Below are 72,089 nucleotides of genomic sequence, written 5' to 3' on the forward strand. Positions count from 1 at the left end.
CCCGCGCACCCCAGTAATACACGTACCCTGCTGAAATCACGTGTTAAACTTCCCCGCACCCCAGTAATACACATACCCTGCTGGAATTGCGTGTTAAACTTCCCCGCACCCCAGAAATACACATACGCTGCTGAAATCGCGTGTGGAACTTCCCGTGCATCCGAGTAATACACGTACCCTGCTGAAATCGCGTGTTAAACTTCCCCACACCCCAAAAATACACGTACCCTGCTTAAATCGCTTGTGGAACTTCCCGCGCACCCCAGTAATACACGTACCCTGCTTAAATCACGTGTGCAACTTCCCAAGCACCCCAGTATTACACGTACCCTGCTGAAATCGCGGGTTAAACTTCCCCGCACCCCAGAAATACACGTACCCTGTTGAAATCGCGTGTGGAACTTCCCGCGCACCCCAGTAATACACATACCTTGCTGAAAACGCGTGTTAAACTTCCCCGCACACCTGAAATTCACGTACCCTGCTGAAATCGCGTGTGGAACTTGCCGCGCACCCCAGTAATACACGTACCCTGCTGAAATCACGTGTTAAACTTCCCCGCACCCCAGAAATACACATACCCTGCTGAAATCGCGTGTGGAACTTCCCGCGCACCCCAGTAATACACATACCCTGCTGAAATTGCGTATTAAACTTCCCCGAACCCCAGAAATACACGTTCCCTGCTGAAATCGCGTGTGGAACTTCCCGCGCACCCCAGTAATACACGTACCCTGCTGAAATTGCGTGTTAAACTTCCCCGCACCCCATAAATACACGTACCCTGCTGAAATCGCATGTGGAACTTCCCGCGCACGCTAGTAATACATGTACCCTGCTGAAATCGCGTGTTAAACTTCCCCGCACCCCAGAAATACACATACGCTGCTGAAATCGCGTGTGGAACTTCCCGCGCACCCCAGTAATACACGTACCCTGCTGAAATCGCGTGGTAAACTTCCCCGCACCCCAGAAATACACGTACCCTGCTGAAATCGCGTGTGGAACTTCCCGCGCACCGCAGTAATACATGTACCCTGCTGAAATCGCGTGTTAAACTTCCCCGTAACCCAGAAATACACGTACCCTGGTAAAATCGCTTGTGGAACTTCCCGCGCACCCCAGTAATATACGTACCCTGCTGAAATCGCGTGATAAACTTCCCCGCACCCCAGAAATACACGTACCCTGCTGAAATCGCGTGGTAAACTTCCCCGCACCCCAGAAATACACGTACCCTGCTGAAATCGCGTGTGGAACTTCCCGCGCACCGCAGTAATACATGTACCCTGCTGAAATCGCGTGTGGAACTTCACCGCACCCCAGAAATACACATACGCTGCTGAAATCGGGTGTGGACTTCCCGCGCACCCCAGTAATACACGTACACTGCTGAAATCGCGTGTTAAACTTCCCCGCACCCCAGAAATACACGTACCCTGCGGAAATCGCGTGTGGAACTTCCCACGCACCCCAGTAATACACGTACCCTGCTGAAATCGCGTTGTACCCTGCTGAAATCGCGTATTAAACTTCCCCGCACCCCAGAAATACACGTACCCTGCTGAAATCGCGTGTGGAACTTCCCACGCACCCCAGAAATACACGTACCCTGCTGAAAATCGCGTGTGGAACTTCCCGCGCACCCCAGTAATACACATACCCTGCTGAAATCGCGTGTTAAACTTCCCCGCACCCCAGAAATACACATACGCTGCTGAAATCGTGTGTGGAACTTCCGGCGCACCCCAGTAATACACGTACCCTGCTGAAATTGCATGTTAAACTTCCCCACACCCCAGAAATACACGTACCCAGCTGAAATCGCGTGTGGAACTTCCCGCGCACCGCAGTAATACATGTACCCTGCTGAAATTGCGTGTTAAACTTCCCCGCACCCCAGAAATACACGTACCCTGCTAAAATCGCTTGTGTAACTTCCCGTGCACCCCAGTAATACACGTATCCTGCTGAAATCGCGTGTTAAACTTCCCCGAACCCCAGAAATACACATACCCTGCTGAAATCGCATGTGGAACTTCCCGCGCACCACAGTAATACACGTACCCTGCTGAAATCGCGTGTTAAACTTCCCCGCACCCCCGAAATTCACGTACCCTGCTGAAATCGCGTGTGAAACTTCCCACGCACCCCAGTAATACACGAACCCTGCTGAAATCACGTGTTAAACTTCCCCGCACCCCAGCAATACACGTACCCTGCTGAAATTGCGTGTGGACTTCCAGCGCACCCCAGTAATACACATACCCTGCTGAAATTGCGTGTTAAACTTCCCCGCGCCCCAGTAATACACGTACCCTGCTGAAATCGCATGTTAAACTTCCCCGCATCCCAGAAATACATGTACCCTGCTGAAATTGCGTGTGGAACTTCCCGCGCACCCCAGTAATACACGTACCCTGCTGAAATCACGTGTTAAACTTCCCCGCACCCCAGAAATACACGTACCCTGCTGAAATCGCGTGTGGAACTTCCCGTGCACCCCAGTAAAACACGTACCCTGCTGAAATCGCGTGTTAAACTTCCCCGCACCCCCGAAATTCACGTACCCTGCTGAAATCGCGTGTGAAACTTCCTGCGCACCCCAGTGATACACGTACCCTGCTTAAATCACGTGTTAAACTTCCCCGCACCCCAGTAATACACATACCCTGCTGAAATTGCGTGTTAAACTTCCCCGCACCCCAGAAATACATGTACCCTGCTGAAATCGCGTGTTAAACTTCCCCGTAACCCAGAAATACACGTACCCTGGTAAAATCGCTTGTGGAACTTCCCGCGCACCCCAGTAATACACGTACCCTGCTGAAATCGCGTGATAAACTTCCCCGCACCCCAGAAATACACGTACCCTGCTGAAATCGCGTGGTAAACTTCCCCGCACCCCAGAAATACACGTACCCTGCTGAAATCGCGTGTGGAACTTCCCGCGCACCGCAGTAATACATGTACCCTGCTGAAATCGCGTGTGGAACTTCCCCGCACCCCAGAAATACACATACGCTGCTGAAATCGCGTGTGGACTTCCCGCGCACCCCAGTAATACACGTACACTGCTGAAATCGCGTGTTAAACTTCCCCGCACCCCAGAAATACACGTACCCTGCGGAAATCGCGTGTGGAACTTCCCACGCACCCCAGTAATACACGTACCCTGCTGAAATCGCGTTGTACCCTGCTGAAATCGCGTATTAAACTTCCCCGCACCCCAGAAATACACGTACCCTGCTGAAATCACGTGTGGAACTTCCCACGCACCCCAGAAATACACGTACCCTGCTGAAAATCGCGTGTGGAACTTCCCGCGCACCCCAGTAATACACATACCCTGCTGAAATCGCGTGTTAAACTTCCCCGCACCCCAGAAATACACATACGCTGCTGAAATCGTGTGTGGAACTTCCAGCGCACCCCAGTAATACACGTACCCTGCTGAAATTGCATGTTAAACTTCCCCACACCCCAGAAATACACGTACCCTGCTGAAATCGCGTGTGGAACTTCCCGCGCACCGCAGTAATACATGTACCCTGCTGAAATTGCGTGTTAAACTTCCCCGCACCCCAGAAATACACGTACCCTGCTAAAATCGCTTGTGGAACTTCCCGTGCACCCCAGTAATACACGTATCCTGCTGAAATCGCGTGTTAAACTTCCCCGAACCCCAGAAATACACATACCCTGCTGAAATCGCATGTGGAACTTCCCGCGCACCACAGTAATACACGTACCCTGCTGAAATCGCGTGTTAAACTTCCCCGCACCCCCGAAATTCACGTACCCTGCTGAAATCGCGTGGTAAACTTCCCCGCACCCCAGAAATACACGTACCCTGCTGAAATCGCGTGTGGAACTTCCCGCGCACCGCAGTAATACATGTACCCTGCTGAAATCGCGTGTGGAACTTCACCGCACCCCAGAAATACACATACGCTGCTGAAATCGGGTGTGGACTTCCCGCGCACCCCAGTAATACACGTACACTGCTGAAATCGCGTGTTAAACTTCCCCGCACCTCAGAAATACACGTACCCTGCGGAAATCGCGTGTGGAACTTCCCACGCACCCCAGTAATACACGTACCCTGCTGAAATCGCGTTGTACCCTGCTGAAATCGCGTATTAAACTTCCCCGCACCCCAGAAATACACGTACCCTGCTGAAATCGCGTGTGGAACTTCCCACGCACCCCAGAAATACACGTACCCTGCTGAAAATCGCGTGTGGAACTTCCCGCGCACCCCAGTAATACACATACCCTGCTGAAATCGCGTGTTAAACTTCCCCGCACCCCAGAAATACACATACGCTGCTGAAATCGTGTGTGGAACTTCCGGCGCACCCCAGTAATACACGTACCCTGCTGAAATTGCATGTTAAACTTCCCCACACCCCAGAAATACACGTACCCAGCTGAAATCGCGTGTGGAACTTCCCGCGCACCGCAGTAATACATGTACCCTGCTGAAATTGCGTGTTAAACTTCCCCGCACCCCAGAAATACACGTACCCTGCTAAAATCGCTTGTGTAACTTCCCGTGCACCCCAGTAATACACGTATCCTGCTGAAATCGCGTGTTAAACTTCCCCGAACCCCAGAAATACACATACCCTGCTGAAATCGCATGTGGAACTTCCCGCGCACCACAGTAATACACGTACCCTGCTGAAATCGCGTGTTAAACTTCCCCGCACCCCCGAAATTCACGTACCCTGCTGAAATCGCGTGTGAAACTTCCCACGCACCCCAGTAATACACGAACCCTGCTGAAATCACGTGTTAAACTTCCCCGCACCCCAGCAATACACGTACCCTGCTGAAATCGCGTGTGGACTTCCAGCGCACCCCAGTAATACACATACCCTGCTGAAATTGCGTGTTAAACTTCCCCGCGCCCCAGTAATACACGTACCCTGCTGAAATCGCATGTTAAACTTCCCCGCATCCCAGAAATACATGTACCCTGCTGAAATTGCGTGTGGAACTTCCCGCGCACCCCAGTAATACACGTACCCTGCTGAAATCACGTGTTAAACTTCCCCGCACCCCAGAAATACACGTACCCTGCTGAAATCGCGTGTGGAACTTCCCGTGCACCCCAGTAAAACACGTACCCTGCTGAAATCGCGTGTTAAACTTCCCCGCACCCCCGAAATTCACGTACCCTGCTGAAATCGCGTGTGAAACTTCCTGCGCACCCCAGTGATACACGTACCCTGCTTAAATCACGTGTTAAACTTCCCCGCACCCCAGTAATACACATACCCTGCTGAAATTGCGTGTTAAACTTCCCCGCACCCCAGAAATACATGTACCCTGCTGAAATCGCGTGTTAAACTTCCCCGTAACCCAGAAATACACGTACCCTGGTAAAATCGCTTGTGGAACTTCCCGCGCACCCCAGTAATACACGTACCCTGCTGAAATCGCGTGATAAACTTCCCCGCACCCCAGAAATACACGTACCCTGCTGAAATCGCGTGGTAAACTTCCCCGCACCCCAGAAATACACGTACCCTGCTGAAATCGCGTGTGGAACTTCCCGCGCACCGCAGTAATACATGTACCCTGCTGAAATCGCGTGTGGAACTTCCCCGCACCCCAGAAATACACATACGCTGCTGAAATCGCGTGTGGACTTCCCGCGCACCCCAGTAATACACGTACACTGCTGAAATCGCGTGTTAAACTTCCCCGCACCCCAGAAATACACGTACCCTGCGGAAATCGCGTGTGGAACTTCCCACGCACCCCAGTAATACACGTACCCTGCTGAAATCGCGTTGTACCCTGCTGAAATCGCGTATTAAACTTCCCCACACCCCAGAAATACACGTACCCTGCTGAAATCACGTGTGGAACTTCCCACGCACCCCAGAAATACACGTACCCTGCTGAAAATCGCGTGTGGAACTTCCCGCGCACCCCAGTAATACACATACCCTGCTGAAATCGCGTGTTAAACTTCCCCGCACCCCAGAAATACACATACGCTGCTGAAATCGTGTGTGGAACTTCCGGCGCACCCCAGTAATAAACGTACCCTGCTGAAATTGCATGTTAAACTTCCCCACACCCCAGAAATACACGTACCCTGCTGAAATCGCGTGTGGAACTTCCCGCGCACCGCAGTAATACATGTACCCTGCTGAAATTGCGTGTTAAACTTCCCCGCACCCCAGAAATACACATACCCTGCTAAAATCGCTTGTGGAACTTCCCGTGCACCCCAGTAATACACGTATCCTGCTGAAATCGCGTGTTAAACTTCCCCGAACCCCAGAAATACACATACCCTGCTGAAATCGCATGTGGAACTTCCCGCGCACCACAGTAATACACGTACCCTGCTGAAATCGCGTGTTAAACTTCCCCGCACCCCCGAAATTCACGTACCCTGCTGAAATCGCGTGTGAAACTTCCCACGCACCCCAGTAATACACGAACCCTGCTGAAATCACGTGTTAAACTTCCCCGCACCCCAGCAATACACGTACCCTGCTGAAATCGCGTGTGGACTTCCAGCGCACCCCAGTAATACACATACCCTGCTGAAATTGCGTGTTAAACTTCCCCGCGCCCCAGTAATACACGTACCCTGCTGAAATCGCATGTTAAACTTCCCCGCATCCCAGAAATACATGTACCCTGCTGAAATTGCGTGTGGAACTTCCCGCGCACCCCAGTAATACACGTACCCTGCTGAAATCACGTGTTAAACTTCCCCGCACCCCAGAAATACACGTACCCTGCTGAAATCGCGTGTGGAACTTCCCGTGCACCCCAGTAAAACACGTACCCTGCTGAAATCGCGTGTTAAACTTCCCCGCACCCCCGAAATTCACGTACCCTGCTGAAATCGCGCGTGAAACTTCCTGCGCACCCCAGTGATACACGTACCCTGCTTAAATCACGTGTTAAACTTCCCCGCACCCCAGTAATACACATACCCTGCTGAAATTGCGTGTTAAACTTCCCCGCACCCCAGAAATACATGTACCCTGCTGAAATCGCGTGTGGAACTTCCCGCGCACCCCAGTAATACACGGACCCTGCTGAAATCGCGTGTTAAACTTCTCTGCACCCCAGAAATACACGTACCCTGCTTAAATCGCTTGTGGAACTTCCCGTGCACCCCAGTAATACACGTACCCTGCTGAAATCACGTGTTAAACTTCCCGCGCACCCCAGAAATACATGTACCCTGCTGAAATCGCGTGTGGAACTTCCTGCGCACCCCAGTAATACACATACCCTGCTGAAATTGTGTGTTAAACTTCCCCGCACCCCAGAAATACATGTACCCTGCTGAAATCGCGTGTGGAACTTCCCGCGCACCCCAGTAATACACCTACCCTGCTGAAATCGCGTGTTAAACTTCCCTGCACCCCAGAAATACACATACGCTGCTGAAATCGCGTGTGGAACTTCCCGCGCACCCCAGTAATACACGTACCCTGCTGAAATCGCGTGTTAAACTTCCCCGCACCCCAGAAATACACGTACCCTACTGAAATCGCGTGTGGAACTTCCCGTGCACCGCAGTAATACATGTACCCTGCTGAAATCGCGTGTTAAACTTCCCCGCACCCCAGAAATACACGTACCCTTCTGAAATCGCTTGTGGAACTTCTTGCGCATCCCAGTAATACACGTACCCTGCTGAAATCGCTTGTGGAACTTCTTGCGCACCCCAGTAATGCACGTACCCTGCTGAAATTGCGTGTTAAACTTCCCCGCACCCCAGAAATACACGTACCCTGCTGAAATCGCGTGTGGAACTTCCCGCGCCCCCCAGTAATACACATACCCTGATGAAATTGCGTGTTAAACTTCCCCACACCCCTGAAATTCATGTACCCTGCTGAAATCGCGTGTGAAACTACCCGCGCACCCCAGTAATACACGTACCCTGCTGAAATCACGTGTTAAACTTCCCCGCACCCCAGTAATACACATACCCTGCTGGAATTGCGTGTTAAACTTCCCCGCACCCCAGAAATACACATACGCTGCTGAAATCGCGTGTGGAACTTCCCGTGCATCCCAGTAATACACGTACCCTGCTGAAATCGCGTGTTAAACTTCCCCACACCCCAAAAATACACGTACCCTGCTTAAATCGCTTGTGGAACTTCCCGCGCACCCCAGTAATACACGTACCCTGCTTAAATCACGTGTGCAACTTCCCAAGCACCCCAGTATTACACGTACCCTGCTGAAATCGCGGGTTAAACTTCCCCGCACCCCAGAAATACACGTACCCTGTTGAAATCGCGTGTGGAACTTCCCGCGCACCCCAGTAATACACATACCCTGCTGAAAACGCGTGTTAAACTTCCCCGCACACCTGAAATTCACGTACCCTGCTGAAGTCGCGTGTGGAACTTGCCGCGCACCCCAGTAATACACGTACCCTGCTGAAATCACGTGTTAAACTTCCCCGCACCCCAGAAATACACATACCCTGCTGAAATCGCGTGTGGAACTTCCCGCGCACCCCAGTAATACACATACCCTGCTGAAATTGCGTATTAAACTTCCCCGCACCCCAGAAATACACGTTCCCTGCTGAAATCGCGTGTGGAACTTCCCGCGCACCCCAGTAATACACGTACCCTGCTGAAATTGCGTGTTAAACTTCCCCGCACCCCAGAAATACACGTACCCTGCTGAAATCGCATGTGGAACTTCCCGCGCACGCTAGTAATACATGTACCCTGCTGAAATTGCGTGTTAAACTTCCCCGCACCCCAGAAATACACATACGCTGCTGAAATCGCGTGTGGAACTTCCCGCGCACCCCAGTAATACACGTACCCTGCTGAAATCGCGTGGTAAACTTCCCCGCACCCCAGAAATACACGTACCCTGCTGAAATCGCGTGTGGAACTTCCCGCGCACCGCAGTAATACATGTACCCTGCTGAAATCGCGTGTTAAACTTCCCGTAACCCAGAAATACACGTACCCTGGTAAAATCGCTTGTGGAACTTCCCGCGCACCCCAGTAATACACGTACCCTGCTGAAATCGCGTGATAAACTTCCCCGCACCCCAGAAATACACGTACCCTGCTGAAAGCGCGTGGTAAACTTCCCCGCACCCCAGAAATACACGTACCCTGCTGAAATCGCGTGTGGAACTTCCCGCGCACCGCAGTAATACATGTACCCTGCTGAAATCGCGTGTGGAACTTCCCCGCACCCCAGAAATACACATACGCTGCTGAAATCGCGTGTGGACTTCCCGCGCACCCCAGTAATACACGTACACTGCTGAAATCGCGTGTTAAACTTCCCCGCACCCCAGAAATACACGTACCCTGCGGAAATCGCGTGTGGAACTTCCCACGCACCCCAGTAATACACGTACCCTGCTTAAATCGCGTTGTACCCTGCTGAAATCGCGTATTAAACTTCCCCGCACCCCAGAAATACACGTACCCTGCTGAAAATCGCGTGTGGAACTTCCCGCGCACCCCAGTAATACACATACCCTGCTGAAATCGCGTGTTAAACTTCCCCGCACCCCAGAAATACACATACGCTGCTGAAATCGTGTGTGGAACTTCCGGCGCACCCCAGTAATACACGTACCCTGCTGAAATTGCATGTTAAACTTCCCCACACCCCAGAAATACACGTACCCTGCTGAAATCGCGTGTGGAACTTCCCGCGCACCGCAGTAATACATGTACCCTGCTGAAATTGCGTGTTAAACTTCCCCGCACCCCAGAAATACACGTACCCTGCTAAAATCGCTTGTGGAACTTCCCGTGCACCCCAGTAATACACGTATCCTGCTGAAATCGCGTGTTAAACTTCCCCGAACCCCAGAAATACACATACCCTGCTGAAATCGCGTATTAAACTACCCCGCACCCCAGAAATACACGTACCCTGCTGAAATCGCGTGTGGAACTTCCCACGCACCCCAGTAATACACATACCCTGCTGAAATCGCGTGTGAAACTTCCCACGCACCCCAGTAATACACGAACTCTGCTGAAATCACGTGTTAAACTTCCCCGCACCCCAGCAATACACGTACCCTGCTGAAATCGCGTGTGGACTTCCAGCGCACCCCAGTAATACACATACCCTGCTGAAATTGCGTGTTAAACTTCCCCGCGCCCCAGTAATACACGTACCCTGCTGAAATCGCGTGTGGAACTTCCCACGCACCCCAGAAATACACGTACCCTGCTGAAAATCGTGTGTGGAACTTCCCGCGCACCCCAGTAATACACATACCCTGCTGAAATCGCGTGTTAAACTTCCCCGCACCCCAGAAATACACATACGCTGCTGAAATCGTGTGTGGAACTTCCGGCGCACCCCAGTAATACACGTACCCTGCTGAAATTGCATGTTAAACTTCCCCACACCCCAGAAATACACGTACCCTGCTGAAATCGCGTGTGGAACTTCCCGCGCACCGCAGTAATACATGTACCCTGCTGAAATTGCGTGTTAAACTTCCCCGCACCCCAGAAATACACGTACCCTGCTAAAATCGCTTGTGGAACTTCCCGTGCACCCCAGTAATACACGTATCCTGCTGAAATCGCGTGTTAAACTTCCCCGAACCCCAGAAATACACATACCCTGCTGAAATCGCGTATTAAACTTCCCCGCACCCCAGAAATACACGTACCCTGCTGAAATCGCGTGTGGAACTTCCCACGCACCCCAGTAATACACGTACCCTGCTGAAATCGCGTGTGAAACTTCCCACGCACCCCAGTAATACACGAACCCTGCTGAAATCACGTGTTAAACTTCCCCGCACCCCAGCAATACACGTACCCTGCTGAAATCGCGTGTGGACTTCCAGCGCACCCCAGTAATACACATACCCTGCTGAAATTGCGTGTTAAACTTCCCCGCGCCCCAGTAATACACGTACCCTGCTGAAATCGCATGTTAAACTTCCCCGCACACCTGAAATTCACGTACCCTGCTGAAATCGCGTGTGGAACTTGCCGCGCACCCCAGTAATACACGTACCCTGCTGAAATCACGTGTTAAACTTCCCCGCACCCCAGAAATACACGTTCCCTGCTGAAATCGCGTGTGGAACTTCCCGCGCACCCCAGTAATACACGTACCCTGCTGAAATTGCGTGTTAAACTTCCCCGCACCCCAGAAATACACGTACCCTGCTGAAATCGCATGTGGAACTTCCCGCGCACGCTAGTAATACATGTACCCTGCTGAAATCGCGTGTTAAACTTCTCCGCACCCCAGAAATACACATACGCTGCTGAAATCGCGTGTGGAACTTCCCGCGCACCCCAGTAATACACGTACCCTGCTGAAATCGCGTGGTAAACTTCCCCGCACCCCAGAAATACACGTACCCTGCTGAAATCGCGTGTGGAACTTCCCGCGCACCGCAGTAATACATGTACCCTGCTGAAATCGCGTGTTAAACTTCCCCGTAACCCAGAAATACACGTACCCTGGTAAAATCGCTTGTGGAACTTCCCGCGCACCCCAGTAATACACGTACCCTGCTGAAATCGCGTGATAATCTTCCCCGCACCCCAGAAATACACGTACCCTGCTGAAATCGCGTGGTAAACTTCCCCGCACCGCAGAAATACCCGTACCCTGCTGAAATCGCGTGTGGAACTTCCCGCGCACCGCAGTAATACATGTACCCTGCTGAAATCGCGTGTGGAACTTCCCCGCACCCCAGAAATACACATACGCTGCTGAAATCGCGTGTGGACTTCCCGCGCACCCCAGTAATACACGTACACTGCTGAAATCGCGTGTTAAACTTCCCCGCACCCCAGAAATACACGTACCCTGCGGAAATCGCGTGTGGAACTTCCCACGCACCCCAGTAATACACGTACCCTGCTGAAATCGCGTTGTACCCTGCTGAAATCGCGTATTAAACTTCCCCGCACCCCAGAAATACACGTACCCTGCTGAAATCGCGTGTGGAACTTCCCACGCACCCCAGTAATACACGTACCCTGCTGAAATCGCGTTGTACCCTGCTGAAATCGCGTGTTAAACTTCCCCGCACCCCAGAAATACACGTACCCTGCTGAAATCGCGTGTGGAACTTCCCGCGCACCGCAGTAATACATGTACCCTGCTGAAATCGCGTGTTAAACTTCTCTGCACCCCAGAAATACATGTACCCTGCTGAAATTGCTTGTGGAACTTCTTGCGCACCCCAGTAATACACGTACCCTGCTGAAATCGCGTGTTAAACTTCCCCGCACCCCAGAAATACACATACCCTGCTGAAATCACGTGTGGAACTTCCCGTGCACCCGAGTAATACACGTACCCTGCTGAAATCGCGTGTTAAACTTCCCTGCACCCCTGAAATTCACGTACCCTGCTGAAATCGCGTGTGAAACTTCCCGCGCACCCCAGTAATACACGTACCCGGCTGAAATCACGTGTTAAACTTCCCCGCACCCCAGTAATACACATACCCTGCTGAAATTGCGTGTTAAACTTCCCCGCACACCAGCAATACATGTACCCTGCTGAAATCGCGTGTGGAACTTCCCGCGCACCCCAGTAATACACATACCCTGCTGAAATCGCATGTTAAACTTCCCTGCACCTCAGAAATACACATACCCTGCTGAAATCGCGTGTGGAACTGCCCGCGCACCCCAGTAATACACGTACCCTGCTGAAATTGCGTGTTAAACTTCCCTGCACCCCAGAAATACACGTACCCTGCTTAAATCGCGTGTGGAACTTCCCGCGCACCCCAGTAATACACGTACCCTGCTGAAATTGCATGTTAAACTTCCCCACACCCCAGAAATACACGTACCCTGCTGAAATCGCGTGTGGAACTTCCCGCGCACCGCAGTAATACATGTACCCTGCTGAAATTGCGTGTTAAACTTCCCCGCACCCCAGAAATACACGTACCCTGCTAAAATCGCTTGTGGAACTTCCCGTGCACCCCAGTAATACACGTATCCTGCTGAAATCGCGTGTTAAACTTCCCCGAACCCCAGAAATACACATACCCTGCTGAAATCGCGTATTAAACTACCCCGCACCCCAGAAATACACGTACCCTGCTGAAATCGCGTGTGGAACTTCCCACGCACCCCAGTAATACACATACCCTGCTGAAATCGCGTGTGAAACTTCCCACGCACCCCAGTAATACACGAACTCTGCTGAAATCACGTGTTAAACTTCCCCGCACCCCAGCAATACACGTACCCTGCTGAAATCGCGTGTGGACTTCCAGCGCACCCCAGTAATACACATACCCTGCTGAAATTGCGTGTTAAACTTCCCCGCGCCCCAGTAATACACGTACCCTGCTGAAATCGCGTGTGGAACTTCCCACGCACCCCAGAAATACACGTACCCTGCTGAAAATCGTGTGTGGAACTTCCCGCGCACCCCAGTAATACACATACCCTGCTGAAATCGCGTGTTAAACTTCCCCGCACCCCAGAAATACACATACGCTGCTGAAATCGTGTGTGGAACTTCCGGCGCACCCCAGTAATACACGTACCCTGCTGAAATTGCATGTTAAACTTCCCCACACCCCAGAAATACACGTACCCTGCTGAAATCGCGTGTGGAACTTCCCGCGCACCGCAGTAATACATGTACCCTGCTGAAATTGCGTGTTAAACTTCCCCGCACCCCAGAAATACACGTACCCTGCTAAAATCGCTTGTGGAACTTCCCGTGCACCCCAGTAATACACGTATCCTGCTGAAATCGCGTGTTAAACTTCCCCGAACCCCAGAAATACACATACCCTGCTGAAATCGCGTATTAAACTTCCCCGCACCCCAGAAATACACGTACCCTGCTGAAATCGCGTGTGGAACTTCCCACGCACCCCAGTAATACACGTACCCTGCTGAAATCGCGTGTGAAACTTCCCACGCACCCCAGTAATACACGAACCCTGCTGAAATCACGTGTTAAACTTCCCCGCACCCCAGCAATACACGTACCCTGCTGAAATCGCGTGTGGACTTCCAGCGCACCCCAGTAATACACATACCCTGCTGAAATTGCGTGTTAAACTTCCCCGCGCCCCAGTAATACACGTACCCTGCTGAAATCGCATGTTAAACTTCCCCGCACACCTGAAATTCACGTACCCTGCTGAAATCGCGTGTGGAACTTGCCGCGCACCCCAGTAATACACGTACCCTGCTGAAATCACGTGTTAAACTTCCCCGCACCCCAGAAATACACGTTCCCTGCTGAAATCGCGTGTGGAACTTCCCGCGCACCCCAGTAATACACGTACCCTGCTGAAATTGCGTGTTAAACTTCCCCGCACCCCAGAAATACACGTACCCTGCTGAAATCGCATGTGGAACTTCCCGCGCACGCTAGTAATACATGTACCCTGCTGAAATCGCGTGTTAAACTTCTCCGCACCCCAGAAATACACATACGCTGCTGAAATCGCGTGTGGAACTTCCCGCGCACCCCAGTAATACACGTACCCTGCTGAAATCGCGTGGTAAACTTCCCCGCACCCCAGAAATACACGTACCCTGCTGAAATCGCGTGTGGAACTTCCCGCGCACCGCAGTAATACATGTACCCTGCTGAAATCGCGTGTTAAACTTCCCCGTAACCCAGAAATACACGTACCCTGGTAAAATCGCTTGTGGAACTTCCCGCGCACCCCAGTAATACACGTACCCTGCTGAAATCGCGTGATAATCTTCCCCGCACCCCAGAAATACACGTACCCTGCTGAAATCGCGTGGTAAACTTCCCCGCACCGCAGAAATACCCGTACCCTGCTGAAATCGCGTGTGGAACTTCCCGCGCACCGCAGTAATACATGTACCCTGCTGAAATCGCGTGTGGAACTTCCCCGCACCCCAGAAATACACATACGCTGCTGAAATCGCGTGTGGACTTCCCGCGCACCCCAGTAATACACGTACACTGCTGAAATCGCGTGTTAAACTTCCCCGCACCCCAGAAATACACGTACCCTGCGGAAATCGCGTGTGGAACTTCCCACGCACCCCAGTAATACACGTACCCTGCTGAAATCGCGTTGTACCCTGCTGAAATCGCGTATTAAACTTCCCCGCACCCCAGAAATACACGTACCCTGCTGAAATCGCGTGTGGAACTTCCCACGCACCCCAGTAATACACGTACCCTGCTGAAATCGCGTTGTACCCTGCTGAAATCGCGTGTTAAACTTCCCCGCACCCCAGAAATACACGTACCCTGCTGAAATCGCGTGTGGAACTTCCCGCGCACCGCAGTAATACATGTACCCTGCTGAAATCGCGTGTTAAACTTCTCTGCACCCCAGAAATACATGTACCCTGCTGAAATTGCTTGTGGAACTTCTTGCGCACCCCAGTAATACACGTACCCTGCTGAAATCGCGTGTTAAACTTCCCCGCACCCCAGAAATACACATACCCTGCTGAAATCACGTGTGGAACTTCCCGTGCACCCGAGTAATACACGTACCCTGCTGAAATCGCGTGTTAAACTTCCCTGCACCCCTGAAATTCACGTACCCTGCTGAAATCGCGTGTGAAACTTCCCGCGCACCCCAGTAATACACGTACCCGGCTGAAATCACGTGTTAAACTTCCCCGCACCCCAGTAATACACATACCCTGCTGAAATTGCGTGTTAAACTTCCCCGCACACCAGCAATACATGTACCCTGCTGAAATCGCGTGTGGAACTTCCCGCGCACCCCAGTAATACACATACCCTGCTGAAATCGCATGTTAAACTTCCCTGCACCTCAGAAATACACATACCCTGCTGAAATCGCGTGTGGAACTGCCCGCGCACCCCAGTAATACACGTACCCTGCTGAAATTGCGTGTTAAACTTCCCTGCACCCCAGAAATACACGTACCCTGCTTAAATCGCGTGTGGAACTTCCCGCGCACCCCAGTAATACATGTACCCTGCTGAAATCGCGAGTTAAACTTCCTCACACCCCAGAAATACTCATACGCTGCTGAAATCGTGTGTGGAACTTCCCGTGCATCCCAGTAATACACGTACCCTGCTGAAAACGCGTGTTAAACTTCCCCGCACACCTGAAATTCACGTACCCTGCTGAAATCGCTTGTGGAACTTCCCGCGCACCCCAGTAATACACGTACCCTGCTGAAATCACGTGTGGAACTTCCCGCGCACCCCAGTAATACACATACCCTGCTGAAATTGCATGTTAAACTTCCCCGCACCCCAGAAATACACATACCCTGCTGAAATCGCTTGTGGAACTTCCCGCGCACCCCAGTAATACACGTACCCTGATGAAATTGCGTGTTAAACTTCCCCGCACCCCAGTAATACACATACCCTGCTGAAATTGCGTGTTAAACTTCCCCGCACCCCAGAAATACATGTACCCTGCTGAAATCGCGTGTCGAACTTCCTGCGCACCCCAGTAATACACGTACCCTGCTGAAATCGCGAGTTAAACTTCCCCGCACCCCAGAAATACACGTACCATGCTTAAATCGCGTGTGGAACTTCCCGCGCACCCCAGTAATACACGTACCCTGCTGAAATTGCGTGTTAAACTTCCCCGCACTCCAGAAATACACGTACCCTGCTGAAATCGCGTGTGAAACTTCCAGCGCACCCCAGTAATACATGTACCCTGCTGAAATCGCGTGTTAAACTTCCCCGCACCCTAGAAATACACGTACCCTGCTGAAATCGCTTGTGGAACTTCTTGCGCACCCCAGTAATACACGTACCCTGCTGAAATCGCTTGTGGAACTTCTTGCGCACCCCAGTAATACACGTACCCTGCTGAAATTGAGTGTTAAACTTCCACGCACCCCAGAAATACACGTACCCTGCTGAAATCGCGTGTGGAACTTCCCGCGCACCCCAGTAATACACGTACCCTGATGAAATTGCGTGTTAAACTTCCCCGCACCCCCGAAATTCATGTACCCTGCTGAAATCGCGTGTGAAACTACCCGCGCACCCCAGTAATACACGTACCCTGCTGAAATCACGTGTTAAACTTCCCCGCACCCCAGTAATACACATACCCTGCTGAAATTGCGTATTAAACTTCCCCGCACCCCAGAAATACACATACGCTGCTGAAATCGCGTGTGGAACTTCCCGCGCACCCCAGTAATACACGTACCCTGGTGAAATTGCGTGTTAAACTTCCCCGCACACCCGAAATTCACGTACCCTGCTGAAATCGCATGTGAAACTTCCCGCGCACCCCAGTAATACACGTACCCTGCTGAAATCACGTGATAAACTTCCCCGCACCCCAGAAATACACGTACCCTGCTGAAATCGCGTGGTAAACTTCCCCGCACCCCAGAAATACACGTACCCTGCTGAAATCGCGTTTGGAACTTCCCGCGCACCGCAGTAATACATGTACCCTGCTGAAATCGCGTGTGGAACTTCCCCGCACCCCAGAAATACACATACGCTGCTGAAATCGCGTGTGGACTTCCCGCGCACCCCAGTAATACACGTACACTGCTGAAATCGCGTGTTAAACTTCCCCGCACCCCAGAAATACACGTACCCTGCGGAAATCGCGTGTGGAACTTCCCACGCACCCCAGTAATACACGTACCCTGCTTAAATCGCGTTGTACCCTGCTGAAATCGCGTATTAAACTTCCCCGCACCCCAGAAATACACGTACCCTGCTGAAATCGCGTGTGGATCTTCCCACGCACCCCAGAAATACACGTACCCTGCTGAAAATCGCGTGTGGAACTTCCCGCGCACCCCAGTAATACACATACCCTGCTGAAATCGCGTGTTAAACTTCCCCGCACCCCAGAAATACACATACGCTGCTGAAATCGTGTGTGGAACTTCCGGCGCACCCCAGTAATACACGTACCCTGCTGAAATTGCATGTTAAACTTCCCCACACCCCAGAAATACACGTACCCTGCTGAAATCGCGTGTGGAACTTCCCGCGCACCGCAGTAATACATGTACCCTGCTGAAATTGCGTGTTAAACTTCCCCGCACCCCAGAAATACACGTACCCTGCTAAAATCGCTTGTGGAACTTCCCGTGCACCCCAGTAATACACGTATCCTGCTGAAATCGCGTGTTAAACTTCCCCGAACCCCAGAAATACACATACCCTGCTGAAATCGCGTATTAAACTTCCCCGCACCCCAGAAATACACGTACCCTGCTGAAATCGCGTGTGGAACTTCCCACGCACCCCAGTAATACACGTACCCTGCTGAAATCGCGTGTGAAACTTCCCACGCACCCCAGTAATACACGAACCCTGCTGAAATCACGTGTTAAACTTCCCCGCACCCCAGCAATACACGTACCCTGCTGAAATCGCGTGTGGACTTCCAGCGCACCCCAGTAATACACATACCCTGCTGAAATTGCGTGTTAAACTTCCCCGCGCCCCAGTAATACACGTACCCTGCTGAAATCGCATGTTAAACTTCCCCGCATCCCAGAAATACATGTACCCTGCTGAAATTGCGTGTGGAACTTCCCGCGCACCCCAGTAATACACGTACCCTGCTGAAATCACGTGTTAAACTTCCCCGCACCCCAGAAATACACGTACCCTGCTGAAATCGCGTGTGGAACTTCCCGTGCACCCCAGTAAAACACGTACCCTGCTGAAATCGCGTGTTAAACTTCCCCGCACCCCCGAAATTCACGTACCCTGCTGAAATCGCGTGTGAAACTTCCTGCGCACCCCAGTGATACACGTACCCTGCTTAAATCACGTGTTAAACTTCCCCGCACCCCAGTAATACACATACCCTGCTGAAATTGCGTGTTAAACTTCCCCGCACCCCAGAAATACATGTACCCTGCTGAAATCGCGTGTTAAACTTCCCCGTAACCCAGAAATACACGTACCCTGGTAAAATCGCTTGTGGAACTTCCCGCGCACCCCAGTAATACACGTACCCTGCTGAAATCGCGTGATAAACTTCCCCGCACCCCAGAAATACACGTACCCTGCTGAAATCGCGTGGTAAACTTCCCCGCACCCCAGAAATACACGTACCCTGCTGAAATCGCGTGTGGAACTTCCCGCGCACCGCAGTAATACATGTACCCTGCTGAAATCGCGTGTGGAACTTCCCCGCACCCCAGAAATACACATACGCTGCTGAAATCGCGTGTGGACTTCCCGCGCATCCCAGTAATACACGTACACTGCTGAAATCGCGTGTTAAACTTCCCCGCACCCCAGAAATACACGTACCCTGCGGAAATCGCGTGTGGAACTTCCCACGCACCCCAGTAATACACGTACCCTGCTGAAATCGCGTTGTACCCTGCTGAAATCGCGTATTAAACTTCCCCGCACCCCAGAAATACACGTACCCTGCTGAAATCGCGTGTGGAACTTCCCACGCACCCCAGAAATACACGTACCCTGCTGAAAATCGCGTGTGGAACTTCCCGCGCACCCCAGTAATACACATACCCTGCTGAAATCGCGTGTTAAACTTCCCCGCACCCCAGAAATACACATACGCTGCTGAAATCGTGTGTGGAACTTCCGGCGCACCCCAGTAATACACGTACCCTGCTGAAATTGCATGTTAAACTTCCCCACACCCCAGAAATACACGTACCCTGCTGAAATCGCGTGTGGAACTTCCCGCGCACCGCAGTAATACATGTACCCTGCTGAAATTGCGTGTTAAACTTCCCCGCACCCCAGAAATACACGTACCCTGCTAAAATCGCTTGTGGAACTTCCTGTGCACCCCAGTAATACACGTATCCTGCTGAAATCGCGTGTTAAACTTCCCCGAACCCCAGAAATACACATACCCTGCTGAAATCGCATGTGGAACTTCCCGCGCACCACAGTAATACACGTACCCTGCTGAAATCGCGTGTTAAACTTCCCCGCACCCCCGAAATTCACGTACCCTGCTGAAATCGCGTGTGAAACTTCCCACGCACCCCAGTAATACACGAACCCTGCTGAAATCACGTGTTAAACTTCCCCGGACCCCAGCAATACACGTACCCTGCTGAAATCGCGTGTGGACTTCCAGCGCACCCCAGTAATACACATACCCTGCTGAAATTGCGTGTTAAACTTCCCCGCGCCCCAGTAATACACGTACCCTGCTGAAATCGCATGTTAAACTTCCCCGCATCCCAGAAATACATGTACCCTGCTGAAATTGCGTGTGGAACTTCCCGCGCACCCCAGTAATACACGTACCCTGCTGAAATCACGTGTTAAACTTCCCCGCACCCCAGAAATACACGTACCCTGCTGAAATCGCGTGTGGAACTTCCCGTGCACCCCAGTAAAACACGTACCCTGCTGAAATCGCGTGTTAAACTTCCCCGCACCCCCGAAATTCACGTACCCTGCTGAAATCGCGTGTGAAACTTCCTGCGCACCCCAGTGATACACGTACCCTGCTTAAATCACGTGTTAAACTTCCCCGCACCCCAGTAATACACATACCCTGCTGAAATTGCGTGTTAAACTTCCCCGCACCCCAGAAATACATGTACCCTGCTGAAATCGCGTGTGGAACTTCCCGCGCACCCCAGTAATACACGGACCCTGCTGAAATCGCGTGTTAAACTTCTCTGCACCCCAGAAATACACGTACCCTGCTTAAATCGCTTGTGGAACTTCCCGCGCACCCCAGTAATACACGTACCCTGCTGAAATCACGTGTTAAACTTCCCGCGCACCCCAGAAATACATGTACCCTGCTGAAATCGCGTGTGGAACTTCCTGCGCACCCCAGTAATACACATACCCTGCTGAAATTGTGTGTTAAACTTCCCCGCACCCCAGAAATACATGTACCCTGCTGAAATCGCGTGTGGAACTTCCCGCGCACCCCAGTAATACACCTACCCTGCTGAAATCGCGTGTTAAACTTCCCTGCACCCCAGAAATACACATACGCTGCTGAAATCGCGTGTGGAACTTCCCGCGCACCCCAGTAATACACGTACCCTGCTGAAATCGTGTGTTAAACTTCCCCGCACCCCAGAAATACACGTACCCTACTGAAATCGCGTGTGGAACTTCCCGTGCACCGCAGTAATACATGTACCCTGCTGAAATCGCGTGTTAAACTTCCCCGCACCCCAGAAATACACGTACCCTTCTGAAATCGCTTGTGGAACTTCTTGCGCATCCCAGTAATACACGTACCCTGCTGAAATCGCTTGTGGAACTTCTTGCGCACCCCAGTAATGCACGTACCCTGCTGAAATTGCGTGTTAAACTTCCCCGCACCCCAGAAATACACGTACCCTGCTGAAATCGCGTGTGGAACTTCCCGCGCACCCCAGTAATACACATACCCTGATGAAATTGCGTGTTAAACTTCCCCACACCCCTGAAATTCATGTACCCTGCTGAAATCGCGTGTGAAACTACCCGCGCACCCCAGTAATACACGTACCCTGCTGAAATCACGTGTTAAACTTCCCCGCACCCCAGTAATACACATACCCTGCTGGAATTGCGTGTTAAACTTCCCCGCACCCCAGAAATACACATACGCTGCTGAAATCGCGTGTGGAACTTCCCGTGCATCCCAGTAATACACGTACCCTGCTGAAATCGCGTGTTAAACTTCCCCACACCCCAAAAATACACGTACCCTGCTTAAATCGCTTGTGGAACTTCCCGCGCACCCCAGTAATACACATACCCTGCTTAAATCACGTGTGCAACTTCCCAAGCACCCCAGTATTACACGTACCCTGCTGAAATCGCGGGTTAAACTTCCCCGCACCCCAGAAATACACGTACCCTGTTGAAATCGCATGTGGAACTTCCCGCGCACCCCAGTAATACACATACCCTGCTGAAAACGCGTGTTAAACTTCCCCGCACACCTGAAATTCACGTACCCTGCTGAAATCGCGTGTGGAACTTGCCGCGCACCCCAGTAATACACGTACCCTGCTGAAATCACGTGTTAAACTTCCCCGCACCCCAGAAATACACATACCCTGCTGAAATCGCGTGTGGAACTTCCCGCGCACCCCAGTAATACACATACCCTGCTGAAATTGCGTATTAAACTTCCCCGCACCCCAGAAATACACGTTCCCTGCTGAAATCGCGTGTGGAACTTCCCGCGCACCCCAGTAATACACGTACCCTGCTGAAATTGCGTGTTAAACTTCCCCGCACCCCAGAAATACACGTACCCTGCTGAAATCGCATGTGGAACTTCCCGCGCACGCTAGTAATACATGTACCCTGCTGAAATCGCGTGTTAAACTTCCCCGCACCCCAGAAATACACATACGCTGCTGAAATCGCGTGTGGAACTTCCCGCGCACCCCAGTAATACACATACCCTGCTGAAATTGCGTGGTAAACTTCCCCGCACCCCAGAAATACACGTACCCTGCTGAAATCGCGTGTGGAACTTCCCGCGCACCGCAGTAATACATGTACCCTGCTGAAATCGCGTGTTAAACTTCCCCGTAACCCAGAAATACACGTACCCTGGTAAAATCGCTTGTGGAACTTCCCGCGCACCCCAGTAATACACGTACCCTGCTGAAATCGCGTGATAAACTTCCCCGCACCCCAGAAATACACGTACCCTGCTGAAATCGCGTGGTAAACTTCCCCGCACCCCAGAAATACACGTACCCTGCTGAAATCGCGTGTGGAACTTCCCGCGCACCGCAGTAATACATGTACCCTGCTGAAATCGCGTGTGGAACTTCCCCGCACCCCAGAAATACACATACGCTGCTGAAATCGCGTGTGGACTTCCCGCGCACCCCAGTAATACACTTACACTGCTGAAATCGCGTGTTAAACTTCCCCGCACCCCAGAATTACACGTACCCTGCGGAAATCGCGTGTGGAACTTCCCACGCACCACAGTAATACACGTACCCTGCTGAAATCGCGTTGTACCCTGCTGAAATCGCGTATTAAACTTCCCCGCACCCCAGAAATACACGTACCCTGCTGAAATCGCGTGTGGAACTTCCCACGCACCCCAGAAATACACGTACCCTGCTGAAAATCGCTGTGGAACTTCCCGCGCACCCCAGTAATACACATACCCTGCTGAAATCGCGTGTTAAACTTCCCCGCACCCCAGAAATACACATACGCTGCTGAAATCGTGTGTGGAACTTCCGGCGCACCCCAGTAATACACGTACCCTGCTGAAATTGCATGTTAAACTTCCCCACACCCCAGAAATACACGTACCCTGCTGAAATCGCGTGTGGAACTTCCCGCTCACCGCAGTAATACATGTACCCTGCTGAAATTGCGTGTTAAACTTCCCCGCACCCCAGAAATACACGTACCCTGCTAAAATCGCTTGTGGAACTTCCCGTGCACCCCAGTAATACACGTATCCTGCTGAAATCGCGTGTTAAACTTCCCCGAACCCCAGAAATACACATACCCTGCTGAAATCGCGTATTAAACTTCCCCGCACCCCAGAAATACACGTACCCTGCTGAAATCGCGTGTGGAACTTCCCACGTACCCCAGTAATACACGTACCCTGCTGAAATCGCGTGTGAAACTTCCCAAGCACCCCAGTAATACACGAACCCTGCTGAAATCACGTGTTAAACTTCCCCGCACCCCAGCAATACACGTACCCTGCTGAAATCGCGTGTGGACTTCCAGCGCACCCCAGTAATACACATACCCTGCTGAAATTGCGTGTTAAACTTCCCCGCGCCCCAGTAATACACGTACCCTGCTGAAATCGCATGTTAAACTTCCCCGCATCCCAGAAATACATGTACCCTGCTGAAATTGCGTGTGGAACTTCCCGCGCACCCCAGTAATACACGTACCCTGCTGAAATCACGTGTTAAACTTCCCCGCACCCCAGAAATACACGTACCCTGCTGAAATCGCATGTGGAACTTCCCGTGCACCCCAGTAAAACACGTACCCTGCTGAAATCGCGTGTTAAACTTCCCCGCACCCCCGAAATTCACGTACCCTGCTGAAATCGCGTGTGAAACTTCCTGCGCACCCCAGTGATACACGTACCCTGCTTAAATCACGTGTTAAACTTCCCCGCACCCCAGTAATACACATACCCTGCTGAAATTGCGTGTTAAACTTCCCCGCACCCCAGAAATACATGTACCCTGCTGAAATCGCGTGTGGAACTTCCCGCGCACCCCAGTAATACACGGACCCTGCTGAAATCGCGTGTTAAACTTCTCTGCACCCCAGAAATACACGTACCCTGCTTAAATCGCTTGTGGAACTTCCCGCGCACCCCAGTAATACACGTACCCTGCTGAAATCACGTGTTAAACTTCCCGCGCACCCCAGAAATACATGTACCCTGCTGAAATCGCGTGTGGAACTTCCTGCGCACCCCAGTAATACACATACCCTGCTAAAATTGTGTGTTAAACTTCCCCGCACCCCAGAAATACATGTACCCTGCTGAAATCGCGTGTGGAACTTCCCGCGCACCCCAGTAATACACCTACCCTGCTGAAATCGCGTGTTAAACTTCCCTGCACCCCAGAAATACACATACGCTGCTGAAATCGCGTGTGGAACTTCCCGCGCACCCCAGTAATACACGTACCCTGCTGAAATCGCGTGTTAAACTTCCCCGCACCCCAGAAATACACGTACCCTACTGAAATCGCGTGTGGAACTTCCCGTGCACCGCAGTAATACATGTACCCTGCTGAAATCGCGTGTTAAACTTCCCCGCACCCCAGAAATACACGTACCCTTCTGAAATCGCTTGTGGAACTTCTTGCGCATCCCAGTAATACACGTACCCTGCTGAAATCGCTTGTGGAACTTCTTGCGCACCCCAGTAATGCACGTACCCTGCTGAAATTGCGTGTTAAACTTCCCCGCACCCCAGAAATACACGTACCCTGCTGAAATCGCGTGTGGAACTTCCCGCGCACCCCAGTAATACACATACCCTGATGAAATTGCGTGTTAAACTTCCCCACACCCCTGAAATTCATGTACCCTGCTGAAATCGCGTGTGAAACTACCCGCGCACCCCAGTAATACACGTACCCTGCTGAAATCACGTGTTAAACTTCCCCGCACCCCAGTAATACACATACCCTGCTGGAATTGCGTGTTAAACTTCCCCGCACCCCAGAAATACAAATACGCTGCTGAAATCGCGTGTGGAACTTCCCGTGCATCCCAGTAATACACGTACCCTGCTGAAATCGCGTGTTAAACTTCCCCACACCCCAAAAATACACGTACCCTGCTTAAATCGCTTGTGGAACTTCCCGCGCACCCCAGTAATACACGTACCCTGCTTAAATCACGTGTGCAACTTCCCAAGCACCCCAGTATTACACGTACCCTGCTGAAATCGCGGGTTAAACTTCCCCGCACCCCAGAAATACACGTACCCTGTTGAAATCGCGTGTGGAACTTCCCGCGCACCCCAGTAATACACATACCCTGCTGAAAACGCGTGTTAAACTTCCCCGCACACCTGAAATTCACGTACCCTGCTGAAATCGCGTGTGGAACTTGCCGCGCACCCCAGTAATACACGTACCCTGCTGAAATCACGTGTTAAACTTCCCCGCACCCCAGAAATACACATACCCTGCTGAAATCGCGTGTGGAACTTCCCGCGCACCCCAGTAATACACATACCCTGCTGAAATTGCGTATTAAACTTCCCCGCACCCCAGAAATACACGTTCCCTGCTGAAATCGCGTGTGGAACTTCCCGCGCACCCCAGTAATACACGTACCCTGCTGAAATTGCGTGTTAAACTTCCCCGCACCCCAGAAATACACGTACCCTGCTGAAATCGCATGTGGAACTTCCCGCGCACGCTAGTAATACATGTACCCTGCTGAAATCGCGTGTTAAACTTCTCCGCACCCCAGAAATACACATACGCTGCTGAAATCGCGTGTGGAACTTCCCGCGCACCCCAGTAATACACGTACCCTGCTGAAATCGCGTGGTAAACTTCCCCGCACCCCAGAAATACACGTACCCTGCTGAAATCGCGTGTGGAACTTCCCGCGCACCGCAGTAATACATGTACCCTGCTGAAATCGCGTGTTAAACTTCCCCGTAACCCAGAAATACACGTACCCTGGTAAAATCGCTTGTGGAACTTCCCGCGCACCCCAGTAATACACGTACCCTGCTGAAATCGCGTGATAAACTTCCCTGCACCCCAGAAATACACGTACCCTGCTGAAATCGCGTGGTAAACTTCCCCGCACCCCAGAAATACACGTACCCTGCTGAAATCGCGTGTGGGACTTCCCGCACACCGCAGCAATACATGTACCCTGCTGAAATCGCGTGTGGAACTTCCCCGCACCCCAGAAATACACATACGCTGCTGAAATCGCGTGTGGACTTCCCGCGCACCCCAGTAATACACGTACACTGCTGAAATCGCGTGTTAAACTTCCCCGCACCCCAGAAATACACGTACCCTGCGGAAATCGCGTGTGGAACTTCCCACGCACCCCAGTAATACACGTACCCTGCTGAAATCGCGTTGTACCCTGCTGAAATCGCGGATTAAACTTCCCCGCACCCCAGAAATACACGTACCCTGCTGAAATCGCGTGTGGAACTTCCCACGCACCCCAGTAATACACGTACCCTGCTGAAATCGCGTTGTACCCTGCTGAAATCGCGTATTAAACTTCCCCGCACCCCAGAAATACACGTACCCTGCTGAAATCGCGTGTGGAACTTCCCACGCACCCCAGTAATACACGTACCCTGCTGAAATCGCGTTGTACCCTGCTGAAATCGCGTGTTAAACTTCCCCGCACCCCAGAAATACACGTACCCTGCTGAAATCGCGTGTGGAACTTCCCGCGCACCGCAGTAATACATGTACCCTGCTGAAATCGCGTGTTAAACTTCTCTGCACCCCAGAAATACACGTACCCTGCTGAAATCGCTTGTGGAACTTCTTGCGCACCCCAGTAATACACGTACCCTGCTGAAATCGCGTGTTAAACTTCCCCGCACCCCAGAAATACACATACCCTGCTGAAATCACGTGTGGAACTTCCCGTGCACCCGAGTAATACACGTACCCTGCTGAAATTGCGTGTTAAACTTCCCTGCACCCCTGAAATTCACGTACCCTGCTGAAATTGCGTGTGAAACTTCCCGCGCACCCCAGTAATACACGTACCCTGCTGAAATCACGTGTTAAACTTCCCCGCACCCCAGTAATACACATACCCTGCTGAAATTGCGTGTTAAACTTCCCCGCACACCAGAAATACATGTACCCTGCTGAAATCGCGTGTGGAACTTCCCGCGCACCCCAGTAATACACATACCCTGCTGAAATCGCATGTTAAACTTCCCTGCACCTCAGAAATACACATACCCTGCTGAAATCGCGTGTGGAACTGCCCGCGCACCCCAGTAATACACGTACCCTGCTGAAATTGCGTGTTAAACTTCCCTGCACCCCAGAAATACACGTACCCTGCTTAAATCGCGTGTGGAACTTCCCGCGCACCCCAGTAATACATGTACCCTGCTGAAATCGCGAGTTAAACTTCCTCACACCCCAGAAATACTCATACGCTGCTGAAATCGTGTGTGGAACTTCCCGTGCATCCCAGTAATACACGTACCCTGCTGAAAACGCGTGTTAAACTTCCCCGCACACCTGAAATTCACGTACCCTGCTGAAATCGCTTGTGGAACTTCCCGCGCACCCCAGTAATACACGTACCCTGCTGAAATCACGTGTGGAACTTCCCGCGCACCCCAGTAATACACATACCCTGCTGAAATTGCATGTTAAACTTCCCCGCACCCCAGAAATACACATACCCTGCTGAAATCGCTTGTGGAACTTCCCGCGCACCCCAGTAATACACGTACCCTGATGAAATTGCGTGTTAAACTTCCCCGCACCCCCGAAATTCACGTACCCTGCTGAAATCGCATGTGAAACTTCCCGCGCACCCCAGTAATACACGTACCCTGCTGAAATCACGTGTTAAACTTCCCCGCACCCCAGTAATACACATACCCTGCTGAAATTGCGTGTTAAACTTCCCCGCACCCCAGAAATACATGTACCCTGCTGAAATCGCGTGTAGAACTTCCTGCGCACCCCAGTAATACACGTACCCTGCTGAAATCGCGAGTTAAACTTCCCCGCACCCCAGAAATACACGTACCATGCTTAAATCGCGTGTGGAACTTCCCGCGCACCCCAGTAATACACGTACCCTGCTGAAATTGCGTGTTAAACTTCCCCGCACTCCAGAAATACACGTACCCTGCTGAAATCGCGTGTGAAACTTCCAGCGCACCCTAGTAATACATGTACCCTGCTGAAATCGCGTGTTAAACTTCCCCGCACCCTAGAAATACACGTACCCTGCTGAAATCGCTTGTGGAACTTCTTGCGCACCCCAGTAATACACGTACCCTGCTGAAATCACGTGTTAAACTTCCCCGCACCCCAGTAATACACATACCCTGCTGAAATTGCGTATTAAACTTCCCCGCACCCCAGAAATACACATACGCTGCTGAAATCGCGTGTGGAACTTCCCGCGCACCCCAGTAATACACGTACCCTGCTGAAATCGCGTGTGGAACTTCCCGCGCACCCCAGTAATACACGTACCCTGGTGAAATTGCGTGTTAAACTTCCCCGCACACCCGAAATTCACGTACCCTGCTGAAATCGCATGTGAAACTTCCCGCGCACCCCAGTAATACACGTACCCTGCTGAAATCACGTGTTAAACTTCCCCGCACCCCAGTAATACACATACCCTGCTGAAATTTCGTGTTAAACTTCCCCGCACCCCAGAAATACATGTACCCTGCTGAAATTGCGCGTGGAACTTCCCGCGCACCCCAGTAATACACGTACCCTGCTGAAATCGCGAGTTAAACTTCCCCGCACCCCAGAAATACACGTACCCTGCTTAAATCGCGTGTGGAACTTCCCGCACACCCCAGTAATACACGTACCCTGCTGAAATCGCGAGTTAAACTTCCCCGCACCCCAGAAATACACGTACCCTGCTTAAATCGCGTGTGGAACTTCCCGCGCACCCCAGTAATACACATACCGTGCTGAAATTGCGTGTGGAACTTCCCGCACACCCCAGTAATACACATACCCTGCTGAAATCGCGTGTTAAACTTCCCCGCACACCCGAAATTCACATACCCTACTGAAATCGCGTGTGGAACTTCCCGCGCACTCCAGTAATACACGTACCCTGCTGAAATCACGTGTTAAACTTCCCGCGCACCCCAGTAATACATGTACCCTGCTGAAATCGCGGGTTAAACTTCCCCACACCCCAGAAATACACGTACCCTGCTGAAATCGCGTGTGGAACTTCCCGCGCACCTCAGTAATACACGTACCCTGCTGAAAACGCGTGTTAAACTTCCCCGCACACCCGAAATTCACATACCCTACTGAAATCGCGTGTGGAACTTCCCGCCCACTCCAGAAATACACGTACCCTGCTGAAATCGGGTGTGGAACTTCCCACGCACCCCAGTAATACACGTACCCTGCTGAAATCGCGTTGTACCCTGCTGAAATCGCGTATTAAACTTCCCCGCATCCCAGAAATACACGTACCCTGCTGAAATCGCGTGTGGAACTTCCCACGCACCCCAGTAATACACGTACCCTGCTGAAATCGCGTTGTACCCTGCTGAAATCGCGTATTAAACTTCCCCGCACCCCAGAAATACACGTACCCTGCTGAAATCGCGTGTGGAACTTCCCATGCACCCCAGTAATACACGTACCCTGCTGAAATCGCGTTGTACCCTGCTGAAATCGCGTGTTAAACTTCCCCGCACCCCAGAAATACACGTACCCTGCTGAAATCGCGTGTGGAACTTCCCGCGCACCGCAGTAATACATGTACCCTGCTGAAATCGCGTGTTAAACTTCTCTGCACCCCAGAAATACACGTACCCTGCTGAAATCGCTTGTGGAACTTCTTGCGCACCCCAGTAATACACGTACCCTGCTGAAATCGCGTGTTAAACTTCCCCGCACCCCAGAAATACACATACCCTGCTGAAATCGCGTGTGGAACTTCCCGTGCACCCGAGTAATACACGTACCCTGCTAAAATCGCGTGTTAAACTTCCCTGCACCCCTGAAATTCACGTACCCTGCTGAAATCGCATGTGAAACTTCCCGCGCACCCCAGTAATACACGTACCCTGCTGAAATCACGTGTTAAACTTCCCCGCACCCCAGTAATACACATACCCTGCTGAAATTGCGTGTTAAACTTCCCCGCACACCAGAAATACATGTACCCTGCTGAAATCGCGTGTGGAACTTCCCGCGCACCCCAGTAATACACATACCCTGCTGAAATCGCATGTTAAACTTCCCTGCACCTCAGAAATACACATACCCTGCTGAAATCGCGTGTGGAACTGCCCGCGCACCCCAGTAATACACGTACCCTGCTGAAATTGCGTGTTAAACTTCCCTGCACCCCAGAAATACACGTACCCTGCTTAAATCGCGTGTGGAACTTCCCGCGCACCCCAGTAATACATGTACCCTGCTGAAATCGCGAGTTAAACTTCCCCGCACCCCAGAAATACTCATACGCTGCTGAAATCGTGTGTGGAACTTCCCGTGCATCCCAGTAATACACGTACCCTGCTGAAAACGCGTGTTAAACTTCCCCGCACACCTGAAATTCACGTACCCTGCTGAAATCGCTTGTGGAACTTCCCGCGCACCCCAGTAATACACGTACCCTGCTGAAATCACGTGTTAAACTTCCCCGCACCCCAGAAATACACGTACCCTGCTGAAATCGCGTATTAAACTTCCCCGCACCCCAGAAATACACGTACCCTGCTGAAATCGCGTGTGGAACTTCCCATGCACCCCAGTAATACACGTACCCTGCTGAAATCGCGTTGTACCCTGCTGAAATCGCGTGTTAAACTTCCCCGCACCCCAGAAATACACGTACCCTGCTGAAATCGCGTGTGGAACTTCCCGCGCACCGCAGTAATACATGTACCCTGCTGAAATCGCGTGTTAAACTTCTCTGCACCCCAGAAATACACGTACCCTGCTGAAATCGCTTGTGGAACTTCTTGCGCACCCCAGTAATACACGTACCCTGCTGAAATCGCGTGTTAAACTTCCCCGCACCCCAGAAATACACATACACTGCTGAAATCGCGTGTGGAACTTCCCGTGCACCCGAGTAATACACGTACCCTGCTGAAATCGCGTGTTAAACTTCCCTGCACCCCTGAAATTCACGTACCCTGCTGAAATCGCGTGTGAAACTTCCCGCGCACCCCAGTAATACACGTACCCTGCTGAAATCACGTGTTAAACTTCCCCGCACCCCAGTAATACACATACCCTGCTGAAATTGCGTGTTAAACTTCCCCGCACACCAGAAATACATGTACCCTGCTGAAATCGCGTGTGGAACTTCCCGCGCACCCCAGTAATACACATACCCTGCTGAAATCGCATGTTAAACTTCCCTGCACCTCAGAAATACACATACCCTGCTGAAATCGCGTGTGGAACTGCCCGCGCACCCCAGTAATACACGTACCCTGCTGAAATTGCGTGTTAAACTTCCCTGCACCCCAGAAATACACGTACCCTGCTTAAATCGCGTGTGGAACTTCCCGCGCACCCCAGTAATACATGTACCCTGCTGAAATCGCGAGTTAAACTTCCCCGCACCCCAGAAATACTCATACGCTGCTGAAATCGTGTGTGGAACTTCCCGTGCATCCCAGTAATACACGTACCCTGCTGAAAACGCGTGTTAAACTTCCCCGCACACCTGAAATTCACGTACCCTGCTGAAATCGCTTGTGGAACTTCCCGCGCACCCCAGTAATACACGTACCCTGCTGAAATCACGTGTTAAACTTCCCCGCACCCCAGAAATACACGTACCCTGCTGAAATCGCGTGTGGAACTTCCCGCGCACCCCAGTAATACACATACCCTGCTGAAATTGCATGTTAAACTTCCCCGCACCCCAGAAATACACATACCCTGCTGAAATCGCGTGTGGAACTTCCCGCGCACCGCAGTAATACATGTACCCTGCTGAAATTGCGTGTTAAACTTCCCCGCACCCCAGAAATACACGTACCCTGCTAAAATCGCTTGTGGAACTTCCCGTGCACCCCAGTAATACACGTATCCTGCTGAAATCGCGTGTTAAACTTCCCCGAACCCCAGAAATACACATACCCTGCTGAAATCGCATGTGGAACTTCCCGCGCACCACAGTAATACACGTACCCTGCTGAAATCGCGTGTTAAACTTCCCCGCACCCCCGAAATTCACGTACCCTGCTGAAATCGCGTGTGAAACTTCCCACGCACCCCAGTAATACACGAACCCTGCTGAAATCACGTGTTAAACTTCCCCGCACCCCAGCAATACACGTACCCTGCTGAAATCGCGTGTGGACTTCCAGCGCACCCCAGTAATACACATACCCTGCTGAAATTGCGTGTTAAACTTCCCCGCGCCCCAGTAATACACGTACCCTGCTGAAATCGCATGTTAAACTTCCCCGCATCCCAGAAATACATGTACCCTGCTGAAATTGCGTGTGGAACTTCCCGCGCACCCCAGTAATACACGTACCCTGCTGAAATCACGTGTTAAACTTCCCCGCACCCCAGAAATACACGTACCCTGCTGAAATTGCGTGTGGAACTTCCCGCGCACCCCAGTAATACACGTACCCTGCTGAAATTGCGTGTTAAACTTCCCTGCACCCCAGAAATACACGTACCCTGCTGAAATGGCGTGTGGAACTTCCCGCGCACCCCTGTAATACACGTACCCTGCTGAAATCGCGTGTGGAACTTCCCGCGCACCCCAGTAATACATGTACCCTGCTGAAATTGCGTGTTAAACTTCCCTGCACCCCAGAAATACACGTACCCTCCTGAAATGGCGTGTGGAACTTCCCGCGCACCCCAGTAATACACGTACCCTGCTGAAATTGCATGTTAAACTTCCCCGCACCCCAGAAATACACATACCCTGCTGAAATCGCGTGTGGAACTTCCTGCGCACCCCAGTAATACACGTACCCTGGTGAAATTGCGTGTTAAACTTCCCTGCACCCCAGAAATACACGTACCCTGCTGAAATCGCGTGTGGAACTTCCCGCGCACACCAGTAATACAGGTACCCTGCTGAAATCACGTGTTAAACTTCCCCGCACGCCCGAAATTCACGTACCCTGCTGAAATCGCATGTGAAACTTCCCGCGCACCCCAGTATACACATACCCTGCTGAAATCACGTGTTAAACTTCCCCGCACCCCAGTAATACACGCACCCTGCTTAAATCGCGTGTGGAACTTCCCGCGCACCCCAGTAATACACGTACCCTGCTGAAATCGCGAGTTAAACTTCCCCACACCCCAGAAATACACGTACCCTGCTTAAATCGCGTTTGGAACTTCCCGCGCACCCCAGTAATACACATACCCTGCTGAAATCGCGTGTGGAACTTCCCCGCACCCCAGAAATACACATACGCTGCTGAAATCGCGTGTGGACTTCCCGCGCACCCCAGTAATACACGTACACTGCTGAAATCGCGTGTTAAACTTCCCCGCACCCCAGAAATACACGTACCCTGCGGAAATCGCGTGTGGAACTTCCCACGCACCCCAGTAATACACGTACCCTGCTGAAATCGCGTTGTACCCTGCTGAAATCGCGTATTAAACTTCCCCGCACCCCAGAAATACACGTACCCTGCTGAAATCGCGTGTGGAACTTCCCACGCACCCCAGAAATACACGTACCCTGCTGAAAATCGCGTGTGGAACTTCCCGCGCACCCCAGTAATACACATACCCTGCTGAAATCGCGTGTTAAACTTCCCCGCACCCCAGAAATACACATACGCTGCTGAAATCGTGTGTGGAACTTCCGGCGCACCCCAGTAATACACGTACCCTGCTGAAATTGCATGTTAAACTTCCCCACACCCCAGAAATACACGTACCCAGCTGAAATCGCGTGTGGAACTTCCCGCGCACCGCAGTAATACATGTACCCTGCTGAAATTGCGTGTTAAACTTCCCCGCACCCCAGAAATACACGTACCCTGCTAAAATCGCTTGTGGAACTTCCCGTGCACCCCAGTAATACACGTATCCTGCTGAAATCGCGTGTTAAACTTCCCCGAACCCCAGAAATACACATACCCTGCTGAAATCGCATGTGGAACTTCCCGCGCACCACAGTAATACACGTACCCTGCTGAAATCGCGTGTTAAACTTCCCCGCACCCCCGAAATTCACGTACCCTGCTGAAATCGCGTGTGAAACTTCCCACGCACCCCAGTAATACACGAACCCTGCTGAAATCACGTGTTAAACTTCCCCGCACCCCAGCAATACACGTACCCTGCTGAAATCGCGTGTGGACTTCCAGCGCACCCCAGTAATACACATACCCTGCTGAAATTGCGTGTTAAACTTCCCCGCGCCCCAGTAATACACGTACCCTGCTGAAATCGCATGTTAAACTTCCCCGCATCCCAGAAATACATGTACCCTGCTGAAATTGCGTGTGGAACTTCCCGCGCACCCCAGTAATACACGTACCCTGCTGAAATCACGTGTTAAACTTCCCCGCACCCCAGAAATACACGTACCATGCTGAAATTGCGTGTGGAACTTCCCGTGCACCCCAGTAAAACACGTACCCTGCTGAAATCGCGTGTTAAACTTCCCCGCACCCCCGAAATTCACGTACCCTGCTGAAATCGCGTGTGAAACTTCCTGCGCACCCCAGTGATACACGTACCCTGCTTAAATCACGTGTTAAACTTCCCCGCACCCCAGTAATACACATACCCTGCTGAAATCGCGTGTTAAACTTCCCCGTAACCCAGAAATACACGTACCCTGGTAAAATCGCTTGTGGAACTTCCTGCGCACCCCAGTAATACACGTACCCTGCTGAAATCGCGTGATAAACTTCCCTGCACCCCAGAAATACACGTACCCTGCTGAAATCGCGTGGTAAACTTCCCCGCACCCCAGAAATACACGTACCCTGCTGAAATCGCGTGTGGAACTTCCCGCGCACCCCAGTAATACATGTACCCTGCTGAAATCGCGTGTGGAACTTCCCCGCACCCCAGAAATACACATACGCTGCTGAAATCGCGTGTGGACTTCCCGCGCACCCCAGTAATACACGTACACTGCTGAAATCGCGTGTTAAACTTCCCCGCACCCCAGAAATACACGTACCCTGCGGAAATCGCGTGTGGAACTTCCCACGCACCCCAGAAATACACGTACCCTGCTGAAAATCGCGTGTGGAACTTCCCGCGCACCCCAGTAATACACATACCCTGCTGAAATCGCGTGTTAAACTTCCCCGCACCCCAGAAATACACATACGCTGCTGAAATCGTGTGTGGAACTTCCGGCGCACCCCAGTAATACACGTACCCTGCTGAAATTGCATGTTAAACTTCCCCACACCCCAGAAATACACGTACCCTGCTGAAATCGCGTGTGGAACTTCCCGCGCACTGCAGTAATACATGTACCCTGCTGAAATTGCGTGTTAAACTTCCCCGCACCCCAGAAATACACGTACCCTGCTAAAATCGCTTGTGGAACTTCCCGTGCACCCCAGTAATACACGTATCCTGCTGAAATCGCGTGTTAAACTTCCCCGAACCCCAGAAATACACATACCCTGCTGAAATCGCATGTGGAACTTCCCGCGCACCACAGTAATACACGTACCCTGCTGAAATCGCGTGTTAAACTTCCCCGCACCCCCGAAATTCACGTACCCTGCTGAAATCGCGTGTGAAACTTCCCACGCACCCCAGTAATACACGAACCCTGCTGAAATCACGTGTTAAACTTCCCCGCACCCCAGCAATACACGTACCCTGCTAAAATCGCGTGTGGACTTCCAGCGCACCCCAGTAATACACATACCCTGCTGAAATTGCGTGTTAAACTTCCCCGCGCCCCAGTAATACACGTACCCTGCTGAAATCGCATGTTAAACTTCCCCGCATCCCAGAAATACATGTACCCTGCTGAAATTGCGTGTGGAACTTCCCGTGCACCCCAGTAATACACGTACCCTGCTGAAATCACGTGTTAAACTTCCCCGCACCCCAGAAATACACGTACCCTGCTGAAATCGCGTGTGGAACTTCCCGTGCACCCCAGTAAAACACGTACCCTGCTGAAATCGCGTGTTAAACTTCCCCGCACCCCCGAAATTCACGTACCCTGCTGAAATCGCGTGTGAAACTTCCTGCGCACCCCAGTGATACACGTACCCTGCTTAAATCACGTGTTAAACTTCCCCGCACCCCAGTAATACACATACCCTGCTGAAATTGCGTGTTAAACTTCCCCGCACCCCAGAAATACATGTACCCTGCTGAAATCGCGTGTGGAACTTCCCGCGCACCCCAGTAATACACAGACCCTGCTGAAATCGCGTGTTAAACTTCTCTGCACCCCAGAAATATACGTACCCTGCTTAAATCGCTTGTGGAACTTCCCGCGCACCCCAGTAATACACGTACCCTGCTGAAATCACGTGTTAAACTTCCTGCGCACCCCAGAAATACATGTGCTCTGCTGAAATCGCGTGTGGAACTTCCTGCGCACCCCAGTAATACACATACCCTGCTGAAATTGTGTGTTAAACTTCCCCGCACCCCAGAAATACATGTACCCTGCTGAAATCGCGTGTGGAACTTCCCGCGCACCCCAGTAATACACCTACCCTGCTGACATCGCGTGTTAAACTTCCCTGCACCCCAGAAATACACATACGCTGCTGAAATCGCGTGTGGAACTTCCCGCGCACCCCAGTAATACACGTACCCTGCTGAAATCGCGTGTTAAACTTCCCCGCACCCCAGAAATACACGTACCCTACTGAAATCGCGTGTGGAACTTTCCGTGCACCGCAGTAATACATGTACCCTGCTGAAATCGCGTGTTAAACTTCCCCGCACCCCAGAAATACACGTACCCTTCTGAAATCGCTTGTGGAACTTCTTGCGCATCCCAGTAATACACGTACCCTGCTGAAATCGCTTGTGGAACTTCTTGCGCACCCCAGTAATGCACGTACCCTGCTGAAATTGCGTGTTAAACTTCCCCGCACCCCAGAAATACACGTACCCTGCTGAAATCGCGTGTGGAACTTCCCGCGCACCCCAGTAATACACATACCCTGATGAAATTGCGTGTTAAACTTCCCCACACCCCTGAAATTCATGTACCCTGCTGAAATCGCGTGTGAAACTACCCGCGCACCCCAGTAATACACGTACCCTGCTGAAATCACGTGTTAAACTTCCCCGCACCCCAGTAATACACATACCCTGCTGGAATTGCGTGTTAAACTTCCCCGCACCCCAGAAATACACATACGCTGCTGAAATCGCGTGTGGAACTTCCCGTGCATCCCAGTAATACACGTACCCTGCTGAAATCGCGTGTTAAACTTCCCCACACCCCAAAAATACACGTACCCTGCTTAAATCGCTTGTGGAACTTCCCGCGCACCCCAGTAATACACGTACCCTGCTTAAATCACGTGTGCAACTTCCCAAGCACCCCAGTATTACACGTACCCTGCTGAAATCGCGGGTTAAACTTCCCCGCACCCCAGAAATACACGTACCCTGTTGAAATCGCGTGTGGAACTTCCCGCGCACCCCAGTAATACACATACCCTGCTGAAAACGCGTGTTAAACTTCCCCGCACACCTGAAATTCACGTACCCTGCTGAAATCGCGTGTGGAACTTGCCGCGCACCCCAGTAATACACGTACCCTGCTGAAATCACGTGTTAAACTTCCCCGCACCCCAGAAATACACATACCCTGCTGAAATCGCGTGTGGAACTTCCCGCGCACCCCAGTAATACACATACCCTGCTGAAATTGCGTATTAAACTTCCCCGCACCCCAGAAATACACGTTCCCTGCTGAAATCGCGTGTGGAACTTCCCGCGCACCCCAGTAATACACGTACCCTGCTGAAATTGCGTGTTAAACTTCCCCGCACCCCAGAAATACACGTACCCTGCTGAAATCGCATGTGGAACTTCCCGCGCACGCTAGTAATACATGTACCCTGCTGAAATCGCGTGTTAAACTTCCCCGCACCCCAGAAATACACATACGCTGCTGAAATCGCGTGTGGAACTTCCCGCGCACCCCAGTAATACACGTACCCTGCTGAAATCGCGTGGTAAACTTCCCCGCACCCCAGAAATACACGTACCCTGCTGAAATCGCGTGTGGAACTTCCCGCGCACCGCAGTAATACATGTACCCTGCTGAAATCGCGTGTTAAACTTCCCCGTAACCCAGAAATACACGTACCCTGGTAAAATCGCTTGTGGAACTTCCCGCGCACCCCAGTAATACACGTACCCTGCTGAAATCGCGTGATAAACTTCCCCGCACCCCAGAAATACACGTACCCTGCTGAAATCGCGTGGTAAACTTCCCCGCACCCCAGAAATACACGTACCCTGCTGAAATCGCGTGTGGAACTTCCCGCGCACCGCAGTAATACATGTACCCTGCTGAAATCGCGTGTGGAACTTCCCCGCACCCCAGAAATACACATACGCTGCTGAAATCGGGTGTGGACTTCCCGCGCACCCCAGTAATACACGTACACTGCTGAAATCGCGTGTTAAACTTCCCCGCACCCCAGAAATACACGTACCCTGCGGAAATCGCGTGTGGAACTTCCCACGCACCCCAGTAATACACGTACCCTGCTGAAATCGCGTTGTACCCTGCTGAAATCGCGTATTAAACTTCCCCGCACCCCAGAAATACACGTACCCTGCTGAAATCGCGTGTGGAACTTCCCACGCACCCCAGAAATACACGTACCCTGCTGAAAATCGCGTGTGGAACTTCCCGCGCACCCCAGTAATACACATACCCTGCTGAAATCGCGTGTTAAACTTCCCCGCACCCCAGAAATACACATACGCTGCTGAAATCGTGTGTGGAACTTCCGGCGCACCCCAGTAATACACGTACCCTGCTGAAATTGCATGTTAAACTTCCCCACACCCCAGAAATACACGTACCCAGCTGAAATCGCGTGTGGAACTTCCCGCGCACCGCAGTAATACATGTACCCTGCTGAAATTGCGTGTTAAACTTCCCCGCACCCCAGAAATACACGTACCCTGCTAAAATCGCGTGTGGAACTTCCCGTGCACCCCAGTAATACACGTATCCTGCTGAAATCGCGTGTTAAACTTCCCCGAACCCCAGAAATACACATACCCTGCTGAAATCGCATGTGGAACTTCCCGCGCACCACAGTAATACACGTACCCTGCTGAAATCGCGTGTTAAACTTCCCCGCACCCCCGAAATTCACGTACCCTGCTGAAATCGCGTGTGAAACTTCCCACGCACCCCAGTAATACACGAACCCTGCTGAAATCACGTGTTAAACTTCCCCGCACCCCAGCAATACACGTACCCTGCTGAAATCGCGTGTGGACTTCCAGCGCACCCCAGTAATACACATACCCTGCTGAAATTGCGTGTTAAACTTCCCCGCGCCCCAGTAATACACGTACCCTGCTGAAATCGCATGTTAAACTTCCCCGCATCCCAGAAATACATGTACCCTGCTGAAATTGCGTGTGGAACTTCCCGCGCACCCCAGTAATACACGTACCCTGCTGAAATCACGTGTTAAACTTCCCCGCACCCCAGAAATACACGTACCCTGCTGAAATCGCGTGTGGAACTTCCCGTGCACCCCAGTAAAACACGTACCCTGCTGAAATCGCGTGTTAAACTTCCCCGCACCCCCGAAATTCACGTACCCTGCTGAAATCGCGTGTGAAACTTCCTGCGCACCCCAGTGATACACGTACCCTGCTTAAATCACGTGTTAAACTTCCCCGCACCCCAGTAATACACATACCCTGCTGAAATTGCGTGTTAAACTTCCCCGCACCCCAGAAATACATGTACCCTGCTGAAATCGCGTGTTAAACTTCCCCGTAACCCAGAAATACACGTACCCTGGTAAAATCGCTTGTGGAACTTCCCGCGCACCCCAGTAATACACGTACCCTGCTGAAATCGCGTGATAAACTTCCCCGCACCCCAGAAATACACGTACCCTGCTGAAATTGTGTGTTAAACTTCCCCGCACCCCAGAAATACATGTACCCTGCTGAAATCGCGTGTGGAACTTCCCGCGCACCCCAGCAATACACCTACCCTGCTGACATCGCGTGTTAAACTTCCCTGCACCCCAGAAATACACATACGCTGCTGAAATCGCGTGTGGAACTTCCCGCGCACCCCAGTAATACACGTACCCTGCTGAAATCGCGTGTTAAACTTCCCCGCACCCCAGAAATACACGTACCCTACTGAAATCGCGTGTGGAACTTCCCGTGCACCGCAGTAATACATGTACCCTGCTGAAATCGCGTGTTAAACTTCCCCGCACCCCAGAAATACACGTACCCTTCTGAAATCGCTTGTGGAACTTCTTGCGCATCCCAGTAATACACGTACCCTGCTGAAATCGCTTGTGGAACTTCTTGCGCACCCCAGTAATGCACGTACCCTGCTGAAATTGCGTGTTAAACTTCCCCGCACCCCAGAAATACACGTACCCTGCTGAAATCGCGTGTGGAACTTCCCGCGCACCCCAGTAATACACATACCCTGATGAAATTGCGTGTTAAACTTCCCCACACCCCTGAAATTCATGTACCCTGCTGAAATCGCGTGTGAAACTACCCGCGCACCCCAGTAATACACGTACCCTGCTGAAATCACGTGTTAAACTTCCCCGCACCCCAGTAATACACATACCCTGCTGGAATTGCGTGTTAAACTTCCCCGCACCCCAGAAATACACATACGCTGCTGAAATCGCGTGTGGAACTTCCCGTGCATCCCAGTAATACACGTACCCTGCTGAAATCGCGTGTTAAACTTCCCCACACCCCAAAAATACATGTACCCTGCTTAAATCGCTTGTGGAACTTCCCGCGCACCCCAGTAATACACGTACCCTGCTTAAATCACGTGTGCAACTTCCCAAGCACCCCAGTATTACACGTACCCTGCTGAAATCGCGGGTTAAACTTCCCCGCACCCCAGAAATACACGTACCCTGTTGAAATCGCGTGTGGAACTTCCCGCGCACCCCAGTAATACACATACCCTGCTGAAAACGCGTGTTAAACTTCCCCGCACACCTGAAATTCACGTACCCTGCTGAAATCGCGTGTGGAACTTGCCGCGCACCCCAGTAATACACGTACCCTGCTGAAATCACGTGTTAAACTTCCCCGCACCCCAGAAATACACATACCCTGCTGAAATTGCGTGTGGAACTTCCCGCGCACCCCAGTAATACACATACCCTGCTGAAATTGCGTATTAAACTTCCCCGCACCCCAGAAATACACGTTCCCTGCTGAAATCGCGTGTGGAACTTCCCGCGCACCCCAGTAATACACGTACCCTGCTGAAATTGCGTGTTAAACTTCCCCGCACACCAGCAATACATGTACCCTGCTGAAATCGTGTGTGGAACTTCCCGCGCACCCCAGTAATACACATACCCTGCTGAAATCGCATGTTAAACTTCCCTGCACCTCAGAAATACACATACCCTGCTGAAATCGCGTGTGGAACTGCCCGCGCACCCCAGTAATACACGTACCCTGCTGAAATTGCGTGTTAAACTTCCCTGCACCCCAGAAATACACGTACCCTGCTTAAATCGCGTGTGGAACTTCCCGCGCACCCCAGTAATACATGTACCCTGCTGAAATCGCGAGTTAAACTTCCTCACACCCCAGAAATACTCATACGCTGCTGAAATCGTGTGTGGAACTTCCCGTGCATCCCAGTAATACACGTACCCTGCTGAAAACGCGTGTTAAACTTCCCCGCACACCTGAAATTCACGTACCCTGCTGAAATCGCTTGTGGAACTTCCCGCGCACCCCAGTAATACACGTACCCTGCTGAAATCACGTGTGGAACTTCCCGCGCACCCCAGTAATACACATACCCTGCTGAAATTGCATGTTAAACTTCCCCACACCCCAGAAATACACATACCCTGCTGAAATCGCTTGTGGAACTTCCCGCGCACCCCAGTAATACACGTACCCTGATGAAATTGCGTGTTAAACTTCCCCGCACCCCAGTAATACACATACCTTGCTGAAATTGCGTGTTAAACTTCCCCGCACCCCAGAAATACATGTACCCTGCTGAAATCGCGTGTCGAACTTCCTGCGCACCCCAGTAATACACGTACCCTGCTGAAATCGCGAGTTAAACTTCCCCGCACCCCAGAAATACACGTACCATGCTTAAATCGCGTGTGGAACTTCCCGCGCACCCCAGTAATACACGTACCCTGCTGAAATTGCGTGTTAAACTTCCCCGCACTCCAGAAATACACGTACCCTGCTGAAATCGCGTGTGAAACTTCCAGCGCACCCCAGTAATACATGTACCCTGCTGAAATCGCGTGTTAAACTTCCCCGCACCCTAGAAATACACGTACCCTGCTGAAATCGCTTGTGGAACTTCTTGCGCACCCCAGTAATACACGTACCCTGCTGAAATCGCTTGTGGAACTTCTTGCGCACCCCAGTAATACACGTACCCTGCTGAAATTGAGTGTTAAACTTCCACGCACCCCAGAAATACACGTACCCTGCTGAAATCGCGTGTGGAACTTCCCGCGCACCCCAGTAATACACGTACCCTGATGAAATTGCGTGTTAAACTTCCCCGCACCCCCGAAATTCATGTACCCTGCTGAAATCGCGTGTGAAACTACCCGCGCACCCCAGTAATACACGTACCCTGCTGAAATCACGTGTTAAACTTCCCCGCACCCCAGTAATACACATACCCTGCTGAAATTGCGTATTAAACTTCCCCGCACCCCAGAAATACACATACGCTGCTGAAATCGCGTGTGGAACTTCCCGCGCACCCCAGTAATACACGTACCCTGGTGAAATTGCGTGTTAAACTTCCCCGCACACCCGAAATTCACGTACCCTGCTGAAATCGCATGTGAAACTTCCCGCGCACCCCAGTAATACACGTACCCTGCTGAAATCGCGTGATAAACTTCCCCGCACCCCAGAAATACACGTACCCTGCTGAAATTGCGTGTGGAACTTCCCGTGCACCCCAGTAAAACACGTACCCTGCTGAAATCGCGTGTTAAACTTCCCCGCACCCCCGAAATTCACGTACCCTGCTGAAATCGCGTGTGAAACTTCCTGCGCACCCCAGTGATACACGTACCCTGCTTAAATCACGTGTTAAACTTCCCCGCACCCCAGTAATACACATACCCTGCTGAAATCGCGTGTTAAACTTCCCCGTAACCCAGAAATACACGTACCCTGGTAAAATCGCTTGTGGAACTTCCTGCGCACCCCAGTAATACACGTACCCTGCTGAAATCGCGTGATAAACTTCCCTGCACCCCAGAAATACACGTACCCTGCTGAAATCGCGTGGTAAACTTCCCCGCACCCCAGAAATACACGTACCCTGCTGAAATCGCGTGTGGAACTTCCCGCGCACCCCAGTAATACATGTACCCTGCTGAAATCGCGTGTGGAACTTCCCCGCACCCCAGAAATACACATACGCTGCTGAAATCGCGTGTGGACTTCCCGCGCACCCCAGTAATACACGTACACTGCTGAAATCGCGTGTTAAACTTCCCCGCACCCCAGAAATACACGTACCCTGCGGAAATCGCGTGTGGAACTTCCCACGCACCCCAGTAATACACGTACCCTGCTGAAATCGCTTTGTACCCTGCTGAAATCGCGTATTAAACTTCCCCGCACCCCAGAAATACACGTACCCTGCTGAAATCGCGTGTGGAACTTCCCACGCACCCCAGAAATACACGTACCCTGCTGAAAATCGCGTGTGGAACTTCCCGCGCACCCCAGTAATACACATACCCTGCTGAAATCGCGTGTTAAACTTCCCCGCACCCCAGAAATACACATACGCTGCTGAAATCGTGTGTGGAACTCCCGGCGCACCCCAGTAATACACGTACCCTGCTGAAATTGCATGTTAAACTTCCCCACACCCCAGAAATACACGTACCCTGCTGAAATCGCGTGTGGAACTTCCCGCGCACCGCAGTAATACATGTACCCTGCTGAAATTGCGTGTTAAACTTCCCCGCACCCCAGAAATACACGTACCCTGCTAAAATCGCTTGTGGAACTTCCCGTGCACCCCAGTAATACACGTATCCTGCTGAAATCGCGTGTTAAACTTCCCCGAACCCCAGAAATACACATACCCTGCTGAAATCGCATGTGGAACTTCCCGCGCACCACAGTAATACACGTACCCTGCTGAAATCGCGTGTTAAACTTCCCCGCACCCCCGAAATTCACGTACCCTGCTGAAATCGCGTGTGAAACTTCCCACGCACCCCAGTAATACACGAACCCTGCTGAAATCACGTGTTAAACTTCCCCGCACCCCAGCAATACACGTACCCTGCTGAAATCGCGTGTGGAACTTCCCGCGCACCGCAGTAATACATGTACCCTGCTGAAATCGCGTGTTAAACTTCCCCGTAACCCAGAAATACACGTACCCTGGTAAAATCGCTTGTGGAACTTCCCGCGCACCCCAGTAATACACGTACCCTGCTGAAATCGCGTGATAAACTTCCCCGCACCCCAGAAATACACGTACCCTGCTGAAATCGCGTGGTAAACTTCCCCGCACCCCAGAAATACACGTACCCTGCTGAAATCGCGTGTGGAACTTCCCGCGCACCGCAGTAATACATGTACCCTGCTGAAATCGCGTGTGGAACTTCCCCGCACCCCAGAAATACACATACGCTGCTGAAATCGGGTGTGGACTTCCCGCGCACCCCAGTAATACACGTACACTGCTGAAATCGCGTGTTAAACTTCCCCGCACCCCAGAAATACACGTACCCTGCGGAAATCGCGTGTGGAACTTCCCACGCACCCCAGTAATACACGTACCCTGCTGAAATCGCGTTGTACCCTGCTGAAATCGCGTATTAAACTTCCCCGCACCCCAGAAATACACGTACCCTGCTGAAATCGCGTGTGGAACTTCCCACGCACCCCAGAAATACACGTACCCTGCTGAAAATCGCGTGTGGAACTTCCCGCGCACCCCAGTAATACACATACCCTGCTGAAATCGCGTGTTAAACTTCCCCGCACCCCAGAAATACACATACGCTGCTGAAATCGTGTGTGGAACTTCCGGCGCACCCCAGTAATACACGTACCCTGCTGAAATTGCATGTTAAACTTCCCCACACCCCAGAAATACACGTACCCAGCTGAAATCGCGTGTGGAACTTCCCGCGCACCGCAGTAATACATGTACCCTGCTGAAATTGCGTGTTAAACTTCCCCGCACCCCAGAAATACACGTACCCTGCTAAAATCGCTTGTGGAACTTCCCGTGCACCCCAGTAATACACGTATCCTGCTGAAATCGCGTGTTAAACTTCCCCGAACCCCAGAAATACACATACCCTGCTGAAATCGCATGTGGAACTTCCCGCGCACCACAGTAATACACGTACCCTGCTGAAATCGCGTGTTAAACTTCCCCGCACCCCCGAAATTCACGTACCCTGCTGAAATCGCGTGTGAAACTTCCCACGCACCCCAGTAATACACGAACCCTGCTGAAATCACGTGTTAAACTTCCCCGCACCCCAGCAATACACGTACCCTGCTGAAATCGCGTGTGGACTTCCAGCGCACCCCAGTAATACACATACCCTGCTGAAATTGCGTGTTAAACTTCCCCGCGCCCCAGTAATACACGTACCCTGCTGAAATCGCATGTTAAACTTCCCCGCATCCCAGAAATACATGTACCCTGCTGAAATTGCGTGTGGAACTTCCCGCGCACCCCAGTAATACACGTACCCTGCTGAAATCACGTGTTAAACTTCCCACGCACCCCAGTAATACACGTACCCTGCTGAAATCGCTTTGTACCCTGCTGAAATCGCGTGTGGAACTTCCCACGCACCCCAGTAATACACGTACCCTGCTGAAATCGCTTTGTACCCTGCTGAAATCGCGTATTAAACTTCCCCGCACCCCAGAAATACACGTACCCTGCTGAAATCGCGTGTGGAACTTCCCACGCACCCCAGAAATACACGTACCCTGCTGAAAATCGCGTGTGGAACTTCCCGCGCACCCCAGTAATACACATACCCTGCTGAAATCGCGTGTTAAACTTCCCCGCACCCCAGAAATACACATACGCTGCTGAAATCGTGTGTGGAACTCCCGGCGCACCCCAGTAATACACGTACCCTGCTGAAATTGCATGTTAAACTTCCCCACACCCCAGAAATACACGTACCCTGCTGAAATCGCGTGTGGAACTTCCCGCGCACCGCAGTAATACATGTACCCTGCTGAAATTGCGTGTTAAACTTCCCCGCACCCCAGAAATACACGTACCCTGCTAAAATCGCTTGTGGAACTTCCCGTGCACCCCAGTAATACACGTATCCTGCTGAAATCGCGTGTTAAACTTCCCCGAACCCCAGAAATACACATACCCTGCTGAAATCGCATGTGGAACTTCCCGCGCACCACAGTAATACACGTACCCTGCTGAAATCGCGTGTTAAACTTCCCCGCACCCCCGAAATTCACGTACCCTGCTGAAATCGCGTGTGAAACTTCCCACGCACCCCAGTAATACACGAACCCTGCTGAAATCACGTGTTAAACTTCCCCGCACCCCAGCAATACACGTACCCTGCTGAAATCGCGTGTGGAACTTCCCGCGCACCGCAGTAATACATGTACCCTGCTGAAATCGCGTGTTAAACTTCCCCGTAACCCAGAAATACACGTACCCTGGTAAAATCGCTTGTGGAACTTCCCGCGCACCCCAGTAATACACGTACCCTGCTGAAATCGCGTGATAAACTTCCCCGCACCCCAGAAATACACGTACCCTGCTGAAATCGCGTGGTAAACTTCCCCGCACCCCAGAAATACACGTACCCTGCTGAAATCGCGTGTGGAACTTCCCGCGCACCGCAGTAATACATGTACCCTGCTGAAATCGCGTGTGGAACTTCCCCGCACCCCAGAAATACACATACGCTGCTGAAATCGGGTGTGGACTTCCCGCGCACCCCAGTAATACACGTACACTGCTGAAATCGCGTGTTAAACTTCCCCGCACCCCAGAAATACACGTACCCTGCGGAAATCGCGTGTGGAACTTCCCACGCACCCCAGTAATACACGTACCCTGCTGAAATCGCGTTGTACCCTGCTGAAATCGCGTATTAAACTTCCCCGCACCCCAGAAATACACGTACCCTGCTGAAATCGCGTGTGGAACTTCCCACGCACCCCAGAAATACACGTACCCTGCTGAAAATCGCGTGTGGAACTTCCCGCGCACCCCAGTAATACACATACCCTGCTGAAATCGCGTGTTAAACTTCCCCGCACCCCAGAAATACACATACGCTGCTGAAATCGTGTGTGGAACTTCCGGCGCACCCCAGTAATACACGTACCCTGCTGAAATTGCATGTTAAACTTCCCCACACCCCAGAAATACACGTACCCAGCTGAAATCGCGTGTGGAACTTCCCGCGCACCGCAGTAATACATGTACCCTGCTGAAATTGCGTGTTAAACTTCCCCGCACCCCAGAAATACACGTACCCTGCTAAAATCGCTTGTGGAACTTCCCGTGCACCCCAGTAATACACGTATCCTGCTGAAATCGCGTGTTAAACTTCCCCGAACCCCAGAAATACACATACCCTGCTGAAATCGCATGTGGAACTTCCCGCGCACCACAGTAATACACGTACCCTGCTGAAATCGCGTGTTAAACTTCCCCGCACCCCCGAAATTCACGTACCCTGCTGAAATCGCGTGTGAAACTTCCCACGCACCCCAGTAATACACGAACCCTGCTGAAATCACGTGTTAAACTTCCCCGCACCCCAGCAATACACGTACCCTGCTGAAATCGCGTGTGGACTTCCAGCGCACCCCAGTAATACACATACCCTGCTGAAATTGCGTGTTAAACTTCCCCGCGCCCCAGTAATACACGTACCCTGCTGAAATCGCATGTTAAACTTCCCCGCATCCCAGAAATACATGTACCCTGCTGAAATTGCGTGTGGAACTTCCCGCGCACCCCAGTAATACACGTACCCTGCTGAAATCACGTGTTAAACTTCCCCGCACCCCAGAAATACACGTACCCTGCTGAAATCGCGTGTGGAACTTCCCGTGCACCCCAGTAAAACACGTACCCTGCTGAAATCGCGTGTTAAACTTCCCCGCACCCCCGAAATTCACGTACCCTGCTGAAATCGCGTGTGAAACTTCCTGCGCACCCCAGTGATACACGTACCCTGCTTAAATCACGTGTTAAACTTCCCCGCACCCCAGTAATACACATACCCTGCTGAAATTGCGTGTTAAACTTCCCCGCACCCCAGAAATACATGTACCCTGCTGAAATCGCGTGTTAAACTTCCCCGTAACCCAGAAATACACGTACCCTGGTAAAATCGCTTGTGGAACTTCCCGCGCACCCCAGTAATACACGTACCCTGCTGAAATCGCGTGATAAACTTCCCCGCACCCCAGAAATACACGTACCCTGCTGAAATCGCGTGGTAAACTTCCCCGCACCCCAGAAATACACGTACCCTGCTGAAATCGCGTGTGGAACTTCCCGCGCACCGCAGTAATACATGTACCCTGCTGAAATCGCGTGTGGAACTTCCCCGCACCCCAGAAATACACATACGCTGCTGAAATCGCGTGTGGACTTCCCGCGCACCCCAGTAATACACGTACACTGCTGAAATCGCGTGTTAAACTTCCCCGCACCCCAGAAATACACGTACCCTGCGGAAATCGCGTGTGGAACTTCCCACGCACCCCAGTAATACACGTACCCTGCTGAAATCGCGTTGTACCCTGCTGAAATCGCGTATTAAACTTCCCCGCACCCCAGAAATACACGTACCCTGCTGAAATCACGTGTGGAACTTCCCACGCACCCCAGAAATACACGTACCCTGCTGAAAATCGCGTGTGGAACTTCCCGCGCACCCCAGTAATACACATACCCTGCTGAAATCGCGTGTTAAACTTCCCCGCACCCCAGAAATACACATACGCTGCTGAAATCGTGTGTGGAACTTCCGGCGCACCCCAGTAATACACGTACCCTGCTGAAATTGCATGTTAAACTTCCCCACACCCCAGAAATACACGTACCCTGCTGAAATCGCGTGTGGAACTTCCCGCGCACCGCAGTAATACATGTACCCTGCTGAAATTGCGTGTTAAACTTCCCCGCACCCCAGAAATACACGTACCCTGCTAAAATCGCTTGTGGAACTTCCCGTGCACCCCAGTAATACACGTATCCTGCTGAAATCGCGTGTTAAACTTCCCCGAACCCCAGAAATACACATACCCTGCTGAAATCGCATGTGGAACTTCCCGCGCACCACAGTAATACACGTACCCTGCTGAAATCGCGTGTTAAACTTCCCCGCACCCCCGAAATTCACGTACCATGCTGAAATCGCGTGTGAAACTTCCCACGCACCCCAGTAATACACGAACCCTGCTGAAATCACGTGTTAAACTTCCCCGCACCCCAGCAATACACGTACCCTGCTGAAATCGCGTGTGGACTTCCAGCGCACCCCAGTAATACACATACCCTGCTGAAATTGCATGTTAAACTTCCCCGCGCCCCAGTAATACACGTACCCTGCTGAAATCGCATGTTAAACTTCCCCGCATCCCAGAAATACATGTACCCTGCTGAAATTGCGTGTGGAACTTCCCGCGCACCCCAGTAATACACGTACCCTGCTGAAATCACGTGTTAAACTTCCCCGCACCCCAGAAATACACGTACCCTGCTGAAATCGCGTGTGGAACTTCCCGTGCACCCCAGTAAAACACGTACCCTGCTGAAATCGCGTGTTAAACTTCCCCGCACCCCCGAAATTCACGTACCCTGCTGAAATCGCGCGTGAAACTTCCTGCGCACCCCAGTGATACACGTACCCTGCTTAAATCACGTGTTAAACTTCCCCGCACCCCAGTAATACACATACCCTGCTGAAATTGCGTGTTAAACTTCCCCGCACCCCAGAAATACATGTACCCTGCTGAAATCGCGTGTGGAACTTCCCGCGCACCCCAGTAATACACGGACCGTGCTGAAATCGCGTGTTAAACTTCTCTGCACCCCAGAAATACACGTACCCTGCTTAAATCGCTTGAGGAACTTCCCGTGCACCCCAGTAATACACGTACCCTGCTGAAATCACGTGTTAAACTTCCCGCGCACCCCAGAAATACATGTACCCTGCTGAAATCGCGTGTGGAACTTCCTGCGCACCCCAGTAATACACATACCCTGCTGAAATTGTGTGTTAAACTTCCCCGCACCCCAGAAATACATGTACCCTGCTGAAATCGCGTGTGGAACTTCCCGCGCACCCCAGTAATACACCTACCCTGCTGAAATCGCGTGTTAAACTTCCCTGCACCCCAGAAATACACATACGCTGCTGAAATCGCGTGTGGAACTTCCCGCGCACCCCAGTAATACACGTACCCTGCTGAAATCGCGTGTTAAACTTCCCCGCACCCCAGAAATACACGTACCCTACTGAAATCGCATGTGGAACTTCCCGTGCACCGCAGTAATACATGTACCCTGCTGAAATCGCGTGTTAAACTTCCCCGCACCCCAGAAATACACGTACCCTTCTGAAATCGCTTGTGGAACTTCTTGCGCATCCCAGTAATACACGTACCCTGCTGAAATCGCTTGTGGAACTTCTTGCGCACCCCAGTAATGCACGTACCCTGCTGAAATTGCGTGTTAAACTTCCCCGCACCCCAGAAATACACGTACCCTGCTGAAATCGCGTGTGGAACTTCCCGCGCACCCCAGTAATACACATACCCTGATGAAATTGCGTGTTAAACTTCCCCACACCCCTGAAATTCATGTACCCTGCTGAAATCGCGTGTGAAACTACCCGCGCACCCCAGTAATACACGTACCCTGCTGAAATCACGTGTTAAACTTCCCCGCACCCCAGTAATACACATACCCTGCTGGAATTGCGTGTTAAACTTCCCCGCACCCCAGAAATACACATACGCTGCTGAAATCGCGTGTGGAACTTCCCGTGCATCCCAGTAATACACGTACCCTGCTGAAATCGCGTGTTAAACTTCCCCACACCCCAAAAATACACGTACCCTGCTTAAATCGCTTGTGGAACTTCCCGCGCACCCCAGTAATACACGTACCCTGCTTAAATCACGTGTGCAACTTCCCAAGCACCCCAGTATTACACGTACCCTGCTGAAATCGCGGGTTAAACTTCCCCGCACCCCAGAAATACACGTACCCTGTTGAAATCGCGTGTGGAACTTCCCGCGCACCCCAGTAATACACATACCCTGCTGAAAACGCGTGTTAAACTTCCCCGCACACCTGAAATTCACGTACCCTGCTGAAATCGCGTGTGGAACTTGCCGCGCACCCCAGTAATACACGTACCCTGCTGAAATCACGTGTTAAACTTCCCCGCACCCCAGAAATACACATACCCTGCTGAAATCGCGTGTGGAACTTCCCGCGCACCCCAGTAATACACATACCCTGCTGAAATTGCGTATTAAACTTCCCCGCACCCCAGAAATACACGTTCCCTGCTGAAATCGCGTGTGGAACTTCCCGCGCACCCCAGTAATACACGTACCCTGCTGAAATTGCGTGTTAAACTTCCCCGCACCCCAGAAATACACGTACCCTGCTGAAATCGCATGTGGAACTTCCCGCGCACGCTAGTAATACATGTACCCTGCTGAAATTGCGTGTTAAACTTCCCCGCACCCCAGAAATACACATACGCTGCTGAAATCGCGTGTGGAACTTCCCGCGCACCCCAGTAATACACGTACCCTGCTGAAATCGCGTGGTAAACTTCCCCGCACCCCAGAAATACACGTACCCTGCTGAAATCGCGTGTGGAACTTCCCGCGCACCGCAGTAATACATGTACCCTGCTGAAATCGCGTGTTAAACTTCCCCGTAACCCAGAAATACACGTACCCTGGTAAAATCGCTTGTGGAACTTCCCGCGCACCCCAGTAATACACGTACCCTGCTGAAATCGCGTGATAAACTTCCCCGCACCCCAGAAATACACGTACCCTGCTGAAATCGCGTGGTAAACTTCCCCGCACCCCAGAAATACACGTACCCTGCTGAAATCGCGTGTGGAACTTCCCGCGCACCGCAGTAATACATGTACCCTGCTGAAATTGCGTGTGGAACTTCCCCGCACCCCAGAAATACACATACGCTGCTGAAATCGCGTGTGGACTTCCCGCGCACCCCAGTAATACACGTACACTGCTGAAATCGCGTGTTAAACTTCCCCGCACCCCAGAAATACACGTACCCTGCGGAAATCGCGTGTGGAACTTCCCACGCACCCCAGTAATACACGTACCCTGCTTAAATCGCGTTGTACCCTGCTGAAATCGCGTATTAAACTTCCCCGCACCCCAGAAATACACGTACCCTGCTGAAAATCGCGTGTGGAACTTCCCGCGCACCCCAGTAATACACATACCCTGCTGAAATTGCGTGTTAAACTTCCCCGCACCCCAGAAATACACATACGCTGCTGAAATCGTGTGTGGAACTTCCGGCGCACCCCAGTAATACACGTACCCTGCTGAAATTGCATGTTAAACTTCCCCACACCCCAGAAATACACGTACCCTGCTGAAATCGCGTGTGGAACTTCCCGCGCACCGCAGTAATACATGTACCCTGCTGAAATTGCGTGTTAAACTTCCCCGCACCCCAGAAATACACGTACCCTGCTAAAATCGCTTGTGGAACTTCCCGTGCACCCCAGTAATACACGTATCCTGCTGAAATCGCGTGTTAAACTTCCCCGAACCCCAGAAATACACATACCCTGCTGAAATCGCGTATTAAACTTCCCCGCACCCCAGAAATACACGTACCCTGCTGAAATCGCGTGTGGAACTTCCCACGCACCCCAGTAATACACGTACCCTGCTGAAATCGCGTGTGAAACTTCCCACGCACCCCAGTAATACACGAACTCTGCTGAAATCATGTGTTAAACTTCCCCGCACCCCAGCAATACACGTACCCTGCTGAAATCGCGTGTGGACTTCCAGCGCACCCCAGTAATACACATACCCTGCTGAAATTGCGTGTTAAACTTCCCCGCGCCCCAGTAATACACGTACCCTGCTGAAATCGCGTGTGGAACTTCCCACGCACCCCAGAAATACACGTACCCTGCTGAAAATCGTGTGTGGAACTTCCCGCGCACCCCAGTAATACACATACCCTGCTGAAATCGCGTGTTAAACTTCCCCGCACCCCAGAAATACACATACGCTGCTGAAATCGTGTGTGGAACTTGCGGCGCACCCCAGTAATACACGTACCCTGCTGAAATTGCATGTTAAACTTCCCCACACCCCAGAAATACACGTACCCTGCTGAAATCGCGTGTGGAACTTCCCGCGCACCGCAGTAATACATGTACCCTGCTGAAATTGCGTGTTAAACTTCCCCGCACCCCAGAAATACACGTACCCTGCTAAAATCGCTTGTGGAACTTCCCGTGCACCCCAGTAATACACGTATCCTGCTGAAATCGCGTGTTAAACTTCCCCGAACCCCAGAAATACACATACCCTGCTGAAATCGCGTATTAAACTTCCCCGCACCCCAGAAATACACGTACCCTGCTGAAATCGCGTGTGGAACTTCCCACGCACCCCAGTAATACACGTACCCTGCTGAAATCGCGTGTGAAACTTCCCACGCACCCCAGTAATACACGAACCCTGCTGAAATCACGTGTTAAACTTCCCCGCACCCCAGCAATACACGTACCCTGCTGAAATCGCGTGTGGACTTCCAGCGCACCCCAGTAATACACATACCCTGCTGAAATTGCGTGTTAAACTTCCCCGCGCCCCAGTAATACACGTACCCTGCTGAAATCGCATGTTAAACTTCCCCGCACACCTGAAATTCACGTACCCTGCTGAAATCGCGTGTGGAACTTGCCGCGCACCCCAGTAATACACGTACCCTGCTGAAATCACGTGTTAAACTTCCCCGCACCCCAGAAATACACATACCCTGCTGAAATCGCGTGTGGAACTTCCCGCGCACCCCAGTAATACACATACCCTGCTGAAATTGCGTATTAAACTTCCCCGCACCCCAGAAATACACGTTCCCTGCTGAAATCGCGTGTGGAACTTCCCGCGCACCCCAGTAATACACGTACCCTGCTGAAATTGCGTGTTAAACTTCCCCGCACCCCAGAAATACACGTACCCTGCTGAAATCGCATGTGGAACTTCCCGCGCACGCTAGTAATACATGTACCCTGCTGAAATCGCGTGTTAAACTTCTCCGCACCCCAGAAATACATATACGCTGCTGAAATCGCGTGTGGAACTTCCCGCGCACCCCAGTAATACACGTACCCTGCTGAAATCGCGTGGTAAACTTCCCCGCACCCCAGAAATACACGTACCCTGCTGAAATCGCGTGTGGAACTTCCCGCGCACCGCAGTAATACATGTACCCTGCTGAAATCGCGTGTTAAACTTCCCCGTAACCCAGAAATACACGTACCCTGGTAAAATCGCTTGTGGAACTTCCCGCGCACCCCAGTAATACACGTACCCTGCTGAAATCGCGTGATAAACTTCCCCGCACCCCAGAAATACACGTACCCTGCTGAAATCGCGTGGTAAACTTCCCCGCACCGCAGAAATACCCGTACCCTGCTGAAATCGCGTGTGGAACTTCCCGCGCACCGCAGTAATACATGTACCCTGCTGAAATCGCGTGTGGAACTTCCCCGCACCCCAGAAATACACATACGCTGCTGAAATCGCGTGTGGACTTCCCGCGCACCCCAGTAATACACGTACACTGCTGAAATCGCGTGTTAAACTTCCCCGCACCCCAGAAATACACGTACCCTGCGGAAATCGCGTGTGGAACTTCCCACGCACCCCAGTAATACACGTACCCTGCTGAAATCGCGTTGTACCCTGCTGAAATCGCGTATTAAACTTCCCCGCACCCCAGAAATACACGTACCCTGCTGAAATCGCGTGTGGAACTTCCCACGCACCCCAGTAATACACGTACCCTGCTGAAATCGCGTTGTACCCTGCTGAAATCGCGTGTTAAACTTCCCCGCACCCCAGAAATACACGTACCCTGCTGAAATCGCGTGTGGAACTTCCCGCGCACCGCAGTAATACATGTACCCTGCTGAAATCGCGTGTTAAACTTCTCTGCACCCCAGAAATAAACGTACCCTGCTGAAATTGCTTGTGGAACTTCTTGCGCACCCCAGTAATACACGTACCCTGCTGAAATCGCGTGTTAAACTTCCCCGCACCCCAGAAATACACATACCCTGCTGAAATCACGTGTGGAACTTCCCGTGCACCCGAGTAATACACGTACCCTGCTGAAATCGCGTGTTAAACTTCCCTGCACCCCTGAAATTCACGTACCCTGCTGAAATCGCGTGTGAAACTTCCCGCGCACCCCAGTAATACACGTACCCGGCTGAAATCACGTGTTAAACTTCCCCGCACCCCAGTAATACACATACCCTGCTGAAATTGCGTGTTAAACTTCCCCGCACACCAGCAATACATGTACCCTGCTGAAATCGTGTGTGGAACTTCCCGCGCACCCCAGTAATACACATACCCTGCTGAAATCGCATGTTAAACTTCCCTGCACCTCAGAAATACACATACCCTGCTGAAATCGCGTGTGGAACTGCCCGCGCACCCCAGTAATACACGTACCCTGCTGAAATTGCGTGTTAAACTTCCCTGCACCCCAGAAATACACGTACCCTGCTTAAATCGCGTGTGGAACTTCCCGCGCACCCCAGTAATACATGTACCCTGCTGAAATCGCGAGTTAAACTTCCTCACACCCCAGAAATACTCATACGCTGCTGAAATCGTGTGTGGAACTTCCCGTGCATCCCAGTAATACACGTACCCTGCTGAAAACGCGTGTTAAACTTCCCCGCACACCTGAAATTCACGTACCCTGCTGAAATCGCTTGTGGAACTTCCCGCGCACCCCAGTAATACACGTACCCTGCTGAAATCACGTGTGGAACTTCCCGCGCACCCCAGTAATACACATACCCTGCTGAAATTGCATGTTAAACTTCCCCACACCCCAGAAATACACATACCCTGCTGAAATCGCTTGTGGAACTTCCCGCGCACCCCAGTAATACACGTACCCTGATGAAATTGCGTGTTAAACTTCCCCGCACCCCAGTAATACACATACCTTGCTGAAATTGCGTGTTAAACTTCCCCGCACCCCAGAAATACATGTACCCTGCTGAAATCGCGTGTCGAACTTCCTGCGCACCCCAGTAATACACGTACCCTGCTGAAATCGCGAGTTAAACTTCCCCGCACCCCAGAAATACACGTACCATGCTTAAATCGCGTGTGGAACTTCCCGCGCACCCCAGTAATACACGTACCCTGCTGAAATTGCGTGTTAAACTTCCCCGCACTCCAGAAATACACGTACCCTGCTGAAATCGCGTGTGAAACTTCCAGCGCACCCCAGTAATACATGTACCCTGCTGAAATCGCGTGTTAAACTTCCCCGCACCCTAGAAATACACGTACCCTGCTGAAATCGCTTGTGGAACTTCTTGCGCACCCCAGTAATACACGTACCCTGCTGAAATCGCTTGTGGAACTTCTTGCGCACCCCAGTAATACACGTACCCTGCTGAAATTGAGTGTTAAACTTCCACGCACCCCAGAAATACACGTACCCTGCTGAAATCGCGTGTGGAACTTCCCGCGCACCCCAGTAATACACGTACCCTGATGAAATTGCGTGTTAAACTTCCCCGCACCCCCGAAATTCATGTACCCTGCTGAAATCGCGTGTGAAACTACCCGCGCACCCCAGTAATACACGTACCCTGCTGAAATCACGTGTTAAACTTCCCCGCACCCCAGTAATACACATACCCTGCTGAAATTGCGTATTAAACTTCCCCGCACCCCAGAAATACACATACGCTGCTGAAATCGCGTGTGGAACTTCCCGCGCACCCCAGTAATACACGTACCCTGGTGAAATTGCGTGTTAAACTTCCCCGCACACCCGAAATTCACGTACCCTGCTGAAATCGCATGTGAAACTTCCCGCGCACCCCAGTAATACACGTACCCTGCTGAAATCGCGTGATAAACTTCCCCGCACCCCAGAAATACACGTACCCTGCTGAAATTGCGTGTGGAACTTCCCGTGCACCCCAGTAAAACACGTACCCTGCTGAAATCGCGTGTTAAACTTCCCCGCACCCCCGAAATTCACGTACCCTGCTGAAATCGCGTGTGAAACTTCCTGCGCACCCCAGTGATACACGTACCCTGCTTAAATCACGTGTTAAACTTCCCCGCACCCCAGTAATACACATACCCTGCTGAAATCGCGTGTTAAACTTCCCCGTAACCCAGAAATACACGTACCCTGGTAAAATCGCTTGTGGAACTTCCTGCGCACCCCAGTAATACACGTACCCTGCTGAAATCGCGTGATAAACTTCCCTGCACCCCAGAAATACACGTACCCTGCTGAAATCGCGTGGTAAACTTCCCCGCACCCCAGAAATACACGTACCCTGCTGAAATCGCGTGTGGAACTTCCCGCGCACCCCAGTAATACATGTACCCTGCTGAAATCGCGTGTGGAACTTCCCCGCACCCCAGAAATACACATACGCTGCTGAAATCGCGTGTGGACTTCCCGCGCACCCCAGTAATACACGTACACTGCTGAAATCGCGTGTTAAACTTCCCCGCACCCCAGAAATACACGTACCCTGCGGAAATCGCGTGTGGAACTTCCCACGCACCCCAGTAATACACGTACCCTGCTGAAATCGCTTTGTACCCTGCTGAAATCGCGTATTAAACTTCCCCGCACCCCAGAAATACACGTACCCTGCTGAAATCGCGTGTGGAACTTCCCACGCACCCCAGAAATACACGTACCCTGCTGAAAATCGCGTGTGGAACTTCCCGCGCACCCCAGTAATACACATACCCTGCTGAAATCGCGTGTTAAACTTCCCCGCACCCCAGAAATACACATACGCTGCTGAAATCGTGTGTGGAACTCCCGGCGCACCCCAGTAATACACGTACCCTGCTGAAATTGCATGTTAAACTTCCCCACACCCCAGAAATACACGTACCCTGCTGAAATCGCGTGTGGAACTTCCCGCGCACCGCAGTAATACATGTACCCTGCTGAAATTGCGTGTTAAACTTCCCCGCACCCCAGAAATACACGTACCCTGCTAAAATCGCTTGTGGAACTTCCCGTGCACCCCAGTAATACACGTATCCTGCTGAAATCGCGTGTTAAACTTCCCCGAACCCCAGAAATACACATACCCTGCTGAAATCGCATGTGGAACTTCCCGCGCACCACAGTAATACACGTACCCTGCTGAAATCGCGTGTTAAACTTCCCCGCACCCCCGAAATTCACGTACCCTGCTGAAATCGCGTGTGAAACTTCCCACGCACCCCAGTAATACACGAACCCTGCTGAAATCACGTGTTAAACTTCCCCGCACCCCAGCAATACACGTACCCTGCTGAAATCGCGTGTGGACTTCCAGCGCACCCCAGTAATACACATACCCTGCTGAAATTGCGTGTTAAACTTCCCCGCGCCCCAGTAATACACGTACCCTGCTGAAATCGCATGTTAAACTTCCCCGCATCCCAGAAATACATGTACCCTGCTGAAATTGCGTGTGGAACTTCCCGTGCACCCCAGTAATACACGTACCCTGCTGAAATCACGTGTTAAACTTCCCCGCACCCCAGAAATACACGTACCCTGCTGAAATCGCGTGTGGAACTTCCCGTGCACCCCAGTAAAACACGTACCCTGCTGAAATCGCGTGTTAAACTTCCCCGCACCCCCGAAATTCACGTACCCTGCTGAAATCGCGTGTGAAACTTCCTGCGCACCCCAGTGATACACGTACCCTGCTTAAATCACGTGTTAAACTTCCCCGCACCCCAGTAATACACATACCCTGCTGAAATTGCGTGTTAAACTTCCCCGCACCCCAGAAATACATGTACCCTGCTGAAATCGCGTGTGGAACTTCCCGCGCACCCCAGTAATACACAGACCCTGCTGAAATCGCGTGTTAAACTTCTCTGCACCCCAGAAATACACGTACCCTGCTTAAATCGCTTGTGGAACTTCCCGCGCACCCCAGTAATACACGTACCCTGCTGAAATCACGTGTTAAACTTCCTGCGCACCCCAGAAATACATGTGCCCTGCTGAAATCGCGTGTGGAACTTCCTGCGCACCCCAGTAATACACATACCCTGCTGAAATTGTGTGTTAAACTTCCCCGCACCCCAGAAATACATGTACCCTGCTGAAATCGCGTGTGGAACTTCCCGCGCACCCCAGTAATACACCTACCCTGCTGACATCGCGTGTTAAACTTCCCTGCACCCCAGAAATACACATACGCTGCTGAAATCGCGTGTGGAACTTCCCGCGCACCCCAGTAATACACGTACCCTGCTGAAATCGCGTGTTAAACTTCCCCGCACCCCAGAAATACACGTACCCTACTGAAATCGCGTGTGGAACTTCCCGTGCACCGCAGTAATACATGTACCCTGCTGAAATCGCGTGTTAAACTTCCCCGCACCCCAGAAATACACGTACCCTTCTGAAATCGCTTGTGGAACTTCTTGCGCATCCCAGTAATACACGTACCCTGCTGAAATCGCTTGTGGAACTTCTTGCGCACCCCAGTAATGCACGTACCCTGCTGAAATTGCGTGTTAAACTTCCCCGCACCCCAGAAATACACGTACCCTGCTGAAATCGCGTGTGGAACTTCCCGCGCACCCCAGTAATACACATACCCTGATGAAATTGCGTGTTAAACTTCCCCACACCCCTGAAATTCATGTACCCTGCTGAAATCGCGTGTGAAACTACCCGCGCACCCCAGTAATACACGTACCCTGCTGAAATCACGTGTTAAACTTCCCCGCACCCCAGTAATACAAATACCCTGCTGGAATTGCGTGTTAAACTTCCCCGCACCCCAGAAATACACATACGCTGCTGAAATCGCGTGTGGAACTTCCCGTGCATCCCAGTAATACACGTACCCTGCTGAAATCGCGTGTTAAACTTCCCCACACCCCAAAAATACACGTACCCTGCTTAAATCGCTTGTGGAACTTCCCGCGCACCCCAGTAATACACGTACCCTGCTTAAATCACGTGTGCAACTTCCCAAGCACCCCAGTATTACACGTACCCTGCTGAAATCGCGGGTTAAACTTCCCCGCACCCCAGAAATACACGTACCCTGTTGAAATCGCGTGTGGAACTTCCCGCGCACCCCAGTAATACACATACCCTGCTGAAAACGCGTGTTAAACTTCCCCGCACACCTGAAATTCACGTACCCTGCTGAAATCGCGTGTGGAACTTGCCGCGCACCCCAGTAATACACGTACCCTGCTGAAATCACGTGTTAAACTTCCCCGCACCCCAGAAATACACATACCCTGCTGAAATCGCGTGTGGAACTTCCCGCGCACCCCAGTAATACACATACCCTGCTGAAATTGCGTATTAAACTTCCCCGCACCCCAGAAATACACGTTCCCTGCTGAAATCGCGTGTGGAACTTCCCGCGCACCCCAGTAATACACGTACCCTGCTGAAATTGCGTGTTAAACTTCCCCGCACCCCAGAAATACACGTACCCTGCTGAAATCGCATGTGGAACTTCCCGCGCACGCTAGTAATACATGTACCCTGCTGAAATCGCGTGTTAAACTTCCCCGCACCCCAGAAATACACATACGCTGCTGAAATCGCGTGTGGAACTTCCCGCGCACCCCAGTAATACACGTACCCTGCTGAAATCGCGTGGTAAACTTCCCCGCACCCCAGAAATACACGTACCCTGCTGAAATCGCGTGTGGAACTTCCCGCGCACCGCAGTAATACATGTACCCTGCTGAAATCGCGTGTTAAACTTCCCCGTAACCCAGAAATACACGTACCCTGGTAAAATCGCTTGTGGAACTTCCCGCGCACCCCAGTAATACACGTACCCTGCTGAAATCGCGTGATAAACTTCCCCGCACCCCAGAAATACACGTACCCTGCTGAAATCGCGTGGTAAACTTCCCTGCACCCCAGAAATACACGTACCCTGCTGAAATCGCGTGTGGAACTTCCCGCGCACCGCAGTAATACATGTACCCTGCTGAAATCGCGTGTGGAACTTCCCCGCACCCCAGAAATACACATACGCTGCTGAAATCGGGTGTGGACTTCCCGCGCACCCCAGTAATACACGTACACTGCTGAAATCGCGTGTTAAACTTCCCCGCACCCCAGAAATACACGTACCCTGTGGAAATCGCGTGTGGAACTTCCCACGCACCCCAGTAATACACGTACCCTGCTGAAATCGCGTTGTACCCTGCTGAAATCGCGTATTAAACTTCCCCGCACCCCAGAAATACACGTACCCTGCTGAAATCGCGTGTGGAACTTCCCACGCACCCCAGAAATACACGTACCCTGCTGAAAATCGCGTGTGGAACTTCCCGCGCACCCCAGTAATACACATACCCTGCTGAAATCGCGTGTTAAACTTCCCCGCACCCCAGAAATACACATACGCTGCTGAAATCGTGTGTGGAACTTCCGGCGCACCCCAGTAATACACGTACCCTGCTGAAATTGCATGTTAAACTTCCCCACACCCCAGAAATACACGTACCCAGCTGAAATCGCGTGTGGAACTTCCCGCGCACCGCAGTAATACATGTACCCTGCTGAAATTGCGTGTTAAACTTCCCCGCACCCCAGAAATACACGTACCATGCTAAAATCGCTTGTGGAACTTCCCGTGCACCCCAGTAATACACGTATCCTGCTGAAATCGCGTGTTAAACTTCCCCGAACCCCAGAAATACACATACCCTGCTGAAATCGCATGTGGAACTTCCCGCGCACCACAGTAATACACGTACCCTGCTGAAATCGCGTGTTAAACTTCCCCGCACCCCCGAAATTCACGTACCCTGCTGAAATCGCGTGTGAAACTTCCCACGCACCCCAGTAATACACGAACCCTGCTGAAATCACGTGTTAAACTTCCCCGCACCCCAGCAATACACGTACCCTGCTGAAATCGCGTGTGGACTTCCAGCGCACCCCAGTAATACACATACCCTGCTGAAATTGCGTGTTAAACTTCCCCGCGCCCCAGTAATACACGTACCCTGCTGAAATCGCATGTTAAACTTCCCCGCATCCCAGAAATACATGTACCCTGCTGAAATTGCGTGTGGAACTTCCCGCGCACCCCAGTAATACACGTACCCTGCTGAAATCACGTGTTAAACTTCCCCGCACCCCAGAAATACACGTACCCTGCTGAAATCGCGTGTGGAACTTCCCGTGCACCCCAGTAAAACACGTACCCTGCTGAAATCGCGTGTTAAACTTCCCCGCACCCCCGAAATTCACGTACCCTGCTGAAATCGCGTGTGAAACTTCCTGCGCACCCCAGTGATACACGTACCCTGCTTAAATCACGTGTTAAACTTCCCCGCACCCCAGTAATACACATACCCTGCTGAAATTGCGTGTTAAACTTCCCCGCACCCCAGAAATACATGTACCCTGCTGAAATCGCGTGTTAAACTTCCCCGTAACCCAGAAATACACGTACCCTGGTAAAATCGCTTGTGGAACTTCCCGCGCACCCCAGTAATACACGTACCCTGCTGAAATCGCGTGATAAACTTCCCCGCACCCCAGAAATACACGTACCCTGCTGAAATCGCGTGGTAAACTTCCCCGCACCCCAGAAATACACGTACCCTGCTGAAATCGCGTGTGGAACTTCCCGCGCACCGCAGTAATACATGTACCCTGCTGAAATCGCGTGTGGAACTTCCCCGCACCCCAGAAATACACATACGCTGCTGAAATCGCGTGTGGACTTCCCGCGCACCCCAGTAATACACGTACACTGCTGAAATCGCATGTTAAACTTCCCCGCACCCCAGAAATACACGTACCCTGCGGAAATCGCGTGTGGAACTTCCCACGCACCCCAGTAATACACGTACCCTGCTGAAATCGCGTTGTACCCTGCTGAAATCGCGTATTAAACTTCCCCGCACCCCAGAAATACACGTACCCTGCTGAAATCACGTGTGGAACTTCCCACGCACCCCAGAAATACACGTACCCTGCTGAAAATCGCGTGTGGAACTTCCCGCGCACCCCAGTAATACACATACCCTGCTGAAATCGCGTGTTAAACTTCCCCGCACCCCAGAAATACACATACGCTGCTGAAATCGTGTGTGGAACTTCCGGCGCACCCCAGTAATACACGTACCCTGCTGAAATTGCATGTTAAACTTCCCCACACCCCAGAAATACACGTACCCTGCTGAAATCGCGTGTGGAACTTCCCGTGCACCCCAGTAATACACGTATCCTGCTGAAATCGCGTGTTAAACTTCCCCGAACCCCAGAAATACACATACCCTGCTGAAATCGCATGTGGAACTTCCCGCGCACCACAGTAATACACGTACCCTGCTGAAATCGCGTGTTAAACTTCCCCGCACCCCCGAAATTCACGTACCCTGCTGAAATCGCGTGTGAAACTTCCCACGCACCCCAGTAATACACGAACCCTGCTGAAATCACGTGTTAAACTTCCCCGCACCCCAGCAATACACGTACCCTGCTGAAATCGCGTGTGGACTTCCAGCGCACCCCAGTAATACACATACCCTGCTGAAATTGCGTGTTAAACTTCCCCGCGCCCCAGTAATACACGTACCCTGCTGAAATCGCATGTTAAACTTCCCCGCATCCCAGAAATACATGTACCCTGCTGAAATTGCGTGTGGAACTTCCCGCGCACCCCAGTAATACACGTACCCTGCTGAAATCACGTGTTAAACTTCCCCGCACCCCAGAAATACACGTACCCTGCTGAAATCGCGTGTGGAACTTCCCGTGCACCCCAGTAAAACACGTACCCTGCTGAAATCGCGTGTTAAACTTCCCCGCACCCCCGAAATTCACGTACCCTGCTGAAATCGCGCGTGAAACTTCCTGCGCACCCCAGTGATACACGTACCCTGCTTAAATCACGTGTTAAACTTCCCCGCACCCCAGTAATACACATACCCTGCTGAAATTGCGTGTTAAACTTCCCCGCACCCCAGAAATACATGTACCCTGCTGAAATCGCGTGTGGAACTTCCCGCGCACCCCAGTAATACACGGACCCTGCTGAAATCGCGTGTTAAACTTCTCTGCACCCCAGAAATACACGTACCCTGCTTAAATCGCTTGTGGAACTTCCCGTGCACCCCAGTAATACACGTACCCTGCTGAAATCACGTGTTAAACTTCCCGCGCACCCCAGAAATACATGTACCCTGCTGAAATCGCGTGTGGAACTTCCTGCGCACCCCAGTAATACACATACCCTGCTGAAATTGTGTGTTAAACTTCCCCGCACCCCAGAAATACATGTACCCTGCTGAAATCGCGTGTGGAACTTCCCGCGCACCCCAGTAATACACCTACCCTGCTGAAATCGCGTGTTAAACTTCCCTGCACCCCAGAAATACACATACGCTGCTGAAATCGCGTGTGGAACTTCCCGCGCACCCCAGTAATACACGTACCCTGCTGAAATCGCGTGTTAAACTTCCCCGCACCCCAGAAATACACGTACCCTACTGAAATCGCGTGTGGAACTTCCCGTGCACCGCAGTAATACATGTACCCTGCTGAAATCGCTTGTGGAACTTCTTGCGCATCCCAGTAATACACGTACCCTGCTGAAATCGCTTGTGGAACTTCTTGCGCATCCCAGTAATACACGTACCCTGCTGAAATCGCTTGTGGAACTTCTTGCGCACCCCAGTAATGCACGTACCCTGCTGAAATTGCGTGTTAAACTTCCCCGCACCCCAGAAATACACGTACCCTGCTGAAATCGCGTGTGGAACTTCCCGCGCACCCCAGTAATACACATACCCTGATGAAATTGCGTGTTAAACTTCCCCACACCCCTGAAATTCATGTACCCTGCTGAAATCGCGTGTGAAACTACCCGCGCACCCCAGTAATACACGTACCCTGCTGAAATCACGTGTTAAACTTCCCCGCACCCCAGTAATACACATACCCTGCTGGAATTGCGTGTTAAACTTCCCCGCACCCCAGAAATACACATACGCTGCTGAAATCGCGTGTGGAACTTCCCGTGCATCCCAGTAATACACGTACCCTGCTGAAATCGCGTGTTAAACTTCCCCACACCCCAAAAATACACGTACCCTGCTTAAATCGCTTGTGGAACTTCCCGCGCACCCCAGTAATACACGTACCCTGCTTAAATCACGTGTGCAACTTCCCAAGCACCCCAGTATTACACGTACCCTGCTGAAATCGCGGGTTAAACTTCCCCGCACCCCAGAAATACACGTACCCTGTTGAAATCGCGTGTGGAACTTCCCGCGCACCCCAGTAATACACATACCCTGCTGAAAACGCGTGTTAAACTTCCCCGCACACCTGAAATTCACGTACCCTGCTGAAATCGCGTGTGGAACTTGCCGCGCACCCCAGTAATACACGTACCCTGCTGAAATCACGTGTTAAACTTCCCCGCACCCCAGAAATACACATACCCTGCTGAAATCGCGTGTGGAACTTCCCGCGCACCCCAGTAATACACATACCCTGCTGAAATTGCGTATTAAACTTCCCCGCACCCCAGAAATACACGTTCCCTGCTGAAATCGCGTGTGGAACTTCCCGCGCACCCCAGTAATACACGTACCCTGCTGAAATTGCGTGTTAAACTTCCCCGCACCCCAGAAATACACGTACCCTGCTGAAATCGCATGTGGAACTTCCCGCGCACGCTAGTAATACATGTACCCTGCTGAAATTGCGTGTTAAACTTCCCCGCACCCCAGAAATACACATACGCTGCTGAAATCGCGTGTGGAACTTCCCGCGCACCCCAGTAATACACGTACCCTGCTGAAATCGCGTGGTAAACTTCCCCGCACCCCAGAAATACACGTACCCTGCTGAAATCGCGTGTGGAACTTCCCGCGCACCGCAGTAATACATGTACCCTGCTGAAATCGCGTGTTAAACTTCCCCGTAACCCAGAAATACACGTACCCTGGTAAAATCGCTTGTGGAACTTCCCGCGCACCCCAGTAATACACGTACCCTGCTGAAATCGCGTGATAAACTTCCCCGCACCCCAGAAAAACACGTACCCTGCTGAAATCGCGTGGTAAACTTCCCCGCACCCCAGAAATACACGTACCCTGCTGAAATCGCGTGTGGAACTTCCCGCGCACCGCAGTAATACATGTACCCTGCTGAAATCGCGTGTGGAACTTCCCCGCACCCCAGAAATACACATACGCTGCTGAAATCGCGTGTGGACTTCCCGCGCTCCCCAGTAATACACGTACACTGCTGAAATCGCGTGTTAAACTTCCCCGCACCCCAGAAATACACGTACCCTGCGGAAATCGCGTGTGGAACTTCCCACGCACCCCAGTAATACACGTACCCTGCTTAAATCGCGTTGTACCCTGCTGAAATCGCGTATTAAACTTCCCCGCACCCCAGAAATACACGTACCCTGCTGAAAATCGCGTGTGGAACTTCCCGCGCACCCCAGTAATACACATACCCTGCTGAAATCGCGTGTTAAACTTCCCCGCACCCCAGAAATACACATACGCTGCTGAAATCGTGTGTGGAACTTCCGGCGCACCCCAGTAATACACGTACCCTGCTGAAATTGCATGTTAAACTTCCCCACACCCCAGAAATACACGTACCCTGCTGAAATCGCGTGTGGAACTTCCCGCGCACCGCAGTAATACATGTACCCTGCTGAAATTGCGTGTTAAACTTCCCCGCACCCCAGAAATACACGTACCCTGCTAAAATCGCTTGTGGAACTTCCCGTGCACCCCAGTAATACACGTATCCTGCTGAAATCGCGTGTTAAACTTCCCCGAACCCCAGAAATACACATACCCTGCTGAAATCGCGTATTAAACTTCCCCGCACCCCAGAAATACACGTACCCTGCTGAAATCGCGTGTGGAACTTCCCACGCACCCCAGTAATACACGTACCCTGCTGAAATCGCGTGTGAAACTTCCCACGCACCCCAGTAATACACGAACTCTGCTGAAATCACGTGTTAAACTTCCCCGCACCCCAGCAATACACGTACCCTGCTGAAATCGCGTGTGGACTTCCAGCGCACCCCAGTAATACACATACCCTGCTGAAATTGCGTGTTAAACTTCCCCGCGCCCCAGTAATACACGTACCCTGCTGAAATCGCGTGTGGAACTTCCCACGCACCCCAGAAATACACGTACCCTGCTGAAAATCGTGTGTGGAACTTCCCGCGCACCCCAGTAATACACATACCCTGCTGAAATCGCGTGTTAAACTTCCCCGCACCCCAGAAATACACATACGCTGCTGAAATCGTGTGTGGAACTTCCGGCGCACCCCAGTAATACACGTACCCTGCTGAAATTGCATGTTAAACTTCCCCACACCCCAGAAATACACGTACCCTGCTGAAATCGCGTGTGGAACTTCCCGCGCACCGCAGTAATACATGTACCCTGCTGAAATTGCGTGTTAAACTTCCCCGCACCCCAGAAATACACGTACCCTGCTAAAATCGCTTGTGGAACTTCCCGTGCACCCCAGTAATACACGTATCCTGCTGAAATCGCGTGTTAAACTTCCCCGAACCCCAGAAATACACATACCCTGCTGAAATCGCGTATTAAACTTCCCCGCACCCCAGAAATACACGTACCCTGCTGAAATCGCGTGTGGAACTTCCCACGCACCCCAGTAATACACGTACCCTGCTGAAATCGCGTGTGAAACTTCCCACGCACCCCAGTAATACACGAACCCTGCTGAAATCACGTGTTAAACTTCCCCGCACCCCAGCAATACACGTACCCTGCTGAAATCGCGTGTGGACTTCCAGCGCACCCCAGTAATACACATACCCTGCTGAAATTGCGTGTTAAACTTCCCCGCGCCCCAGTAATACACGTACCCTGCTGAAATCGCATGTTAAACTTCCCCGCACACCTGAAATTCACGTACCCTGCTGAAATCGCGTGTGGAACTTGCCGCGCACCCCAGTAATACACGTACCCTGCTGAAATCACGTGTTAAACTTCCCCGCACCCCAGAAATACACATACCCTGCTGAAATCGCGTGTGGAACTTCCCGCGCACCCCAGTAATACACATACCCTGCTGAAATTGCGTATTAAACTTCCCCGCACCCCAGAAATACACGTTCCCTGCTGAAATCGCGTGTGGAACTTCCCGCGCACCCCAGTAATACACGTACCCTGCTGAAATTGCGTGTTAAACTTCCCCGCACCCCAGAAATACACGTACCCTGCTGAAATCGCATGTGGAACTTCCCGCGCACGCTAGTAATACATGTACCCTGCTGAAATCGCGTGTTAAACTTCTCCGCACCCCAGAAATACACATACGCTGCTGAAATCGCGTGTGGAACTTCCCGCGCACCCCAGTAATACACGTACCCTGCTGAAATCGCGTGGTAAACTTCCCCGCACCCCAGAAATACACGTACCCTGCTGAAATCGCGTGTGGAACTTCCCGCGCACCCCAGTAATACACGTACCCTGCTGAAATCGCGTGATAAACTTCCCCGCACCCCAGAAATACACGTACCCTGCTGAAATCGCGTGATAAACTTCCCCGCACCCCAGAAATACACGTACCCTGCTGAAATCGCGTGTGGAACTTGCCGCGCACCCCAGTAATACACGTACCCTGCTGAAATCGCGTGTTAAACTTCTCCGCACCCCAGAAATACACATACGCTGCTGAAATCGCGTGTGGAACTTCCCGCGCACCCCAGTAATACACGTACCCTGCTGAAATCGCGTGGTAAACTTCCCCGCACCCCAGAAATACACGTACCCTGCTGAAATCGCGTGTGGAACTTCCCGCGCACCCCAGTAATACACGTACCCTGCTGAAATCGCGTGATAAACTTCCCCGCACCCCAGAAATACACGTACCCTGCTGAAATCGCGTGATAAACTTCCCCGCACCCCAGAAATACACGTACCCTGCTGAAATCGCGTGGTAAACTTCCCCGCACCGCAGAAATACCCGTACCCTGCTGAAATCGCGTGTGGAACTTCCCGCGCACCGCAGTAATACATGTACCCTGCTGAAATCGCGTGTGGAACTTCCCCGCACCCCAGTAATACACGTACACTGCTGAAATCGCGTGTTAAACTTCCCCGCACCCCAGAAATACACGTACCCTGCGGAAATCGCGTGTGGAACTTCCCACGCACCCCAGTAATACACGTACCCTGCTGAAATCGCGTTGTACCCTGCTGAAATCGCGTATTAAACTTCCCCGCACCCCAGAAATACACGTACCCTGCTGAAATCGCGTGTGGAACTTCCCACGCACCCCAGTAATACACGTACCCTGCTGAAATCGCGTTGTACCCTGCTGAAATCGCGTGTTAAACTTCCCCGCACCCCAGAAATACACGTACCCTGCTGAAATCGCGTGTGGAACTTCCCGCGCACCGCAGTAATACATGTACCCTGCTGAAATCGCGTGTTAAACTTCTCTGCACCCCAGAAATACACGTACCCTGCTGAAATTGCTTGTGGAACTTCTTGCGCACCCCAGTAATACACGTACCCTGCTGAAATCGCGTGTTAAACTTCCCCGCACCCCAGAAATACACATACCCTGCTGAAATCACGTGTGGAACTTCCCGTGCACCCGAGTAATACACGTACCCTGCTGAAATCGCGTGTTAAACTTCCCTGCACCCCTGAAATTCACGTACCCTGCTGAAATCGCGTGTGAAACTTCCCGCGCACCCCAGTAATACACGTACCCGGCTGAAATCACGTGTTAAACTTCCCCGCACCCCAGTAATACACATACCCTGCTGAAATTGCGTGTTAAACTTCCCCGCACACCAGCAATACATGTACCCTGCTGAAATCGCGTGTGGAACTTCCCGCGCACCCCAGTAATACACATACCCTGCTGAAATCGCATGTTAAACTTCCCTGCACCTCAGAAATACACATACCCTGCTGAAATCGCGTGTGGAACTGCCCGCGCACCCCAGTAATACACGTACCCTGCTGAAATTGCGTGTTAAACTTCCCTGCACCCCAGAAATACACGTACCCTGCTTAAATCGCGTGTGGAACTTCCCGCGCACCCCAGTAATACATGTACCCTGCTGAAATCGCGAGTTAAACTTCCTCACACCCCAGAAATACTCATACGCTGCTGAAATCGTGTGTGGAACTTCCCGTGCATCCCAGTAATACACGTACCCTGCTGAAAACGCGTGTTAAACTTCCCCGCACACCTGAAATTCACGTACCCTGCTGAAATCGCTTGTGGAACTTCCCGCGCACCCCAGTAATACACGTACCCTGCTGAAATCACGTGTGGAACTTCCCGCGCACCCCAGTAATACACATACCCTGCTGAAATTGCATGTTAAACTTCCCCACACCCCAGAAATACACATACCCTGCTGAAATCGCTTGTGGAACTTCCCGCGCACCCCAGTAATACACGTACACTGATGAAATTGCGTGTTAAACTTCCCCGCACCCCAGTAATACACATACCCTGCTGAAATTGCGTGTTAAACTTCCCCGCACCCCAGAAATACATGTACCCTGCTGAAATCGCGTGTCGAACTTCCTGCGCACCCCAGTAATACACGTACCCTGCTGAAATCGCGAGTTAAACTTCCCCGCACCCCAGAAATACACGTACCATGCTTAAATCGCGTGTGGAACTTCCCGCGCACCCCAGTAATACACGTACCCTGCTGAAATTGCGTGTTAAACTTCCCCGCACTCCAGAAATACACGTACCCTGCTGAAATCGCGTGTGAAACTTCCAGCGCACCCCAGTAATACATGTACCCTGCTGAAATCGCGTGTTAAACTTCCCCGCACCCTAGAAATACACGTACCCTGCTGAAATCGCTTGTGGAACTTCTTGCGCACCCCAGTAATACACGTACCCTGCTGAAATCGCTTGTGGAACTTCTTGCGCACCCCAGTAATACACGTACCCTGCTGAAATTGAGTGTTAAACTTCCACGCACCCCAGAAATACACGTACCCTGCTGAAATCGCGTGTGGAACTTCCCGCGCACCCCAGTAATACACGTACCCTGATGAAATTGCGTGTTAAACTTCCCCGCACCCCCGAAATTCATGTACCCTGCTGAAATCGCGTGTGAAACTACCCGCGCACCCCAGTAATACACGTACCCTGCTGAAATCACGTGTTAAACTTCCCCGCACCCCAGTAATACACATACCCTGCTGAAATTGCGTATTAAACTTCCCCGCACCCCAGAAATACACATACGCTGCTGAAATCGCGTGTGGAACTTCCCGCGCACCCCAGTAATACACGTACCCTGGTGAAATTGCGTGTTAAACTTCCCCGCACACCCGAAATTCACGTACCCTGCTGAAATCGCATGTGAAACTTCCCGCGCACCCCAGTA

This window comes from Ambystoma mexicanum, chromosome 13 (genome assembly GCF_040938575.1).
Source record: "Ambystoma mexicanum isolate Mex_15411 chromosome 13, UKY_AmexF1_1, whole genome shotgun sequence".
Classification (NCBI taxonomy): Eukaryota; Metazoa; Chordata; class Amphibia; order Caudata; family Ambystomatidae; genus Ambystoma; species Ambystoma mexicanum.